Source organism: Scyliorhinus torazame, chromosome 2 (assembly GCF_047496885.1).
Source record: "Scyliorhinus torazame isolate Kashiwa2021f chromosome 2, sScyTor2.1, whole genome shotgun sequence".
NCBI lineage: Eukaryota > Metazoa > Chordata > Chondrichthyes > Carcharhiniformes > Scyliorhinidae > Scyliorhinus > Scyliorhinus torazame.
Window position 1 is genome coordinate 128,824,311 of NC_092708.1, and position 72,089 is coordinate 128,896,399.

At 53.1% G+C, this 72,089-nt stretch overlaps 1 long non-coding RNA gene across 1 annotated transcript; it reads right to left on the minus strand.

Annotated features, from left to right (window-relative positions):
• Positions 1-20,927: 20,927 nt before the first annotated feature.
• LOC140407793 (uncharacterized) lies at positions 20,928-60,599 on the minus strand. The gene is made up of 2 exons (XR_011939805.1): positions 59,084-60,599; positions 20,928-22,007 (listed from the first exon to the last, which is right to left on the minus strand). It is a non-coding gene; the product is annotated as an uncharacterized lncRNA (long non-coding RNA).
• Positions 60,600-72,089: the final 11,490 nt, after the last annotated feature.

Below are 72,089 nucleotides of genomic sequence, written 5' to 3' on the forward strand. Positions count from 1 at the left end.
TACAGCAGGCATGATGCCGCTTGCACACAGTAGCTCTGGCTCTCAATCTGGATTGAAGGCAGCAGCAGCCTTGGTCCAGAAACTCCACCAGTCCCGTATCTGGGACGCACATCCCACCTTAGTGCCTGAGTTTGCTGGGAGACAATGCAATAGGGTCGCTGGCTTTAGGGCTAATCTGGACATTCTGGCCAATCATGAGCCCTCCAAGAAATAGGAAGAATTCAAATCCTGTGTAAGTTTTAAGGTTGGGGAGTTACAGATTACCCAAAATAAATAATGAGAATTCAAAGTGATTTTAAGGTAGTTTATTAAGCTGGTTAAGAAGTAACAGTTTATATATGGTGTATATGCTAGACAGATAGGAAAAGAATGTGTCCCATGACAGTTGAAGACAGTTTACTGATGCTGGATGATAAATGATGGATGGTGCCGAGTGTGTTGCACACCGTAGTTTGTGGCAACACTATTCTGATCAGTAAGTGAAACATTAGGAAGCACTTACCTTAGCCTTCCTCCATCTAAAGAAGGCATTTGCTTGATGAGGACTGCCCCCTGTCCCCAGTGCCCGTTAATATATGCTGAGCACAATTCTCCAGGGCCGCTAGCACCAGGCGGGAATCGCGATGGCCTGTTGAATTGGGTGTGAGGGATTCCCACCTGGCGTCAAACCATTGCGAATGTCCCGGCCTGCTCCACCGGCCCCGATCAGGATCCCAACCAGAGTGGGCAAGAACATGCTAACTACTCACCTGCATTCATTTCAATGAAATTATCGGGCAGAAAGATCTATTCAACAGTCTCCTGGGATTTTCCCGCCATCCCACAGTCGGAAGTCACGTAGACACAGTGCAGGTCCTGAAACACGGGGACCAGGCACCATGGCCCGCTCCTCAGCCTGATGGGAGGCCGGGTCGTGAGCCTGAATGGCGGACCCCTGTTGCTGTATTGTGGGTTCCAGCCTGCATTGGCCTTGATGCAGCCGTCAACCTCTGTCTGCCTTGACTGCAATAATTAGGATGATGGCCAATTCTACTGGCTCAATCCCAAAATTCATCTTTAACTGGGAGGAAGTGCAGAAGGAGGGAGGAAGAGAGATAGTCAGGCCATCCATCCCGGGACACTCAACTGCTCCCCTCCCTCGCAACACCCCTTGTCCTCATGATCCTGGAGGCTGACAACCCATCTGCTGCCCATAACACATCATTGCCTCAATAACCATGGGCACTGCCCCAAACCTCTTCATAGTTGCCCATCACCCCCGTCCAGCTGCTCCTTCCCTTCACTTCAGCAGCAATGGGGTTCTTCATGTGCTGTGGAACATGGGCACCCATATGAAGCTTGATGGCTCCTGCATCCACCAGTACAGTTGTATGGTCAGTGCTATGACGCACTCGTCTGCCCCTCACAATGCCTGGTCCTGACCCTCAGCCCTTGCCAATGAGCAATTATTTCCCTGACCCTGACTTGGAAAGTGAGGCATCTGAGAGTGGTGAAATAGAAATGATGATGGCCGATAGGTTGGACAAATATGACTCTCAGGAAAGTCAGAGGCACAACCACTATCAGAGGCAAAGAAGGGAGATACAACAAGGCACCAGGGCTACTCAGGCTTGGACATTCCACAATCTTATTGCTGTCACGTTCATCACACTCAACGTACCTGGGCTATCAGTGCATGAAGTGTGACTTTAAGCCCAAGGGAGTGACCAAAATTGCGCTCCTCTCCTGCCCTTAACACGTATGCCCCCCCCCCCTCTCTCTCTGAGTGCCATACAACTTGTGGTGGCAACCTTCATTCTGTACACTCCCTCCCCTCCAGATCAGGTGTTCCGATCCCCCAGGCCATTGACAGCAATGCCAGGGAGATTGTGCTCAGCTCTCTGGTGCTCATCCAAAGATGAGAGTGGAACAGAAAGGCAGGAGTTTTGGGGGGGGGGGTTATTCGGGAGGTACAGCAGAAATACATCCCAAGCAGGAGGAATCATGCTAAGGCCAGGAAATCAAAGAAAGCAGAAAAGCAAAAGAAAAAGCATACAAAGTGGCGAGCATTAGTGGGAAGCCAGAGGATTGCGAAGCCTTTAAAAGTGAGCAGAGGACAACTAAAAAAGCAATAAGGGGGGGGAGAAGATGAAATATGAGCGCAAGTTAGCTAGTCATATAAAAGAAGATAGAAGAGGTTTTTTCTTATTATAAAAGGTAATTGAGAGGCAAAAATAGACATTGGACCACAGGAAAATGTGGCTGGAAAAGTAATAATGGGAAACAAAGAAATGACAGAGTAACTGAATAGTTACATTGCATCAGCCTTCACGGTGGAAGACACCAGTGGGATGCCAGAGCTCCAGGAGAATCAGGGGGCAGAGGTGAGTGCAGTGACCATCACTAAGGAGAAGGTCCTGGGGAAACTGAAATGTCTGAAGGTGGATAAATCACCTGGACCGGATGGACTACACCCCAGGGTTCTAAAAGAGATAGCTGAGAAGATTGTGGAGGCATTGGTGGTGATCTTTCAGGAATTACTGGAGGCAGGGAGGGTCCCAGAGGACTGGAAAGTGGCTAATGTAACACCCCTGTTCAAGAAGAGAGGGAGGCAGAAGATGGGAAATTATAAGCTGGTTAGCCTAACTTTCATCATTGATAAGATTTTAGAGTGCATTATTAAAGATGAGATTGCGGAGTACTTGGATGTGCATGATAAAATAGGACTGAGTCAGCACGGTTTCGCCAAGGGCAAGTCATGTCTGACAAATCTGTTAGAGTTCTTTGCGGAGGTAACAAGGAAGTTAGACAAAGAAGAACCAGTGGACGTGATTTATTTAGATTTCCAGAAGGCCTTTGACAAGGTGCTGCATAGGAGACTGTTAAATAAGTTAAGAGCCCATGGTGTTAAGGGTAAGATCCTGTTATGGATAGAGGATTGGCTGACTGGCAGAAGGCAGAGAGTGGGGATAAAGGGGTCTTTTTCAGGATGGCAACTGGTAGCTAGTGTTGTACCTCAGGGGTCAGTGCTGGGACCACAACTCTTCACAATATACATTAACGATTTGGAAGTTAGAACTGAAGGCACTGTTGCTAAGTTTGCAGATGATACAAAGCTCTGTAGAGGGACAGGTATTAAGGAAGCAGGAGGGCTGCAGAAGGACTTGGACAAGCTAGGAGATTGGGCAAAGAAGTGGCAGATGGAATACAATGTGGAAAAGTGTGAGGTTATGCACTTTGGAAGGAGGAATGGAGGCATAGACTATTTTCGAAGTGAGGAAATGCTCAGGAAATCAGAAGCACAAAGGGACTTGGGAGTCCTTGTTCAAGATTCTCTTAAGGTTAATGCGGAAGTTCAGTCTGCAGTTAGGAAGGCAAATGCAATGTTAGCATTCATGTTGAGAGGGCTAGAATACAAGACCAGGGATGTACTTCTGAGGCTGTATAAGGCTCTGGTCAGACCCCATTTGGAGCATTGTGAGCAGTTTTGGACCCTGTATCTAAGGAAGGATGTGCTGGCCTTGGAAACAGTCCAGAGGAGGCTCATAAGAATGATCCCTGGAATGACGAGCTTGTCATGTGAGGAATGGTTAAGGACTCTGGGTCTGTACTCATTGGAGTTTAGATGGATGAGGGGGGGATCTTATTGGAACTTATAGGATACTGCGAGGTCTGGATGGAGTGGATGTTGTTATTGAAAATATGGAAAGATGTGTCATTTGAAACATGGAAGTCTGGCAATATCTGGTCTGAGAGAAACATAAGAGGATACAGGGAAAGATCCCACAAAGGGTTAACAGCAGCTGGAAAGAGCAGGATTGTAAAATATAGATATCCTGAGTCAAGCAGACTTAGCAAACACACAGGATTTTGAATGAAGCCAAAAACAATGCCTCACACCTTCATTGAAAGTAACTACCTTAGTAAGCGTCTGGAAAAGCAGGGATGATAGTTTCAGTTGAGCTAGGTGATAAATGTAAACCTTTGAAGTTGAACCAAGTGGATTTTTAGCATACAGCTAAAAGCAATGTTTCACACCTTCGTTGAAATTAACTATCTTAGTAAGCAGCTGGAAAGGAAAGGATGAGGTTCAGTTGAATTTGGTGACAATTCGAGGTGTGAAATTTTGCTAATACCAGGTAAATTAAAGAAAACTGGAGACTATGAGTCTACGAGAAACATAATTCAAAGCCAAAATTATGAGCTGAGGACACAATTGGAAAATAAAACTATAGAAATGACAGGAACCAAACGAAAATTCACACCTCTTGAACCAAAGATTTTTGAATATCACAAAGGAACTTTGAACATCACAAAGGAAACAATGTAATCAGAGACCTGAAAGGTGAGGTTATGTCAAAATGAATACTTAGTTGGATTAGAATGTTTAGATCAAAGATACTTTTTACAATCAAAGTGATAAAAGTTATTTTACAATAAAGTCATAAAAACGTAATAACTGTTAGAAAGAGAATATAAACCTAGAGACCAGAGCAGGAACTACACAGAATCAGAACTCAGAGAGAGGCGGAGACGCAGAGAAGGAACAAGCAGCTCAGAGTCAGATTACAGTCAGCTCGGCCATGGGAAAGGGACAGGGCAAAGCAGCCGAGCTAAAACAGCAAATACATCTAAGGAAGACTAGAATTTAAAGAGTAGGCAGAGTCAACTCAGAGACAGCCAGCAGAGCCAGCTCTCACAGCTCGGTACATGGGAAAGATAGGACACAGCAACCGAGCTAACCAGCGAATACATCTAAAGACGGCCAGATTTTAAAAAGAAGGTCCCTTCAACCAACCAGAAGGATCCAGAAGCAAGATCTTTTTACTTTTCTGTAAAGACAGTGATTGCATCTTTTTTAAAAAAAATATTAAAATAACTTATAAGTTTTTCCCTGAAACAGTGGTTATTCCAAAGTCTTCTTTACTTACTTAGCAATGCGGAACCCAGGATTGATGCTACTAAGTGGTAAGTAGATGAAATCTTCGGTGAAGGAATGGGTTATACCGGGGGATAACTTGAAAATATAGTTTGACCTGAATAGCACTCACTGAAGCCTGCATCGGAGTCGGGGAGTGAGAATCCCTGTTCACCATTTAGAATGTCGGCCCTTTTTGGTATAGGGGGACTTCTAAGAATAGTGGTGAGTTTTCAAAAACAACGTGGAGAGAATGTTTCCACTTGGAGGAAAAACTAGAACCAGAGGACACAATCTCTGACTAAAGGGACAATCCTTTAAAACAGAGATGAGGAGTAATTTCTTCAGCCAGAGGGTAGTGAATCTGTGGAACTCTTTGCCGCAGAAGGCTGTGGAGGCCAAATCACTGAGTGTCTTTAAGAAAGAGATAGATAGGTTCTTGATTAATAAGGGGATCAGGGGAAATGGGGAGAAGGCAGGAGAATGGAGATCAGAAAAATATCAGCCGTGATTGCATGGCGGAGCAGACTCGATGGGCCAAGTGGCCTAATTCTGCTCCTATGTCTTCTGGTCATCTGGTCATATTTCAACAATGACTGTGAGAGGGTTCTTATTATGTCTGATTGGTGCCAGCTGCTTCTATGGTGGAAAAGTGCCTCAAGTGCAGGCAGGCTGTGCAGGCTTAAGTGGTTGAAAAATACCCAGTCTAAAAGAATTGCAGTCAAACAGATCACCTGCTCTTCTCAGAAGGCATTCCAGACTTGGAAAAAGCCTTCCATGAGAAAAATGCAGTCAGACAGAACACCTGCTCAAAAAAGGAGCCTCTTCAGAGTTAATGGACTGTGAAGTGCTCTAAAAACAATCAAAGCTTATCCCTCCTTTGAAAGAACTCCAGCTGAAAATCAAGAGGCTTGTAAAAATCAATGGGGTGTGAAATGGATTATAAACAAGCAAATGCAAAGGGAAGTAAACAGGCATACTGCAACGGTGAAACGACAGATCCCATTGAAACATCAAGGGGAGTGAAATTCTTCTCCAAGAGACAAGCTGCAGAATGGCACTGTCGTGGGAGAGAATTTTAGGATGTACAGGTTTCAGCTGTGCTTTACCCTTTTATGAGGTGTTAAACATGAAAGAAAGCATGTTTCAAGGCTTCACAGACCCAAGACGACCCTCATCCCAGTGGAGACACCAGACCTGTTGGAGCCCCTCCAACCCCAGCTCCCATCAAGGACCCCCACATGGCATCTGGTCAGTGGTTGCCGTGCCCTTGTGCTCTCTGGAGGTAAGTGGAGAGGGGGGACTTGCCTCTTTACTCCTCATCGGAGTCCACGACGCCTGTCCTCTGCTTTTAAGGAACTGTAGTGATTTTCACCCAGTTGACATTCCGCTTGGCAGGGCGGGGGGGAGGGGTTGGAGTTGGGGGGTAGGGAATATCAGGAAGCTGTGGTGTTCTTTGTGTTGCTTATTTCATGACGGTTGATGTAGTGTTCACAAAGACCACAAAATAGCTTGAACTTAAACAAAGCTATAAATTTATTGACACTACTAATTGGGATTCGACACATACTCCTAAAGAATACACAGTTGATTAATAGCATTTAAACTGCACTCATCTGCAGCTAATCTTAACATTAATATAAACTATAATCTGCTCTCACTTACACTGTCTGTGCTTCTGACTTCCTCTAGCTAATTCCTGCACGCACTCTCCCACAAGACTTAGCATCACTACCTTATATAGCTGTAACTGTAGCTCCATACAGTGGCTACTCTAGACACTTAATTAACCCTTGCAGTTCTTACAGTTATGATGATACCACATCCCCCTTTCTTTGTAAAAGAAAATTATTATAACTTTGGTTGTGATATTTTCTTTAACCATTACATTCTATGTGTGAATCTGACTATTAGCTAGTATTCACCATAAACTTGATATATTCTGTACATTAATCCATAGATAACTGTTCCATCACTTAGACTATAAAATGATTAATTACACGTGGCTAAACAGCTGGTGTAGGAGGGAGGGTTTCCATTATCTGGACCACTGGGAGCTCTTCCGGGGCAGGTGTGACCTGTATAAGAAGGACGGGTTGCATCTAAACCGGAGAGGCATAAATATCCTGGCCGCGAGGTTTGCTAGTGTCACACGGGAGGGTTTAAACTAGTATGGCAGGGGGGTGGGCACGGGAGCAATAGGTCAGAAGGTGAGAGCATTGAGGGAGAACTAGGGAATAGGGACAGTGTGGCTCTGAGGCAGAGCAGACGGGGAGAAGTTGCTGAACACAGCGGGTCCGGTGGCCTGAAGTGCATATGTTTTAATGCAAGGAGCATTACGGGTAAGGCAGATGAACTTAGAGCTTGGATTAGTACTTGGAACTATGATGTTGTTGCCATTACAGAGACCTGGTTGAGGGAAGGGCAGGATTGGCAGCTAAACGTTCCAGGATTTAGATGTTTCAGGCGGGTTTGTAAGGAGGATCCAGGAGGGCTTCTTAAAACAATATGTAGACAGTCCAACTAGGGAAGGGGCGGTACTGGACCTGGTATTGGGGAATGAGCCCGGCCAGGTGGTAGATGTTTCAGTAGGGGAGCATTTCAGTAACAGTGACCACAATTCAGTAAGTTTTAAAGTACTGGTGGACAAGGATAAGAGTGGTCCGAGGATGAATGTGCTAAATTGGGGGAAGGCTAATTATAACAATATTAGGCTGGAACTGAAGAACATAGATTGGGGGCGGATGTTTGAGGGAAAATCAACATCTGACATGTGGGAGGCTTTCAAGTGGCAGTTGAAAGGAATACAGGACCGGCATGTTCCTGTGAGGAAGAAAGATAAATACGGCAATTTTCGGGAACCTTGGATGACGAGTGATATTGTAGGCCTCGTCAAAAAGAAAAAGGAGGCATTTGTCAGGGCTAAAAGGCTGGGAACAGACGAAGCCTGCGTGGAATATAAGGAAAGTAGGAAGGAACTTAAGCAAGGAGTCAGGAGGGCTAGAAGGGGTCACGAAAAGTCATTGGCAAATAGGGTTAAGGAAAATCCCAAGGCTTTTTACACGTACATAAAAAGCAAGAGGGTAGCCAGGGAAAGGGTTGGCCCACTGAAGGATAGGCAAGGGAATCTATGTGTGGAGCCAGAGGAAATGGGCGAGGTACTAAATGAATACTTTGCATCAGTATTCACCAAAGAGAAGGAATTGGTAGATGTTGAGTCTGAAGAAGGGGGTGTAGATAGCCTGGGTCACATTGTGATCCAAAAAGACGAGGTGTTGGGTGTCTTAAAAAATATTAAGGTAGATAAGTCCCCAGGGCCTGATGGGATCTACCCCATAATACTGAAGGAGGCTGGAGAGGAAATTGCTGAGGCCTTGACAGAAATCTTTGGATCCTCGCTGTCTTCAGGGGATGTCCCGGAGGACTGGAGAATAGCCAATGTTGTTCCTCTGTTTAAGAAGGGTAGCAAGGATAATCCCGGGAACTACAGGCCGGTGAGCCTTACTTCAGTGGTAGGGAAATTACTGGAGAGAATTCTTCGAGACAGGATCTACTCCCATTTGGAAGCAAATGGACGTATTAGTGAGAGGCAGCACGGTTTTGTGAAGGGGAGGTCGTGTCTCACTTACTTGATAGAGTTTTTCGAGGAGGACACTAAGAAGATTGATGCAGGTAGGGCAGTAGATGTTGTCTATATGGACTTCAGTAAGGCCTTTGACAAGGTCCCTCATGGTAGACTAGTACAAAAGGTGAAGTCACACGGGATCAGGGGTGAGCTGGCAAGGTGGATACAGAACTGGCTAGGCCATAGAAGGCAGAGAGTAGCAATGGAGGGATGCCTTTCTAATTGGAGGGCTGTGACCAGTGGTGTTCCACAGGGATCAGTGCTGGGACCTTTGCTCTTTGTTGTATATATAAATGATTTGGAGGAAAATGTAACTGGTCTGATTAGTAAGTTTGCAGACGACACAAAGGTTGGTGGAATTGCGGATAGCGATGAGGACTGTTGGAGGATACAGCAGGATTTAGATTGTCTGGAGACTTGGGCGGAGAGATGGCAGATGGAGTTTAATCCGGACAAATGTGAGGTAATGCATTTTGGAAGGTCTAATGCAGGTAGGGAATATACAGTGAATGGTAGAACCCTCAAGAGTATTGAAAGTCAAAGAGATCTAGGAGTACAGGTCCACAGGTCATTGAAAGGGGCAACACAGGTGGAGAAGGTAGTCAAGAAGGCATACGGCATGCTTGCCTTCATTGGCCGGGCATTGAGTATAAGAATTGGCAAGTCATGTTGCAGCTGTATAGAACCTTAGTTAGGCCACACTTGGAGTATAGTGTTCAATTCTGGTCGCCACACTACCAGAAGGATGTGGAGGCTTTAGAGAGGGTGCAGAATAGATTTACCAGAATGTTGCCTGGTATGGAGGGCATTAGCTATGAGGAGCGATTGAATAAACTCGGTTTGTTTTCACTGGAACGAAGGAGGTTGAGGGGAGACCTGATAGAGGTATACAAAATTATGAGGGGCATAGACAGAGTGGATAGTCAGAGGCGTTTCCCCAGGGTAGAGGGGTCAATTACTAGGGGGATAGGTTTAAGGTGAGAGGGGCAAGGTTTAGAGTAGATGTACGAGGCAAGTTTTATACGCAGAGGGTAGTGGGTGCCTGGAACTCGCTACCGGAGGAGGTAGTGGAAGCAGGGACATTTAAGGGGCATCTTGACAAATATATGAATAGGATGGGAATAGATGGATACGGACCCAGGAAGTGTAGAAGATTGTAGTTTAGTCGGGCAGCATGGTCGGCACGGGCTTGGAGGGCCAAAGGGCCTGTTCCTGTGCTGTACATTTCTTTGTTCTTTGTTCTTTGTTATACAGTCATCACAGATTAAGTCTTTCAGGTGGTCTTCTTCTTGTGGATCTTCTTAACGGCGTCTTCAAGATATTCAATTGCTCTGCCATGTCTCTTTGCTGTGTCTGTGTCAGGTAAGGATTGGGAAAGGCAATGTCCTTGAAGATGTTATCTGATTTAATAACATTCAGAAGTTGAGGTTGAGCATTATGTTTGATGCGTAACAGTGCTCTTCAGTTCCTTCTGAACAGCGATCCCTGACTAAGTATGACCTTGGTGCTACTTGTTTCAGAACTTTTGCAACGTGGTTCCATCCTCCTTCAGGATTCTGAATCTGTATGAAGTCAAGTTCTTGAAGTTCAGATAGAGGTTTGGTTTGTTTATCATAGTCCTCTTTTTGCTTCTTTTTCTTTGATGTGATGATACGCTTGTGTTTCTCTCGATAATCCATGTCTGCAATGGTTATCTCAGGTAATGTGGTGCAAAGTTGTGCAACCATTAGCATCTGAGCAGGTCTCATTCACCTGCTTCTTACTGTGTGTATTGAACTTTTGTAACACCATGTTGTATTTAGTTTTATCCTCATCAGCACCGAATTCAAACAAATTATAAAGTTCTAATGAGTGCGGTTCAGCCAAATTCAATAGGAGTGCTATTTCCTTTGGTCTGAGGCTCTTTCAAGCGCGGAGGCAGAAAGGAAAACTTCATACTGCTGTTTAAAGAAAGCCCGGTTCTGGCATAGTTTACCGTTTATCCTAAAGGCTTCTTGAGACCCTCCATCTTCCAATTAGTCTTCGTTGATTTTCTGGGTTTTGTAGCTTCGGGATTATTTTTTCAATCTCCTAATGCTAATCTTTCCTAATCTAACTGTTGCTTACTAATAGAAATAGAATCCTGGTGCCATGTGGTGTTCTTTATGTTGCTTATTTCAGGATGGTTGGCGTAGCGTTCACAAAGACCATAAAATAGCTTGAACTTAAACAAAGCTATACATTTATTAACACTGCTAATTTGGATTTGACACATACTCCTCAAGAATATTGTATTATTATTGATTATTAGCATTTAAACTACACTCATCTGCAGCTAATCTTAATACTGATATAAACTATGATCTGGTCTCACTTACACTATTTGTACTTCTGACTCTCGCTCTCTAGCTAACACCTGCACACACCATCCCACACCATCACTGCCTTATATAGTTGTAATTGGAGCTCCCTCTAGTGGCTACTCTAGTCACTTCATTAACTCTTGCAGTTCTTACAGTTATGATAATACCACAGAGGCCACTGCATTTGACTTTAGGCTCACTAGTGAAATTAAAATGAATGCGCCCGGCCGCTCAGAGAATAGCCCAAAACGGTTGAAACGGTGATTCTCAGCTGGAGCAGGGATTCTCCGGGCGGGGCCGAAGTCCCGCCGGTGTGACCGGATGTCATGCCGGCGCCGTTCTAATATTGTATAAAGCAGCATCAGCCAGTCGTGCTGGCTGATGTTGCGGGAGGAGGTGGGTGATGGCGTGGAGCGGGCCCGGGGGGGTGAGGGGGGGTTTGACGGCATTGGGGGTGGGGAGCCCGGGAGCGGGAGCGGCACGGCCGTGTCTGCGAATGGTGTGGGGGAGCCTGCCAGGGGTGGGGGGGCAAGGCGGCGGGGGGCACACATCCGGGGGTGGGGGTGGGGAAGGAGCAGTGGGCGCAACAAAGGCTGTGGGCGGTCACGGCCCGCCATCGCAGGGCGGATCCAACGGCCAGACCCCATGATGGCGGACACGCGGCTGTCCACCCAACCTGTTCGCTTTGCGGCGCAGGCGGCCCGGCCGTCCTGACGTGTGCCAGACACCCGCACCGCACCCCCACCAAACTGGCGGCACCCACCAGCAGGTATGTCCAGGGCAGCACACACGGGAGCCCCCCGGTGCGGGCACTTCCACCAGACGGTGGCCCGGGCAGAGCGGACGGCCGACAGGTCTCAGGGCACCTGGGGGGCAGGGGTGGGGCGTGTGCTGGCAACTGGGCCGGCCATGTAGCCCATGGCACCTGGTTGTGGCGGGGTGTATACCAATAGAAACAATGTCTATCCCACCCCTGACAGATAGTACAATGTTTAGCCATCTTCCAGCGTTGTTGGCCGTCATGGCGGGGGCTGCTGCCCTGCATGAGGCCCAGTGGGAACTGGAGCACGGGCATGCGGGCACCACGCCATGCGGGAGCCACAGCAGGAGGATGATGAGGAGGGGGAGAAGGGTGTGCCACGGCCATGGAGGCGTCCGTGCAACAACGTGGTACCGGCCCCGCATGTCCTTCGAGGACCTCCTGGACAGGGCGTGCAGAGGGAGACTCCGGCTGAGCCGGGAAACCGTCGCCCACATCTGCCACTGATGGCACATCTGGCACCACATGGGACCGGGGATGGACATGCTGCCCCGGTGGCTGTCAAGGTGACGGTCGCCCTCAACCTCTTTGCGACGGGGTCATTCCAGTCACCGAGTGGGGACCTGTCCGGCATCTCCCAACTATCGGTGCACAGGTGCATCCGGGCCGTCACCGATGCGCAGGACGACATCGCGGACCGGTACATACAGTTCCCTGTGGACCGCGCCCACCAGGATGCCCATGCAGCGGGTTTTGGCGCTGTTGCCCGAATACCCATGGTGCAGTGGGCGATTGATGGAGTGCACATCGCCATGCGGCCCACGTCGGAGTAAAGGGCCATGTGCCTGAACAGGAAGGGAACATATTCAACGAACATGCAGGTGGTCTGTGACCACAGGATGATGATCCTGCAAGTCTGCGCCAGGTATCCTGGCAGTGTGCATGACTCCTTTATACTCTCCCAATCGTTCATCCCCGCCATGTTTGAGGGACACCCCCTGGTTGCTGAGCAACAGGGGTTATCCTTGCGGTCGTGGCTAATGACGCCTATCCGGAGGGCACAGACAGGTGTGGAGCGCCGCTACAATGATGCTCATGCAGTGACCAGAGTGTGGTCGAGAGGTACTTTGGGCTGCTGAAGATGCGATTCAGGTGCCTGGACCGCTCTGGGGGGGTCCTCCAGTACCCGTCGGAGATGGTCGGCCGCATCGTCGTGGTCTGCTGCGTCCTGCACAACATAGCCCAGCAGAGGGGCGATATGCTGGAGGAGGAGGAGGACGACGGTCAGGATGAGGAGACCTCTACTCCAGATGAGGGGGATGGCGAGGGGGAAGCAGATGCATGGGACATGGGGGATGGATGGCAACAGGAGGCTGCCCAGCACCGCGGCTGGGCCAGCAGGCACGGGTGTTGCTGGTAGCTGCACGTTTCGGCGACCACGGTGGGTGTCAGCAGTGATGGGCATGGGCACAGACAGCAGAGTTCGGCACCTCCCCCACCACCGACCACCGTCACCTCCCCCACCACCGACCACCGTCACATCCCCCACCACCGACCACCCTCACCTCCCCCACCACCACATCACTCGCATGCATACGACCCCTCCATGACACAGTCACCTGCGGCTCAACGGGATGGGGGCACACGGTTGATGGTGTAAGCGGGTCTGGTACAAGCACGGAGGATGATGACAGCCCGCCGTGCGATGGGCTCCGAGCCATACATCGTTCGACAACGTCTGACTCATGGCCACATCAAGACCCTCCACCTGGGTGGACCCAGACACTGCATCCCATGGCCCTGCCGTATGGCTGGGGGTGGGTCTGCATGGCAGAACCGTGGGGGGGGAGGGGAGCGGGGGCGTGGGGCCGCACGTCACATGTACCGGAGCTCAACTTCTATCACAGTGCCCCTCACACACACTGGCACACAGCCCCCGCATCGGACAAGGTACAGAGGCAGCTCACATAGGTGTGGAATGAGTTTAATAACAGACGTCCTGTACATGTGCCTAGCCCAGCTAATTATTCTGTGCCCGGCACCCGTGCCAACTTACTCATCAGTGTCTACCTTTCTGGCCTTACAGGTCCTATGACTACATCTCGGTGTTCCCCCAGACGGTACAGCAGAACTGGAGGTGGACTCCTGTGATTCCTGCCCTCTAACTAGGTCCCCTTTGGTGGCCGTTTCCTGGGGTGGCCCGGCCTGGATGGGCCAGGCTGCACCTCGGGCAATTGGGATGGCGTGGTGCCACCCTGTTCTGCCCGCTGCCCACTAGATGCACCAGGGACGGTAGGGGGGTGGGGGGGGGGGGGGGAGTCCGAGGTGGCGCGGCGTTCCGGCACTGCCCCTGCAGGTGGAGCCGGAATCGGCCCCAGAACCTCCTCCTCCCTCGGGGTGCCCGGTGGCCCCCACGGCTCTCCATGGGATGGGGGTGTGAGCGGATCCAGCACCCGGGGCACCACCATCACCTGGCGTTGCCAGTCCTGGAGGCCCGCACTAGTATCGAACAGGGTCTGGACGTTCACAGCCATGGAGCTCAGGGAGTTCGCCATCCCTGTCTGGCTCTGTACAACGCCATCCATCACCCAGCCAATGGCGCTGATGCTGTCAGCGATGGCCTGCTGGGACTGGGCCGTGGCCTGCTGGGACTGTGCCATGGCCTGCTGGAACTGGGCCGTGGCCTGTTGGGACTGTGCCATGGCCTGCTGGGACTGGGCCGTGGCCTGCTGGGACTGTGCCATGGCCTGCTGGGACTGGGCCGTGGCCTGCTGGGACTGTGCCATGGCCTGCTGGGACTGGGCCGTGGCCTGCTGGGTCTGTGCCATGGCCTGCTGGGACTGGGCCGTGGCCTGCTGGGACTGTGCCATGGCCTGCTGGGACTGGGCCGTGGCCTGCTGGGACTGTGCCATGGCCTGCTGGGTCTGGGCCGTGGCCTGCTGGCTCATGGCTGCCTGTGAGATTGCAGCCCTGTCCCAGGCCGCAGAGGTCGCGTGCCCATATAGCCCCAGGCCTTGCAGGCTCAGACCCATGCCCGACACCGTCGCCACCATTGTCTCCAACGCGGACGCCACCCGTGCGGTGTTGGCCTGTGTGGCACTCATGACCGGCACCATTTGCTGCTCCTGGACGCGGATGCACTCCTGCACTTGCATCTGCAGGTGCTGGAAACCGGCCGACACATTCTCACGCCCCTGGGTCCCTGACTGCATCGGGTCTATGGGTGGGCGGGGGAACCCCAGGAACCCCGGACCCGTCTGAGCGGCAGGTGTTTGCCGGGGCTGGGCTGCCGTCCGACCGTCCGGCCCCTCGGCTGCTCCTACCTCCACCTGCTGTACTAGAGCGGCTGTGTGGGGGGCTCCAGTTTGTGTCCCAGGAGCCTCACAACTAAAATGGCCAACCGAGGTGAGAGTATCTGCGGTGGTGGAGGGTGCAGGGGACAGCTGTGACGCAACCTCAGTGTCTTCAACAGACCTGCGGTTGGGGGTACCCTGGGATGCCATGTCCCGTATGTTCGTCCCCTCTGTGGTGGTGTTGTGTTGTGTCCTTTCATGTCTGTCTGTCCCCTGTGTGCTAGTGTCCTGTGTCGTCGTGTCATGCCTGTCTGTCCCCTGTGTGCTAGTGTCCTGTGTCGTCGTGTCATGCCTGTCTGTCCCCTGTGTGCTAGTGTCCTGTGTCGTCGTGTCTTGTCTGTCTGTCCCCTGTGTGCTGGTGTCCTGTGTCGTCGTGTCATGTCTGTCTGTCCCCTGTGTGCTAGTGTCCTGTGTCGTCGTGTCATGCCTGTCTGTCCCCTGTGTGCTGGTGTCCTGTGTCGTCGTGTCATGTCTGTCTGTCCCCTGTGTGCTGGTGTCCTGTGTCGTCGTGTCATGTCTGTCTGTCCCCTGTGTGCTGGTGTCCTGGGTCATCGTGTCTTGTCTGTCTGTCCCCTGTGTGCTGGTGTCCTGTGTCGTCGTGTCTGTCTGTCTGTCCCCTGTATGCTGGTGTCCTGTGTCATCGTGTCATGTCTGTCTGTCCCCTGTATGCTGGTGTCCTGTGTCGTCGTGTCATGTCTGTCTGTCCCCTGTGTGCTAGTGTCCTGTGTCGTCGTGTCTTGTCTGTCTGTCCCCTGTATGCTGGTGTCCTGTGTCGTCGTGTCATGTCTGTCTGTCCCCTGTGTGCTGGTGTCCTGTGTCGTCGTGTCATGTCTGTCTGTCCCCTGTGTGCTGGTGTCCTGTGTCGTCGTGTCTTGTCTGTCTGTCCCCTGTATGCTGGTGTCCTGTGTCGTCGTGTCGTGTCTGTCTGTCACCTGTGTGCTGGTGTCCTGGGTCATCGTGTCATGTCTGTCTGTCCCCTGTATGCTGGTGTCCTGTGTCATCGTGTCATGTCTGTCTGTCCCCTGTATGCTGGTGTCCTGTGTCATCGTGTCTTGTCTGTCTGTCCCCTGTGTGCTGGTGTCCTGTGTCGTCGTGTCTTGTCTGTCTGTCCCCTGTGTGCTGGTGTCCTGGGTCATCGTGTCATGTCTGTCTGTCCCCTGTGTGCTGGTGTCCTGTGTCATCGTGTCATGTCTGTCTGTCCCCTGTATGCTGGTGTCCTGTGTCATCGTGTCATGTCTGTCTGTCCCCTGTATGCTGGTGTCCTGTGTCGTCGTGTCTTGTCTGTCTGTCCCCTGTGTGCTGGTGTCCTGGGTCATCATGTCATGTCTGTCTGTCCCCTGTATGCTGGTGTCCTGGGTCATCGTGTCTTGTCTGTCTGTCCCCTGTGTGCTAGTGTCCTGTGTCGTCGTGTCATGTCATGTCTGTCTGTCACTGGACTGGGCCGGAGGGCTGTTGTTGGAGCTGCCCTCCCCGTCGCTGCTAGAGTCCCTGCGGGCTGGCCGTCCAGGTGCTGGCCGGGGGCGGTGTCTGCCAAGTGTACCCGGTTGGTCTGCGTCGCCTGGCCGTCCAGGCGCTGGCCGGGGGCGGTGTCTGCCAAGTGTACCCGGTTGGTCTGCGTCGCCTTACCATCCAGGCGCTGGCCGGGGGCGGTGTCTGCCAAGTGTACCCGGTTGGTCTGCGTCGCCTTACCGTCCAGGCGCTGGCCGGGGGCGGTGTCTGCCAAGTGTACCCGGTTGGTCTGCGTCGCCTGGCCGTCCAGGCGCTGGATACCAGCGGTGTCCGCCATGTGCTCCGGGTCGGTCACCGCGTGGCCCTGTGACACACTATACATCGTCATGGTTAGGCAGGTGGAGGGGGGGTGTGGGTCGCGGTACGGGGTAAGGGGGGAGTGCTGAGGGAACAGTGCTGAGGGAACAGTGCTGAGGGGAAACGGCTGGGGGTAGTGTGCTGAGGGAGAAAAGCTGAGGGGAGAGTGCTGAGGGGAGAGTGCTGAGGGGCGAGTGCTGAGGGGCGAGTGCTGAGGGGCGAGTGCTGGGGGTAGTGTGCTGGGGGGAGAGTGCTGAGGGGAGAGTGCTGAGGGGAGAGTGCTGAGGGGAGAGTGCTGAGGGGAGAGTGCTGAGGGGAGAGTGCTGAGGGGAGAGTGCTGAGGGGCGAGTGCTGAGGGGCGAGTGCTGAGGGGCGAGTGCTGAGGGGAGAGTGCTGAGGGGAGAGTGCTGAGGGGAGAGTGCTGGGGGGAGAGTGCTGAGGGGAGAGTGCTGAGGGGAGAGTGCTGAGGGGAGAGTGCTGGGGGGAGAGTGCTGGGGGGAGAGTGCTGAGGGGAGAGTGCTGAGGGGAGAGTGCTGAGGGGAGAGTGCTGGGGGGAGAGTGCTGAGGGGAGAGTGCTGAGGGGAGAGTGCTGGGGGGAGAGTGCTGAGGGGAGAGTGCTGGGGGGAGAGTGCTGAGGGGAGAGTGCTGGGGGGGAGAGTGCTGGGGGGAGAGTGCTGGGGGGGAGAGTGCTGAGGGGAGAGTGCTGAGGGGAGAGTGCTGGGGGGAGAGTGCTGAGGGGAGTGTGCTGAGGGGCGAGTGCTGAGGGGAGAAGGCTGAGGGCTGAGTGGCGAGTGCTGAGGGGCGAGTGCTGAGGGGAGAGTGCTGAGGGGCGAGTGCTGAGGGGAGAGTGCTGGGGGGGAGAGTGCTGGGGGGAGAGTGCTGGGGGGAGAGTGCTGGGGGGGAGAGTGCTGAGGGGAGAGTGCTGAGGGGAGAGTGCTGGGGGGAGAGTGCTGAGGGGAGTGTGCTGAGGGGCGAGTGCTGAGGGGAGAAGGCTGAGGGGCGAGTGCTGAGGGGCGAGTGCTGAGGGGAGTGTGCTGAGGGGCGAGTGCTGAGGGGAGAGTGCTGGGGGGGAGAGTGCTGAGGGGAGAGTGCTGGGGGGAGAGTGCTGAGGGGAGAGTGCTGAGGGGAGAGTGCTGAGGGGAGAGTGCTGAGGGGAGAGTGCTGAGGGGAGAGTGCTGAGGGGAGAGTGCTGAGGGGAGAGTGCTGAGGGGAGAGTGCTGGGGGGAGAGTGCTGAGGGGAGAGTGCTGAGGGGAGAGTGCTGAGGGGAGAGTGCTGGGGGGAGAGTGCTGAGGGGAGAGTGCTGAGGGGAGAGTGCTGAGGGGAAAGGGCTGGGGGGAGAGTGCTGAGGGGAGAGTGCTGAGGGGCGAGTGCAGAGGGGAGAGTGCTGAGGGGAGAGTGCTGAGGGGCGAGTGCTGAGGGGCGAGTGCTGAGGGGCGAGTGCTGAGGGGCGAGTGCTGAGGGGAGAGTGCTGGGGGGAGAGTGCTGAGGGGAGAGTGCTGAGGGGAGAGTGCTGAGGGGAGAGTGCTGGGGGGAGAGTGCTGAGGGGAGAGTGCTGAGGGGAGAGTGCTGGGGGGAGAGTGCTGAGGGGAGAGTGCTGGGGGGAGAGTGCTGAGGGGAGAGTGCTGGGGGGGAGAGTGCTGGGGGGAGAGTGCTGGGGGGGAGAGTGCTGAGGGGAGAGTGCTGAGGGGAGAGTGCTGGGGGGAGAGTGCTGAGGGGAGTGTGCTGAGGGGCGAGTGCTGAGGGGAGAAGGCTGAGGGCTGAGTGGCGAGTGCTGAGGGGCGAGTGCTGAGGGGAGAGTGCTGAGGGGCGAGTGCTGAGGGGAGAGTGCTGGGGGGGAGAGTGCTGGGGGGAGAGTGCTGGGGGGAGAGTGCTGGGGGGGAGAGTGCTGAGGGGAGAGTGCTGAGGGGAGAGTGCTGGGGGGAGAGTGCTGAGGGGAGTGTGCTGAGGGGCGAGTGCTGAGGGGAGAAGGCTGAGGGGCGAGTGCTGAGGGGCGAGTGCTGAGGGGAGTGTGCTGAGGGGCGAGTGCTGAGGGGAGAGTGCTGGGGGGGAGAGTGCTGAGGGGAGAGTGCTGGGGGGAGAGTGCTGAGGGGAGAGTGCTGAGGGGAGAGTGCTGAGGGGAGAGTGCTGAGGGGAGAGTGCTGAGGGGAGAGTGCTGGGGGGAGAGTGCTGAGGGGAGAGTGCTGAGGGGAGAGTGCTGAGGGGGAGAGTGCTGGGGGGAGAGTGCTGAGGGGAGAGTGCTGAGGGGAGAGTGCTGAGGGGAAAGGGCTGGGGGGAGAGTGCTGAGGGGAGAGTGCTGAGGGGCGAGTGCAGAGGGGAGAGTGCTGAGGGGAGAGTGCTGAGGGGCGAGTGCTGAGGGGCGAGTGCTGAGGGGCGAGTGCTGAGGGGAGAGTGCTGAGGGGAGAGTGCTGAGGGGAGAGTGCTGAGGGGAGAGTGCTGGGGGGAGAGTGCTGAGGGGAGAGTGCTGAGGGGCGAGTGCTGAGGGGAGAGTGCTGAGGGGAGAGTGCTGAGGGGAGAGTGCTGGGGGGAGAGTGCTGAGGGGAGAGTGCTGAGGGGAGAGTGCTGAGGGGGAGAGTGCTGGGGGGAGAGTGCTGGGGGGAGAGTGCTGAGGGGAGAGTGCTGAGGGGAAAGGGCTGGGGGGAGAGTGCTGAGGGGAGAGTGCTGAGGGGCGAGTGCAGAGGGGCGAGTGCAGAGGGGAGAGTGCTGAGGGGAGAGTGCTGAGGGGCGAGTGCTGAGGGGCGAGTGCTGAGGGGCGAGTGCTGAGGGGTAGTGTGCTGAGGGAGAAAGGCTGAGGGGAGAGTGCTGAGGGGAGAGTGCTGAGGGGAGAGTGCTGAGGGGAGAGTGCTGGGGGGAGAGTGCTGAGGGGAGAGTGCTGAGGGGAGAGTGCTGAGGGGAGAGTGCTGAGGGCTGAGGGGAGAGTGCTGAGGGGAGAGTGCTGAGGGCTGAGGGGAGAATGCTGAGGGGCGAGTGCTGAGGGGAGAGTGCTGAGGGGAGAGTGCTGAGGGGAGAGTGCTGAGGGGAGAGTGCTGAGGGGAGAGTGCTGAGGGCTGAGGGGAGAGTGCTGAGGGGAGAGTGCTGAGGGGAGAGTGCTGAGGGCTGAGGGGACAGTGCTGAGGGGCGAGTGCTGAGGGGAGAGTGCTGAGGAGAGAGTGCTGAGGGCTGAGGGGAGAGTGCTGAGGGGAGAGTGCTGAGGGCTGAGGGGAGAATGCTGAGGGGCGAGTGCTGAGGGGAGAGTGCTGAGGGGAGAGTGCTGAGGGGAGAGTGCTGAGGGCTGAGGGGCGAGTGCTGAGGGGCGAGTGCTGAGGGGAGAGTGCTGAGGGGCGAGTGCTGAGGGGAGAGTGCTGAGGGCTGAGGGGCGAGTGCTGAGGGGAGAGTGCTGAGGGGAGAGTGCTGAGGGGAGAGTGCTGAGGGCTGAGGGGAGAGTGCTGAGGGGCGAGTGCTGAGGGGCGAGTGCTGAGGGGAGAGTGCTGAGGGGAAAGGGGCCAGGCAGGGGGGCAGGTGGGGGCCACACATGTGGGGGGTAGGGGGGTTGGTGCAATGGGCACATTGCAGGGAACTCACCCTGGCTGCCCTCAGTAAGTCGTTGAGCTTTTTGCGGCCCCGCTCGCCAGTCCTGTGTGTCACCGCGATGGCACTGACGGCCACGCCCACCTCCCTCCACAGGTGCCAGACCACGTTGGGTGAGACCCTCTGGCCCGGTCCAGGGTACAGACGCCTTCTCCTCTCCTCTAGGGCATCCAGGAGCGTCTCCAGGTCGTGGTAGGTGAACCGTGCCGCTGCTCGGCGTGGCGCCATGTTGCTCCATTGGCAACCTGTGCGCTCGCGTCGCCTTATGTGCGACGTGGCGCCGCGTCGATTGTGTGGCTCCGAGGCGGCGGCCCCGCGCTTCCGGCTGAGCCCCTTGTACGGCACAGAATGGGGTCGCGGAACGGGTGAAACACTCCCGTTTTGGCGCCGGCGCAGACACTCTGCCGTCGGAGCGGAGAATCATGCCCCCTCTTTCGGGACCTCCCAGAATTCTCGCAAATACTGGGATTGGGCTGTGTGCAATGCGACTGGAGAATTGCTACCTAAACGTCAAGGTTGAGAGAGACGTGGGTGTACTTGTACAGGGAACACAGGAAATTAGCAAAGCAATATAGCAAGTTATTAAAAAGGCAAATAGCATGTTGCCCATTATTGTAAGTGGGATGAAATACAAGGGTAAGGAAGTCTTATATCATTACAATTGCATGAGGCTTTGGTGAGATCACTCCTGGAGCACTGTGCACAGTTTTGCTCTCCTTATCTCAGGAAGGATTTACTTGCCTCACCAGGTTCACCAGATTGATTCCTGGGCTGACAAAGAAGGTTCCCCTATGATGAGATGTAGAACTCTGGAGTTTCGAAGAATGAGTGATGATCCGATTGAAACTTCCAAGATTCTGAGGCAATTTGGCAAACGCTGAGAGGTTGTTTCCCTGGCTGGGGCGTCTAGAACAAGTGCTTCAGGATAATGGGCTGATGGTTTAAGATTGAAGGGATCAGGAATTTCTTCATTCAGAATGTTGTGAATGTTTGGAATTCTTCACCCCAGAGGGTAGTGGATATTATTGAGGATATTCAAGGGGGAGATTTTTGGAGAATCAAGGAATATTTTGATGGATGGGGAAGTAGAGTTAACATTTCTGGTCAGATATGATTTGTTGAACGATGGTGCAGGTTTGGGCAGTTCTGTGAACTCCTGTTTCTATTACTTCCTATTTTCCATTTGTGCAGTCCTGCAGGGTCATGTGCCTTCCATCAATGGCAGCAGCATTCTTGGGGAGTAAACAATTCAGCAGGAATTGCAATGATCAACATTCCCCATTTAATGAACTTTTCAACTGTACAAACAGACCGCCAGTTATCTGCTGAATATAGGATCTCACTGCCCCCTGAGTAACCCTGCACAGGTCTGTTACGGCTGTCTGGAAGTAATCCAGATCTGTTGAAGTTGAGGGCCATGGTGATTTTTATTTTCGCAGTTAAGGAACTGAAGTCATCAAAGAACAAGTTGCAGATTTGACTGATAACCTTTCTTCTGAAGCGATGCTGCGACATGGTCAGTCCCTCAGACATTTCCCAGAATGCAAGTAGAGGACAGTTTAATTGTTTGGCTAGTGTGTCTGCGATCTGTGTCCTGTCTCCACTTGTGGTGCTTCACTCTTCTGGCCTTCCGTCCTGGTTCTATTCCTCTTTCCGCCACTGTAATAGAAAGTAAGGTAAAAGCAGCAGTAAGGACACTGTTTTATCTTTGAGTCTGAGAAAAGTTATGGGGGTGCCCACACTCTGGATTCATACAAACAGAATCAGAGGTTTTATTCGGGGTGTTACTCATACAATCTAAGATGGAGAACTGAAGCCCACACAAACACTCACTGCTAACGCCACTACAGATCACATGACGCTTCACCAGCGGGGACGCATTCTCTGATACATAACATTTTATATTGTTGTAAAAATCGAATGGAAAGAGGCTGTCTGCATCAATGGAGAATGATACTGTCTCAATTTTTCCTGGATCAACTAATCTATTCCTGCTTCAGATGTCTGTCCACCTTTGTCATAACCCCCACGAGGACCACGGGGAAACCATTGTTGATCTTCCCATGGGACCCGTGGAGTACGAACTTCCCAGGTAGGGAGCACAGGCCACCCAGCTGGGGGTCGTTAGCCCTAAACATAAAAGCCGGCCCAAGCAGGACCTGGAGTTGTTTGTTGTCCCAATGGGGGCTGTGATTGTGGAGAGTTACTGCCATGGGCAGAGTATTGTACATAGTTTAAAATAAATCCTTGTTTCACTACCGCTGGCTTCCTTAGTTATTAAACTGGTAAACAAGGACATAGGGGACTCCAGACTCGCTTGTGTAAACGCCCAGTCACCCAGAACAATTAGCATCCCGGAACGTGTGGACCTAAGATTAAAGATACCACTGTTCAGTAAGCTGGAAGCCTTTGATGCAGGCCTAGAAGCCTGGAGCCAGTATGCTGAACGCATGAGGCATTTCTTTGAGGGCTGACGGTATTTTGGGGGAAGAATGTCAGAAAGTGATCCCCCTGACTCCCTGCGGGGTTCCGATATTTGGAATTCTGAAGAGTTGCACTAACCCAGCTGCACCAGACTCTGAATCGTTTGAAAAGCAAGTTGCACTTGTAGCTGAACATTGTTATCCCAAACCTTCCGTTATCATGCAATGGTATAGGTTCAACACGGCGGTGTAGTCTCCTGATGTTTTGATGTTAGGTGATTAGCAGAGCGTGGTGACTTTGGCCATCCCTTTCTGAAATGTTGAGGGATAGGCTGGTTTGTTGGATAAACAACACGGCCACTCAGAGACAGCTGTTTAAAACGGGCCCTCGAGCTGTCGCTGCCCCGTGAGCATGCAGAGAAAGGTGTGCAGGAGCTGCAGGCGTCCATGGACTATGGCGTCCATAGTTTGGCTTGCCCTCTGTTTTGAACTCCCATTGCAACACGGGGCAATGCCGGACAGATCAAATCATTATCAGTGAATTGTCATCCTGTAGTGATAGAAATGGACACTGGAGCTGCCACCTCCAGTGTGGATCATCAGACATTTTGATGGCTTTGCGCCGGGATCATGCCGCTGACAGTGCGCAACACCAAGATCAGTTTGGCCACCTATACCGGTGAGCCATTGGGCATCATGGAGGCCACCATGACTTCAGTAGCACACGGACAACAATCGGTCTGGCTTCCCTTCGCTGTGGTACGTGGACCAGGGACTAATCTGTTGGGCATGACTGGTTGCGGGTCCTCCAGTTTGAGTGGGCACAGGGAATTTGTATGATGTTCTGGGAAAATACCGTGAAGTGTTCCAAGAGGTTCTGGGCAGGATAAAAGGAGCTCCAACTCTGAAGAAAACCACTGCTCTACGGTCATTTCTAGGCCTGGTAAATTATTATGGAAAGTTCATCTCCAACCTGGCCATTCTACATACTGCTGAAGAAGGACCATAAGTAGGTTTGGGGTGCCTCACAGGATGAAGCATTCGCCGGGGTAAATAAGCACTTGTCGTCCACACAGCTCTTCGATCACTCTGATCCAGCTCGGCCACTAATCCTAATGTGTGATGCCTCCCGCTATGGCATTGGGTGGTGCTGACTCATAGATGGGACGATGGCACAGAACGCCCCATCACTTTCGACTCAAGGACCCTGGTGGATGCTGAACGCCGGGATGCCCAAACCAAGAAGGAGGGTTTGGCAGTGATATTTGGAGTCAAGGAATTCCACCAATATGTCAATGGGAGGCACCTTTCGAGTGTGACCGATTACTAGTGTTGCCTTGGCCTTTTTAGGGATACATAAAGGGATCCCACCCATTGCATCAGCCAGGATTCAGCATTGGGCACTTCTACTCACCGCCTATAAGTGTCCATTCCAACTTCACCCCCACCAACACTAAGTCATCTACTGTTACCCATGAGTCCACGTCTCTGCCAGTGGTGGATGAAGAGGTGGCGACCCTTAATTTTATGGATAACTTGCCAGTGACGGCTACTCGGGTTCGAGCATGGTTGCAGCAGGATCCGAGACTGGCTAAACCACACCACATGCTTTTGAATGGGGGATTTAAGACGACCCCTCCAATGACCTTACATCCAGAAACTCCCCAGAGCTCAGTGTGGAGGATGCCACCATACTGTGGGGAACTGGTGTAGTTATCCCACTGCAGGGTCAAGAGTTCCTCCTGAAGGATCTTCACAGTGGTCACCCGGGCACCGCTAAGATGAAGGTGCTGGCCGCAGCTATGCCTGATGCCCCGACATCGATGGCATGTAGACAGAGTGGTACGCTGTTATCCAACGTGTGGGAAGCACCAGAGTCTCCTGCTGGTGGCCTCCCTTCACCCTGGGAATGGCTGGGATAGAATCATAGAATTTACAGAGCAGAAGGAGGCCATTCGGCCCATCGAGTCTGCACCGGCTCTTGGAAAAGCACCCTACTTAAGCCCACACCTCCACCCTATCCCCATAACCCATTAACGTTTTTCTTTGAACACTAAGGGTAATTTATCATGGCCAATCCACCTAACCTGCACATCTTTGGACAGTGGGAGGAAACCGGAGCACCCGGAGGAAACCCACGCAGACACGGGGAGAGCGTGCAGGCTCCACACAGACAGTGACCCAAGCCGGGAATCAAACCTGGGACCCTGGAGCTGTGAAGCAACTGTGCTAACCACGGTGCTACCGTTCTGCCCATGGGTGCAACTGCCCGCAGACTTCACAGGGCCTTTCATGGGGTGCATGGTCCTCATCATCATGGATGCTCACCCAAAGTAACTTGACATGTACAAATTGGCCACGACGACATCAGGGGCCACCGTCGGAAAATTGAGGTGCTCATCAGTACCTGTGGGATCCCTGAGGTCCTGGTGGTGGACAACAGAATGCCCTTTGCGAGTGAGGAGTCTGCAACATTCACAAAACGCATTGGCATCCGGCACACCAGAACCACCCCGCACCATCCCTCATCTAATGATCCGGTAGAAAGGGAGGTGCAAACTTTCCAAAGGGCATAAAAAAACAAACCGCGGGCTCCATGAATATGCGGCTGGCCTGGTTCCTTTTTAACTACCGCACAACACCACATGTAATGATGGGGATAGCACCTGCTGAACTGCTGATGGGCCGCAGGCTTAGGACCGGGTTAAGCCTGACTGTTACCTCAGTGTGAAAGTGAGGGTGCAGCAGGAGGCTCTGAAGCGGCACTCTGACTGTAGGGCCGGACCGGTGTGGCACTTTCACTCGGGGGATGTGGTCTATGCCCACAGTTTTGTTGACGGGGCGCTGTGGCTCCCGGGTGTCGTGCTACAGAAAACAGGGCTGGCCTCCTGCAAGGATAAGCTTCAGGGGAGAGTTCAGCAAAAACATGTGGACCACCCCAAGCAGCAGGAGGCCGCGCTGCACAACACCCAAACAGTGGCATTGAAACCTTCCTCGTGCTGAGAACCGCCCCTCAGCTCAGGAAGCCAGCCATCTATATCCCAGCGCACAGGCCAGCATGAGGAAGGTGACTCCAGCTCAGTGGTGGACACAGAGGTATCCGTGCAGATGGACGCCATCGTGTCCATGACCGAGGTTCTGGTGATACCCCTCCGGAGGTGGGCCAGGAAGAGGCAACCGACGAACCTATATACACTGCCCAACCCGGAACCGCGGCACGCTGAAGCACAGCCTCGGGCAAAGCGGTGCAGAAGACCCCCCACCATTGGCGGCAGAAGGGGAACCTTCGGGGGGGTGGGGGGAGGAGGAGAGTGCCATAACCCCCACGAGGACCACGGGGAAACCATTGTCGATCTCCACGTGGGACTCGTGGAGTATGAGCGTCCCAGGTAGGGGGCGGATGTTAAACCTAAACCAAACAGTAGCAGGGCCCAGAGTTGTTGGCTGTCCTAACGGGGACTGGAATTGTGGAGAGTTACTGCAATGGGCAGAGTATTGTACATAGCTTAAAATAAATCCCTGTTTAATACTTGAGTTGAGTCGGGGGGAGGGTGGGCTGGCATTGCCGAACTTTAGCAACCATTACTGGGCGGCTAACATAGCCATGATTAGGAAGCGGCTGGTGGGGGAGTGGTCGGCATGGGTGCGTATGGAGGCGGCTTCTTGTAAGGGCACAAGTTTGGGCCGCTGGTAACTGCGCCTCTGCCATTCCCGCCGGCGCGGTACTTCACTAGCCCTGTGGTGGTGGCAGCCTTGAGAGTCTGGGGGCAATGGAGGAGATATGTGGGAGCAGTGGGAGCATCGGTCTGGTCCCCAATCTGTAATAATCACCGGTTTGCCCTGGGGAGGATGGACGGGGGGTTCCGAATTTGGCGAAGAGCAGGGATTGAGAGGATGGGGGACTTGTTTATAGCGGGGAGCGTTCCGAGTATGAGGGCGCTGGAGTAGAAGTTTGCATTGGCGGGGGAAACGAATTTCGATATCTGCAGGTGCGGGACATTCTGCGTAGACAGGTACCAACCTTCCCACTCCTGCCGCTAAAGGGGATTCCCTAAGGATAGGGTGGTTTCTAGAGGATGTCTAGGAGAGGGGAGCGTTTCTGACATCTATAAGGAGCTTATGGGATCAGAGGAGACGCAGACCGTGGAGCTGAAACGAAAGTGGGAGGAGGAGCTGGGGGGAGAGATAGAGCAGGGCCTTTGGGCGGACGCGACCATGACGTGTGCTAAGCTCAGCCTGATTCAGTTCAAGGTCGTGCACCGGGTTCACATGACAGTGGCCGGATGAGCAGATTCTTTGGGGTGGAGGATAGGTGCGCAAAATGTGTGGGAGGACCAGCGAACCATATCAACATGTTCTGGGCATGTCCAAAGCGGAGGGGATTTTGGCAAGGGTTTGCTGACACCATGTCCACAGTATTAAATACGAGGGTGGCATTGAGTCCAGAGGTGGCGAGTTTCGGGGTGTCGCAGGATCCGGGAATCCAGGAGGAGAAAGAGGCAGACGTTCTGGCCTTTGCTTCCCTGGTAGCCCGGAGACGGATACTATTAACATGGAGGAACTCAAAGCCCCCGAAGTCGGAGACCTGGCTATCTGACATGGCTAGCTTTCTCTGTCTGGAGAAAAAGTTCACCTTGAGAGGATCACTGTCAGGGTTCACCCGGAGGTGGCAACCGTTCGTCGACTTCTTTGCGGAGAATTAATCGTCAGCGGGGGTGGGGGGGGGTTAGGTTAGTGTACATTAGGGGGTTAAGTAATGGTGGGACCTGTGGGGGAGGGAGGCGGTATTTCTATGTTTATATTTTTATGTACATTGTTTATATTGCTGCTGTTACAATGCCAAGAAATACCTCAATAAAATGTTTATTAAAATAAATAAATAAATAGATCCCTGTTGCATTACCGTTTTCTTCCCCAGTCATTAAAGCTTTAAAAACAGTTTGTACTTTGCAGAGACCTTCAGAACAAACGGAATTGGAGGGTATTTCTATTTGAAATTTGGAGCTAGGATTAGTTGATTGGGGCTGGTGGGTCTGGGCAGAGGGTTTAATAAACAAAAGGTAAAAGAGCGAGGGGTTTGGAACAAACTATAGGCCGGAATCTTTTGAGATCCAGAGCAGCCAAACCTGAAGTTGCTGTCAATCGTCACGGTCCTGTAGAAGTCCTGACCAAGTGCTGCCATTCCCGGGAAGTTTAAACAGCAGATTGACTGATTCTCACCACCCAGACGCTTGAGCTAAAGTCTCCAGGGTCAGGAATTCGGGTAGATACGCAGGACTTAGCTGGATATTTACCCTGGAAATGGAACACAGGTTAATTTCTGCTAAAACTCAGCGGTTAACCAATGTAACTGAACTGAAAATCACACCCGACCCCCTCACTCACACCACAACCTGACCCACCCTGATTACCAACACCAGCCAACTAGCCTGATCCAAACACACCCCCATCACCCCTTCCCACACCTGTCTACCCCAGTCCCCACTCCTCCTGACCTAACTTTAAACCCCCCCCTCCCAAACATGATGACCACCACTGCCAGGCTGACCTCTGAACCAACCCAGCTCCCCATCCTGACCCAACTATCCCCTCCCAAACTGACTCAAAAACCACCCCCAACCCAGTCTACACCCGACGAGGCAAATACCCCCTTCTCACAGACGTGATCCGACTACCTCCTAACTTGACCTGATTACCCCAATCTCACAACCTGCTCCCATGCCAACACCCATTCACGCAACACTCACTCACTCACTCACACACTCACTCACCTGCTCACTCACTCACTCACTCACCTGCTCACTCACTCGCTCGCTCGCTCACTCACTCACTCACTGCCTCACTCACTTATTTACTCATTCGCTCACTCACTCACTCACCCACTCACTCACTTTTTCGCTCACTCGCTCACTCACTCACTCACACACTGCCTCACTCACTCACTCGCTCGCTCACTCACTCACTCACACACTGCCTCACTCACTCACTCACTCGCTAACTCACTCGCCCACTCACTCACTCACCCACTCGCCCACTCACCCACCCACTCACCCACCCACTCACCCACCCACTCACCCACCCACTCACTCACTCACCCACTCACTCGCCCACTCACTCACTCACCCACTCACCCACTCACCCACCCACTCACCCACTCACTCACCCACTCACCCACCCACTCACTCACTCACCCACCCACTCACCCACTCACTCACCCACTCACCCACCCACTCACCCACTCATCCACCCACTCACTCACTCACTCACTCACTCACTTTCTCGCTCATTCACTCACTCACCCGCTCACTCGCCCACTCACTCACTCACCCACTCACCCACTCACCCACCCACTCACCCACTCACTCACCCACTCACCCACCCACTCACTCACTCACCCACCCACTCACCCACTCACTCACCCACTCACCCACCCACTCACCCACTCACCCACCCACTCACCCACTCACTCACTCATCCACTCACTCACCCACCCACTCACCCACTCACTCACTCATCCACTCACTCACCCACTCACCCACTCACTCACCCACCCACTCACCCACCCACTCATTCACCTGCTTACTCACTCACTCATCCACTCACCCACCCACTCACCCACTCACCCACTCACCCACTCACCCACTCACCCAGTCACCCACTCACCCACACACTCACCCACTCACTCACCCACTCACTCACCCACTCACTCACTCACCCACTCACTCACTCACCCACTCACCCACCCACTCTCTCACCCACTCACCCACTCACCCAGTCACCCGCTCACCCACTCACCCGCTCACTCACCCGCTCACTCACTCACCCACTCACTTTCTCGCTCACTCACTCACTCACCCGCTCACTCACCCACTCGCTCACTCACTCACCCGCTCACTCACTCACTCACCCGCTCACTCACTCACCCGCTCACTCACTTTCTCGCTCACTCACTCACACGCTCACTCACTCATTCACCCACTCACTCACCCACTCACTCACACGCTCACCCACTCACTCACCCACTCACTCACTAACTCACTCACTCACTAACTCACTCACCCGCTCACTCACCCACCCACTCACTCACCCCTCACTCACTCACCCACTCACTCACTTTCTCGCTCACTCACTCACTCACCCGCTCACTCATATTAAGGTAGATAAGTCCCCAGGGCCTGATGGGATCTACCCCAGAATACTGAAGGAGGCTGGAGAGGAAATTGCTGAGGCCTTGACAGAAATCTTTGGATCCTCACTGTCTTCAGGTGATGTCTCGGAGGACTGGAGAATAGCCAATGTTGTTCCTCTGTTTAAGAAGGGTAGCAAGGATAATCCAGGGAACTACAGGCCGGTGAGCCTTACTTCAGTGGTAGGGAAATTACTGGAGAGAATTCTTCGAGACAGGATCTACTCCCATTTGGAAGCAAATGGACGTATTAGTGAGAGGCAGCATGGTTTTGTGAAGGGGAGGTCGTGTCTCACTAACTTGATAAGAGTTTTTCGAGGAGGTCACAAAGATGATTGATGCAGGTAGGGCAGTGGATGTTGTCTATATGGACTTCAGTAAGGCCTTTGACAAAGTCCCTCATGGTAGACTAGTACAAAAGGTGAAGTCACACGGGATCAGGGGTGAGCTGGCAAGGTGGATACAGAATTGGCTAGGCCATAGAAGGCAGAGAGTAGCAATGGAAGGATGCTTTTCTAATTGGAGGGCTGTGACCAGTGGTGTTCCACAGGGACCAGTGCTGGGACCTTTGCTGTTTGTAGTATATATAAATGATTTGGAGGAAAATGTAACTGGTCTGATTAGTAAGTTTGCAGACGACACAAAGGTTGGTGGAATTGCGGATAGCGATGAGGACTGTCAGAGGATACAGCAGGATTTAGATTGTTTGGAGACTTGGGCGGAGAGATGACAGATGGAGTTTAATCCGGACAAATGTGAGGTAATGCATTTTGGAAGGTCTAATGCAGGTAGGGAATATACAGTGAATGGTAGAACCCTCAAGAGTATTGAAAGTCAAAGAGATCTAGGAGTAAAGGTCCACAGGTCACTGAAAGGGGCAACACAGGTGGAGAAGATAGTCAAGAAGGCATATGGCATGCTTGCCTTCATTGGCCGGGGCATTGAGTATAAGAATTGGCAAGTCATGTTGCAGCTGTATAGAACCTTAGTTAGGCCACACTTGGAGTATAGTGTTCAATTCTGGTCGCCACACTACCAGAAGGATGTGGAGGCTTTAGAGAGGGTGCAGAAGAGATTTACCAGAATATTGCCTGGTATGGAGGGCATTAGCTATGAGGAGCGGTTGAATAAACTCGGTTTGTTCTCACTGGAACGAAGGAGGTTGAGGGGCGACCTGATAGAGGTCTACAAAATTATGAGGGGCATAGACAGAGTGGATAGTCAGAGGCTTTTCCCCAGGGTAGAGGGGTCAATTACTAGGGGGGATAGGTTTAAGGTGAGAGGGGCAAGGTTTAGAGTAGATGTACAAGGCAAGTTTTTTACGCAGAGGGTAGTGGGTGCCTGGAACTCACTGCCGGAGGAGGTGGTGGAAGCAGGGACGATCGTGACATTTAAGGGGCATCTTGACAATGGATGGGAATAGAGGCATACGGACCCAGGAAGTGTAGAAGATTGTAGTTTAGTCAGGCAGCATGGTCGGCACGGGCTTGGAGGGCCGAAGGGCCTGTTCCTGTGCTGTACATTTCTTTGTTCTTTGTTCTTTGTTGTTCTCACCCACTCACTCACTCACTCACACGCTCACTCACGAACATGCCCATTCACTCACCCACCCGCTCACTCACTCATGCGCTCACTCACCCGCTCACTCACTCACCCACTCACTCACTAACTCACTCATTCACTCACTCACTCATGCGCTCACTCACTCACTCACACGCTCACTCACTCAGACACCCATTCACTCACCCACTCACTCACCCGCTCGCTCACTCATGCGCTCACTCACCCGCTCACTCACTCACCCACTCACTCACTAACTCACCCACTCACCCACCCACTCACGCACTCACGCGCTCACTCACCCACTCACTCAGTCATTCACTCACTCACTCACTCATGCGCTCACTCACCCGCTCACTCATTCAGGATCCAGCCAGACGTGTCGAGAAACCACTAATCACCAATTAAGGACAATCTCCATCTCATTAATGAGATTCTCGCCTTATCTAATGCCTCCTGGGATCTAATCAGCTCCCCAGTGGGACTTCACGCCAGCGCCCATTAATACACTCATTTCAAAATGGGAACCTAGCGCAATGGCTGCTGAAGGGATCGGAGGAAGTGGATAGCCATCCTCGGAATTGGGCATGCAGCCTGGGGGCACTGGGGTGTGGTTGGGGAGCTCCCGGCAAGGGATGGGTCTGGTCAGGGGAGCCAGGGCGACACCAGTCGAGGGTCTCCCCTGAGCTGGCGGTGAGGGGGCCAGGGGCCCAGCACCTGCGGTTCGAATGTCGGATATGCGTGCACCCATAACAGGGGCAGCTACACCACATCTGCCCATCCGTTCCAGGCTCCTCAAAGATGGTGAGGATTCTGGTGAGGGCCCTCTACCGATGATTATGGGAGAGCTTTTCCTGAAGAGACACTGAGAGAGCATCGTTAGCCACACGCGTGGTTCAGTGGTGGGAGAGGGGGGGCGTGAATATGGGGTTGGGGGGATTTCAGCGGGGAGGGGGGGAGGGCTGGGGGTCACATGGTGAGTTATGGGGTGGGTGCTTCCTTAGGGGAGGGGGGTACGGGGGGGGGGCATTAGTGTCTCCTCACCCGTGCTGCCCGCTGGAGGTCATTGACCTTCTTCCTGCACTGCTGGCAAGTCCGCCTGGTCACACTGTTCGAACTAATGGCTGCCGCCACCTCATCCCAGGCAGCACTGACTGCCTTGTGACTCACCCTCTGGGAACCCCGGGGGAACAGGTCATTCCTCCTGGCCTCCACCACATCTCGTAGCCTCCCCAGGTCAGCGTCCCCGAATCTTGGGCTGGTCTCCTCGTCGCCATTGTTGTGAGCGGGCTGGGATTGGCTGAGCAAGTGCAGCTTCAGTGCTGCTCAACCTTGTTAGCAGGGGAGCTGGCGAGCGCAGTCCTGGCGAACCAGCTGATGAGCCTTAATTTGTGGTGAGAAGCCTGCGAGGCCTCGTTAAGTGAACCAATTAACGTTGAATTGCGATGGCGGCTTCGCTGGGCCGAGTGCCGGGAAGCTCGCGGCAATTCCGGCTTGCGCCCACACTTTGATATTTTCCCATAAAATTGCACCTTAATTACAGCTGGCTGAATCCACAGGAGAATTTCCAACTTCCAGATCTCGGGCCAGATTCTCCGATTCTGAAGCTAAGTGTGGAGGATCTGTGGCGTTTTACATGGAAATAATTGGCGACGCCCCCTCACCGATGCTGCGACCGGTGAGGGGCTAGCAGCCGCGCCACGTAAAACCGCCGGCCTCCACAAAATAAACAGCCAGAGAATAGCAGGATCCGTGGCCGCGCATGGCGACGAGATGCAGCAGTCGCTCTGTAAACATGGTGCCGACCTTGCGCGGAACCGGCCTGCCATCTAGTGCCCCCCTGGCCACCACCTCACAACCGCCTGGCCACCTCCCACCAGTCCCCCAGCCCTCACGGAAGCCCTCCCCGCCAGCAGCACGGCTCCAGCCCAACTGTGGCAGTGCCGGACACAGTCCGTAACCCCACGCCGGGTTTGCGCACGGCTGGGACCACAAGTGAACCGCGCCATTGGGAACATGGCCCATCGGGGGTGGAGCATTGGGGGAGGACTGCCCAATGACATGCTGCACATGCAGCGATGACACCGTTTCAGAGGGGGCGGAGCATCCGAAACCTGCATCAAACAGGCGCCGCCCCCGATTTTGATGTCGAAAGGGATTCCCCGCCAAGTCGCCGATTACGAAAATTGGCGTCGGGGAATAGAGAATCCCGCCCATCTACTTTGACATTTCTGCAGCTGGACTCTCCAGTGGCAGGATTTTCCATTCTGCCGGTAGCAGACCCAAGCCCGCGGCTTTCCCGGTGGGTGTGAGGTGGCCACAATAGGAAATCCCTTTGTCAGGTGGCCGGAATGGGGAATCCTGTGGACGGTGAGGTCTTGTTGCTGAGGAACACACGGCTGGCGGACTGGAGAATCCCGCAGCAGGTGTCTTAGACATCTTTGACCAGCTTTCTTTACTTATTCATGGGCGGCACAGTGGCACAGTGGTTAGCACTGCCACCTCACAGCTCCACGGTCCCGGTTCATTTCCAGCCTTGGGTGACTGTCTGTGCGGAGACTGCACGTTCTCCCCGTGTCTGCGTGGATTTCCCCCGGGTGCTCCGGTTTCCTCCCACAGTCCAAACATGTGTAGGTTAGTGTTGTGCCTAATTGCCCTCAGTGTCCAAAGGTTAGATGGGGTTATGGGGTTGCAGGGATAGGGTGGGGCAGTGGGCCTAGTTAGGGTGCTCTTGCAGAGGGTCGGTGTACTTGATGGGCTGAATGGCCTGCCTCCACGCTGCAGGGATTCTATGATTCTATGTGAACCATTCTTGCTTCTCTGTGCTGATTTGGGAAAGGAGAGGTGGCAGCCTCTGGAACCACCTGGGCTCCTCAGAAAACTAGGCTGGTGGCCAGCCTCAAAGCTGCACCAGGATATACATCAGCTCTATCTCCAGTCTGCAGTTCACCGCTGTGTTAAATCGGTGACTGATTTTACCAGGACCAAGCAGTACATCACCTTCCCCACTGTGCAGGCAACAGGACAGACCTCGTGTGTGGCGGAGTTCTTTTGCACTCAAGGTGTGATTGATGGCACCCACGTACCCTCGAGGGCACTGGAACACGAGCCAGCAAGATCTGTCAGGGCCGTATGTGAGAAGTTCCGAGAAGGATACTACTCTATCAATGTTCAGCTTGTGGCCAACTGCAGCAACAACATCATGCAGATCTGTACAAGGTGCCCAGGGAATTGTTGTTGTGTTTCTAGGACACTAGTCTCCCATCCCCCAGCTTGCTCACCCTGTAAAAGCTCGACAGGATGGCTGCTAGGATACAAGGGATATCCTCTGCAGACCTGGCTCCTGTGCAACCTCAGCACGTGCGAGCAGCACATGATACAATCAAAGTCAGAGCAGAAGCAGGATCCTTCTAAAATACATGATAGGGTTCCCCGATAGAGTGCCAATTATCTTTGTGGTCTGCAGTATGATACACAACACCACATTGCAGTAAAGCCTGCATCTGGAGGAGGTAGAACAGCAGTAACAATCGTCATCAGATGAGGAAGACTTGGAGGAAGGAAAGGAAGCAGCAGAGGAAGGAGGTCCACGTCCGTGCCTTGTAGCAAGAGATCTAAGGGATCAGCTCACAGCCCAGGCATTCTGCTCAGGTTCTCACACTTGGCCCTGAGAACTGAGACAGAGGCTGTGTGCATAACATCCTTAACACATTCTTTCCAACTCCTTTCACCTTGCATTGAAAAACATTCAAACCTTTCAGACGAGGTTTGAACGAGTTAAGTCTGACCATGCAGATTCAATGGGTGAGTGTGAAACTCTCAATACTGGATCGACTGCTCATTCATTGTATGTCGCTCCCGATTTTCATTTCAATTAACCTCAATGACAACAGTAATTGCAGACATGTATAACTTGCAGTCATCCCAATAGCACCCATTTTATATTATTGACAAAGGGCAAAAATACTCCCTGAAAGCTCCTATTAAATCGCAGTGCTGACCAAAGTGCCAATTGTGATCCAACTATAATTGTGATAACCCTCACGAGGCACATGGCAATACATTGATAGATCTCCACAAGGGACTCCCAGATTACAGGCTTCCCCATTAGTGGGCAGAGGTCCATCCAGCTGGGGCTCATTACCTAGTCTTTTGAATACCGGCCTGAATTGGGACCAGCACGCTCGCTCTCACCCGACTGAGACCTTATTGTTATGTGCTGTGGTAGTTGCCTGAACTGGGACCAGCACACTCGCTATTCCCCGACTGAGACCTTATTGTTATGTGCTGTGGTAGTCGCCTGAACTGGGACCAGCACACTCGCTATTTCCCGACTGAGACCTTATTGTTATGTGCTGTGGTAGTTGCCTGAACTGGGACCAGCACACTCGCTGTTCCCCAACTGAGACCTGATTGTTATGTGTCAATAGTCATCCCTTGACATGAAAGTTGACACAGGAGCCATCGTCTCCATCCTTGGACTGTAGACATTTTGTCGACTCCGAATGGGCAGCCTGGTCTTAGGCTTGCATAACACCAGGGCCAGATTGCGACATATAACCATTAAAAATTGTCGGAACCACCATGACCCCAATCACCCACAGACCACAGACAGTCCAACCTCTGTTGATTGTGGTACAAGGACCAGGATCCAGCCTTTTAGGCTGAGATTAGTTGCAGAAACTTCGCCTAGACTGGCAGCAGATCTTCAAGATGGGCACTGATATCATATACAGTCCTTGGGCAATATCTGGACGTTTTCCAGAAAGGTGCGGTACCAGTTTTGCTGTCGTGGAACTCCATGAATTCTACGCCAGAGTCAATACTTAGTCTCAGAAACGGAGATTCCTGCCCGTGATATCTGAGGTGCTGGGTGTGAAGGTGGTTCAGAGTCTCGAAGTGGCGTTATTTGGGCTGTCTGAAGATCCAGGAGTACATAAGGTGAGAGAGGCCGATGGTTTGGCCTTTGCCTCCCTGATAGCCGGGAGATGGATTTTGCTCCGGTGGTGGGGCTCGGAGACGCCGAAAGTGAGAGTGTGGTTCAGCGACCTGGGGGAGGCTGGAGAAGGTCAAGTTTGCTTGAAGGGGCCAGCAGAGGTGTTACCCGGAGGTGGAAAGCGTTTATTGATTTCTTTAAGGAGGTTTGAGGGGTCAGCAAGAGGGGGAGGGTGGGCTGAGGGAGTTAAAATTGGGGAAGGCAGGATAGAACATAGAACATAGAACATAGAACAATACAGCGCAGTACAGGCCCTTCGGCCCACGATGTTGCACCAAAACAAAAGCCATCCAACCTACACTATGCCATTATCATCCATATGTTTATCCAATAAACTTGTAAATGCCCTCAATGTTGGCGAGTTCACCACTGTAGCAGGTAGGGCATTCCACGGCCTCACTACTCTTTGCGTAAAGAACCTACCTCTGACCTCTGTCCTATATCTATTACCCCTCAGTTTAAAGTTATGTCCCCTCGTGCCAGCCATATCCATCCGCGGGAGAAGGCTCTCACTGTCCACCCTATCCAACCCCCTGATCATTTTGTATGCCTCTATTAAGTCTCCTCTTAACCTTCTTCTCTCCAACGAAAACAACCTCAAGTCCATCAGCCTTTCCTCATAAGATTTTCCCTCCATACCAGGCAACATCCTGGTAAATCTCCTCTGCACCCGCTCCAAAGCCTCCACGTCCTTCCTATAATGCGGTGACCAGAACTGTACGCAATACTCCAAATGCGGCCGTACCAGAGTTCTGTACAGCTGCAACATGACCTCCCGACTCCGGAACTCAATCCCTCTACCAATAAAGGCCAACACTCCATAGGCCTTCTTCACAACCCTATCAACCTGGGTGGCAACTTTCAGGGATCTATGTACATGGACACCTAGATCCCTCTGCTCATCCACACTTTCAAGAACTTTACCATTAGCCAAATATTCCGCATTCCTGTTATTCCTTCCAAAGTGAATCACCTCACACTTCTCTACATTAAACTCCATTTGCCACCTCTCAGCCCAGCTCTGCAGCTTATCTATATCCCTCTGTAATCTGCTACATCCTTCCACACTATCGACAACACCACCGACTTTAGTATCGTCTGCAAATTTACTCACCCACCCTTCTGCGCCTTCCTCTAGGTCATTGATAAAAATGACAAACAGCAACGGCCCCAGAACAGATCCTTGTGGTACTCCACTTGTGACTGTACTCCATTCTGAACATTTCCCATCAACCACCACCCTCTGTCTTCTTTCAGCTAGCCAATTTCTGATCCACATCTCTAAATCACCCTCAATCCCCAGCCTCCGTATTTTTTGCAATAGCCTACCGTGGGGAACCTTATCAAACGCTTTGCTGAAATCCATATACACCACATCAACTGCTCTACCCTCGTCTACCTGTTCAGTCACCTTCTCAAAGAACTCAATAAGGTTTGTGAGGCATGACCTACCCTTCACAAAGCCATGCTGACTATCCCTGATCATATTATTCCTATCTAGATGATTATAAATCTTGTCTCTTATAATCCCCTCCAAGACTTTACCCACTACAGACGTGAGGCTCACCGGCCTATAGTTGCCGGGGTTGTCTCTGCTCCCCTTTTTGAACAAAGGGACCACATTTGCTGTCCTCCAGTCCTCTGGCACTATTCCTGTAGCCAATGATGACATAAAAATCAAAGCCAAAGGTCCAGCAATCTCTTCCCTGGCCTCCCATAGAATCCTAGGATAAATCCCATCAGGTCCCGGGGACTTATCTATTTTGAGCCTGTCCAGAATTGCCAACACCTCTTCCCTACGTACCTCAATGCCATCTATTCTATTAGCCTGGGGCTCAGCATTCTCCTCCACAACATTATCTTTTTCCTGAGTGAATACTGACGAAAAATATTCATTTAGTATCTCGCCTATCTCTTCAGACTCCACACACAATTTCCCATCCCTATCCTTGACTGGTCCTACTCTTTCCCTAGTCATTCTCTTATTCCTGACATACCTATAGAAAGCTTTTGGGTTTTCCTTGATCCTTCCTGCCAAATACTTCTCATGTCCCCTCCTTGCTCGTCTTAGCTCTCTCTTTAGATCCTTCCTCGCTACCTTGTAACTATCCATCGCCCCAACCGAAACTTCACACTTCATCTTCACATAGGCCTCCTTCTTCCTCTTAACAAGAGATTCCACTTCCTTGGTAAACCACGGTTCCCTCGCTCGACGCCTTCCTCCCTGTCTGACCGGTACATACTTATCAAGAACACGCAGTAGCTGATCCTTGAACAAGCCCCACTTATCCAGTGTGCCCAACACTTGCAGCCTACTTCTCCACCTTATCCCCCCCAAGTCACATCTAATGGCATCATAATTGCCCTTCCCCCAGCTATAACTCTTGCCCTGCGGTGTATACTTATCCCTTTCCATCATTAACGTAAACGTCACCGAATTGTGGTCACTGTCCCCAAAGTGCTCTCCTACCTCCAAATCCAACACCTGGCCTGGTTCATTACCCAAAACCAAATCCAACGTGGCCTCGCCTCTTGTTGGCCTGTCAACATATTGTTTCAGGAAACCCTCCTGCACACACTGTACAAAAAACGACCCATCTATTGTACTCGAACTATATCTTTTCCAGTCAATATTTGGAAAGTTAAAATCTCCCATAATAACTACCCTGTTACTTTCGCTCATATCCAGAATCATCTTCGCCATCCTTTCCTCTACATCCCTAGAACTATTAGGAGGCCTATAAAAAACTCCCAACAGGGTGACCTCTCCTTTCCTGTTTCTAACTTCAGCCCATACTACCTCGGCAGAAGAGTCCCCATCTAGCATCCTCTCCGCCACCGTAATACTGCTCTTGACTAGCAGCGCCACACCTCCCCCTCTTTTGCCTCCTTCTCTGAGCTTACTAAAACACCTAAACCCCGGAACCTGCAACATCCATTCCTGTCCCTGCTCTATCCATGTCTCCGAAATGGCCACAACATCGAAGTCCCAGGTACCAACCCACGCTGCCAGTTCCCCTACCTTGTTTCGTATACTCCTGGCATTGAAGTAGACACACTTCAAACCACCTACCTGAACACTGGCCCCCTCCTGCGACGTCAAATCTGTGCTCCTGTGCTCCTGTGATGCGAGGTGGTGTTGGCGTCAGGGGAGCAGGAAGGATGTGGTTGTTACTTGTTTTGTTCTTTTTGTGGTGTTTTTTGTGATTCTTGCTCTCAGGGTGGATGTTGTAGTGTCCACAAAGACCACAGAAGCTAAGTTCATTAACAAAGCTAACATTTATTTATACTATTTCATTAAGCTCGACCACTTACTCTTATCGTAAACAATAACCTAATAATCTACAATCTACATTCAACTACACTAGTCTCTACACTCTATCTATAACTGTGTTGTCCTCTCCATGACTGCTCCCTCTCGTTCTCCTCCAGCTCTCTCCCAGAAGTCTGTGAGTCAATGATTTATATAGTTCTGCATCTAGCTCCATCTAGTGGTTAATTATGATATGACATTAACCCTTTGTATTCTGAACATTCCCATAATGTCACACTTCTGGGGTGAAATTCTCCCCAAACGGCGCGATGTCCGCCGACTGGCGCCCAAAACGGTGCCAATCAGACGGGCATTGCGCCGCCCCAAAGGTGCGGAATGCTCCGCATCTTTGGGGGCCGAGCCCCAACATTGAGGGGCTAGGCCGACGCCGGAGGGATTTCCGCCCCGCCAGCTGGCGGAAACAGCCTTTGTTGCCCCGCCAGCTGGCGCGGAAATGACATGTCGGGGCGGCGCATGCGCGGGAGCGTCAGCGGCCGCTGATAGTGTCCCGCGCATGCGCAGTGGGGAGAGTCTCTTCCGCCTCCGCCATGGTGGAGACCATGGCGGAGGCGGAAGGGAAAGAGTGCCCCCACGGCACAGGCCCGTCCGCGGATCGGTGGGCCCTGATCGCGGGCCAGGCCACCGTGGGGGCACCCCCCGGGGTCAAATCGCCCCGCGCCCCCCCCCAGGACCCCGGAGCCCGCCCACGCCGCCTTGTCCCGCCGGTAAATAGGTACTCTAATTTACGCCGGTGGGACAGGCAATTTATCGGCGGGACTTCGGCCCATGCGGGCCGGAGAATCCAGCGGGGGGGCCCGCCAACCGGCGCGGCCCGATTCCCGCCCCCGCCGAATATCCGGTACCGGAGACTTTGGCAACCGGCGGGGGCGGGAGAATGACGCCCCTGATTCTTTTTGTATGTGTGAAAATGCCTTGAATAAAAATATTTTTTTAAAAAAGAACATACCGAACATAAGCGGATCTAGCAGCTCAGTAAAATGATTATAAAACTCAACATGGAATCCACCCAGACCTTACACATCCGCTTTAGGTGTGGCACCCCACAGGAGTTCAAAATGTCCTCCTGTCAAATCGGCGCCTCCAGTTCCTGCCTCCTTTCCCGCTCCACCTCTGAAAAGGTCCGAAGTTGTGCCATTGTTAATTCCTCCTCCAGGGGCTCAGACTTATCGAGCCCACACTAAAGGTCTCAAACACCTCATTGACCTTCTCTGAGGCAGAAACTAACCCGCCACCCAAGCCTCTGATCTGAACTCTCTTCCAGGAGGCAGCTGGTGAGCTACCAGACAACTGGCCTTCTCCCCATACTCATAAAACATCGCCGTCGAGTGGCGAAGCTGGCTCACCTCCTTCCCCGGCGATGGGGTATCCGAGTATTGGTGGTCCACCTCCAGAATAGGGTCCATCAGTCTCTGCCTCTCCACACTTCCAGATTTATCCCTATATGACTTAAATGAAAATAAGCCTTCAATCCTCCCCAGAACATGGAGGCCGAGACCTCCCCGTTCTTATTTAATTCCACACACTCCCCAATAGCAAAAGATGTCCACTCGCAGAAACCCTTCTCCGCAAGCAACACCGTGTCCAACCTCCACGGGGGCCATTGCGAGCAGCCCTGCTCCAACAACAGACCCACATAATGTGGAGCGTGATCCAATATTACTGTCGCCAAGCACCCCATCCCCTGACCCCAGGGATGCAAGAACTACCCAACACAAAAAAAATCAATCCGGGAATAATCCTGATGAACACAGAATAGAATCCCTACAGTGCAGAAGCAGGCCATTCGGCCCATTGAGACTGCACTGACCCTTCTAAGGGGCACCCTACACAGGTCCGGTCCCCCACCTTATCTCCGTGACCCAGTAACCCCACTTCACCTGTTTTGGACAAGAAAGGGCAACTTGGCATGGTCAATCCACCTAACCTGCACATCGCTGGACTGTGGGAGGAAACCAGAGCACCCGGAGGACACCCACGCAGACACGGGGAGAACATACCAACTCCACACAGTCACCCGAGGCTGGAATTGAACCCGGGTCTCTGGCGCTGTGAGGCAACTGTGCTAACCACTGAGCCACCCACATGGGAAATCAAAGACATCTCGGGTGCCTAAATCTCTGTGGGACTGCCTCCCCTCTCATCTGTTCCATGAACACGAACATTCCTTTGTCACCTCCAATGTAGTGAAAGACTTGGAACTCGACCTATCCAGCCTAGAGTCAAACAAGCCCCTCCCATCGCATAATTAACTGATACGTATCGAGATCAGGAATAAACACCAGGGGTGTCATTCTCCGACCCCCCGCCGGGTCGGAGAAACGCCGGGGGCTGCCGTGAATCCCGCCCCCGCCGGTTGCCGAAGTCTCCGGCACCGGAGATTCGGCGGGGGCGGGAATCGCGCCGCGCCGGTTGGCGGGCCCCCCCGCTCGATTCTCCGGCCTGGATGGGCCGAAGACCCGCCGATAAATTGCCTATCCCGCCGGCGTAAATTAAAGCACCTATTACCGGCGGGACAAGGCGGCGTGGTCGGGCTCCGGGGTCCTGGGGGGGGGGGGGCGCGGGGCGATCTGACCCCGGGGGGTGCCCCCACGGTGGCCTGGCCGGCGATCGGGGCCCACCGATCCGCGGGCGGGCCTGTGCCGTGGGGGCACTCTTTCCCTTCCGCCTCCACCACGGTCTCCACCATGGCGGAGGCGGAAGAGACTCCCTCCACTGCGCATGCGCGGGACACTTTCAGCGGCCGCTGACGCTCCCGTGCATGCGCCGCCCCGGCATGCCATTTCCGCGCCAGCTGGCGGGGCAACAAAGGCCGTTTCCGCCAGCTGGCGGGGTGGAAATTCCTCCGCCGTCGGCCTAGCCCCTCAATGTTGGGGCTCGGCCCCCAAAGATGCGGGGCATTCTGCACCTTTGGGGCGGCGCGATGCCCGTCTGATTGGCGCCGTTTTGGGCGCCAGTCGGCGGACATCGCGCCGTTTCGGGAGATTTTCGCCCCAGCACCCTCTGAATAAATTCCGATATCTCAATTCGAAGCATATATGTTAACCAAAACCATCAGCATACCTGCTAACATCCCACTTACTATTACATTTCTCCCTCCTGAATCCACCATCAGGTTGACCGCAGAAAAAGCTACCCTCGTATTAATCAACATCGCACCCCCCCCCCCCCCTGTCCTGGCACCAAAGCTAGAATTAAACATTTGTCCAACCCATCCTTTCCGCAGTCTTGTTTGATCCCAAACTCACAAATGGATCTCGTGTAGAAAGACCACATCAGCCTTCAAACTTTTCAAATGGGCAAATACTCAGGATCTTTTAACTGGCCCATTGAATCCCCTGTGATTCCATGTAACCAACCGGACAGGGAACCTCTGCCCCACCCCTCCTCCCAGGATCAGCCATATCCTCCCTTTGAGTCAATCCAGCGGGACCCTGACCTGCACCACCTCCAGACCCAACCAAGGTGGCTGCCATCTTGAAGTGTTGGGTACTTTGACACACAGACGAACCAACGCGGTTGCGTATGGTACAACGCAGTTTTATTTCATTGAACTATAAACATAATAAACTCTGGTATTCAGCACATGGTGAACCTCTGAGTGGCTGGCAATGAGGTCTGTGCCCTGAGTGCTCTCCTGCTCGAGTGCTCAGGAAGTGTCGTGTTCCGTGCTTTGTACTGTGTATGCTCTTGTCCGTGATTGGCTGTCGCGTTGTGTGTGTTGATTGGTCCGTTGTTCTGTCCATCATTATGTGTGTGTGTATGTGCTGTGATGTTCACATGAATATCATGACAACCTATATCAAGCCAATTCAAAAACAAAGGAATCTGCACCGTCAGCAAACTACTCCCTCCCCCAACTCCTCCCCCTCCCTCCCACTTAGCCCCACCCCCTGGACAGTAGACGAACAACCCACGAAAACCAAATACCTGACCCCCCCCCCCCCCCAGAAGCAAAGCAAACACCCAAAACCGAACCTCGTTATCTTAAGAAACAAAAGAAACCTGCCTCCCCTATCGGTAACCAGCTGCAGCCATATCCCCCACTCCACTCCCATTAACTAGCAAACGTTCTAGCCAGGTGACCCCCTACCTAGGGTAATCTTTCACACCATGTATACATAACAGCCCCCTCATCCATACTCAACTTTACGATCAAACATTCTAGGAAAAAACAGAAAACCACACCCCAATCCCCGCCTCTTTGACAGTTCCAACAATACAATAAGCAACCCCCACATTCACCCAGAAACAACCCCCACCAACAAAACAAATTACAGCAACATGTCCTCCCCCACTCTACACCATCTCACACACAACAAAAGAATTTACAAATACAGGCGAACTCAAGAACGTCCAAACAAAAAGGACCCTAGTCCTCAACGCCCTTAGCTCCCCCCCCCCAATTGTGTTTATTAAAAAAGTAACTCGCTTTCTCCAACTCATCGAAATAATAATCTGTCTCTGAAAGTAACACGAAGTTGAGCCAGGTACACTATTCCAAAATACACTTTGCTTCTGTAGAGGGTCGCATTGGCCTTATTAAACTCCACATGCCTTCTTGCCAACTCTGCCCCACCATCTTGATATATTCAGATGGGATGGTCCTCCCATCCAGGCACAAGTGTCCTTTGCCCATCTCAGGTCCCGCTCCTTATCCAGGTACCTGTGGAACTGGACAATTATCGCCCATGGTGGCTCCTCCGATCTGGGGTTCTGTCTCAGCGATTGATGGGTCCGATCCAACTCAGGAGTGGTCGGAAAGATCCCCTCCCCCACCCACATCCCAAACATCTTAGAAACGTAGTCCTTGGTGCTTGTCCCTTCCAGGCCCTCCGGCAGTCCAACAAAGCTTAAATTCTGCTGCCTGCAACGGTTCTCCAGATCGTCGACTTTGACCTTTAATGTCATTCCCTCCCCCACCAACAATGTCATTTCTGCCTCCAACAAGCCAATCTGGTCACTGTGATCATTGAGTGCCTCCTCCACCTCCTTAATTGTCATCCCCTGTGCCTCCACCCGCTGATCCAACCTGTCCAATGAGGCACAAATAGGTGCCAATGTCCCTCTGTTGCCTTCATCAGATCTTCAGCAACCGCTTGTCGCTGTTTCTTAAATTCCCCCGACAAGAATTCCACCAACTTCATCCAATGAGGGGGCAGTGACTCCACAGAGACCTCTGCTATTTTCTCCCTTCTGAGGCTCGAGAGACTTCTGAATCGGATGAAGATCCTTTGTCTAGTATTACATCCCTTAGACATCTCTCAACAGAGGGGATCTAATTCTGTCACACTGTGCCAATTTATTCCTAAAAATCACCTGTTTAACAGGTAAAAAGGGCCAAAAAACCAAATTCCCAGGCAGGAGCCACCTCATGTGCGACTGCTCACCTCATAGGCACCACCAGTTCCCACTGAAGTTGTGGCTGATGATGCCAATGCGGAGGCCTGAGGCCGAGGCAGAAACTCAATATAATGAGGCCCATGTTGCCATCCGTGTTGTCATTGAGTGGTGCATCAGGCTGCTCAAGATTCTGTTCCGATGCCTGGACTGCTTTGGTCTTCTGCTCTGCGGTGGTCTGCTGTGTTCTCCACAATCTGGCAGAGCATCAGGGCGACATGCTGGAGGAGAGGGAAGCAGACCAGGAGGGGGTGGACGACGAGCTTGAGGAGGAGACGGACGATGGAGGACAGGTGGAGTAAGGGTCCGACATGCCAGGAGGACCAGGGAGGCCCTAATTGTGGCCAGATTCTCCTAGTACTAGGCTGTGTCCGTCAACTCAACACCCCAGCCGACCTCTGGTGCCTCGCCATCCTGTTCTGCCTGCTGCCCTTGAGATGCGCCGGTGTCGGCTGGGGGTGGTGGGGGGATTCAGAAGAACTGACGACCACTGTAGTCTCCTTGGTGGAAGGCTGTGTGTTGGATTCCAGTGCATCCTCCTCCCTGAAGGTGCCCATAGGGACCTGGGTGAATTCATGGGATGGGGGGGGGGGGGAGACACCACTGGAGTGAGCTCCAGAAGCCTCTGCATCATCTGGCACTGCCAGTCCTGTAGGCTCCCCATTGTCTGCACTGGGTGTCAATGCTCTCTGCGATGCTAATCAATGACTGGGCCACACTCTAAAGTGCCTCAGCAATGTCCATCTGTATCTGGGACATGTTTCCATTGACTGGGAGATCACGTTGAAGCACTCAGCCATGATCGTCACAGCTTGGACCATACCTTGGACACCACCACTCAAGGTGTAGATGTCGTGCTTCAGGTTTTCCATTGCAGTCACCATCCTAGCAGTGTTGGCCTCAGTGCGACACATTGTTGACACCGTCTCCTGCGCCGGAAGGCTTTGGGACTCCTCCAACCGCCTTCGCTGTCACTGGAATGTCACTGACACCCCCCTGAATATATCATTTGCATTAGCTCTGGGAGAACCTTGTCCCGAAGCCAGGCATATGACTGAGACGCAGCAGATTTCCAAATGCTGTCGCCCTTGGGTGTTCCTGCTTCCACCTGATGTGCATCAGCAGCTGTGAGGTGCTCACCAGATTGTGCCCCCGATGCCTGTCCATTAATGTTGGCCACCAAGGTGTGTGTCTCTGTGGTAATGGAAGGTGGGGGTGATAGCTATGACGCCTTGGTGATGGTCTCTTCGGAGCTCTCCTCCGAGGTGGTCTCTCGGGTGTCAGGGGAGGGCGTGGGGGCACGACTCCGGTTAGCCCGGCCTCCTCAGATGGTGATCCTGTGAAACACTGGACACATGGTCAGTGAACAGGAAGGATAATTTTGTGGGACATGGACAACTGACTTAAGACAGGTCATCTGGGTGAAGGGACAATGGATCCTCTACCTCTTTGGCGCAGGTCAACCTCGCTGTTGGTCCCTGCTCTCGCCTCAAACAACCCTGCGATCTCGAGGGCCCGTTACTCATAGGAGGTGAGGACTCGGAACTTTGGGATTCCTCCCCCACCTTTGTCTTTCCCACGTATTATGGGCTATCTTCTCCTGCGGGAACAAAGAGAGTGCATTGTAAGCCACAAGCTTGATGGCACAGGAGGGTCTATAGCAGGTGGCATGTGTGAGCACTGCACCTGGACATGAAGGTGTTGTGCTGGTGGGTGCCAGAGGTTCTAAGGAACAAGCTTGAAGATCGGATGTTGGGAGAATGCAAGGTGTCGGCCAATGGATTTGGGGGGGGGGGGTGGAAGTGAGGGGGGAGTTGGGAATTTGAAGGGTGGCAGGCGGAACTGGTGCCATGTGAGAAATTGAAGCTCATTGGAGGTTGTTTGTGTTCTCCCACTCCCTCGGGGAGCAGGGGACCCTGTCTCTCATCCACTGCGTCGAGAAGCCTGGCCAGGCCAGCATTCTCAAAGCGAGGAGCAGGTCTCTGCGCTGCCATGCTTGTGTTTTGACTGGGACTGAGTGGTCAGGGAGTGTTTAAAAGCAGCTCCCCCTTGTTAACGGCGAGCAACTGAGGTGCAAGTCAGGTGAATCAGATAGCGAGGGAGGCAGGCATGGCGAGACACACCTGGGGGTTTATTTTTGGGACTACGTACGGGTGAATACAGGCCGCGATCTCGCCAATGCAACCGGTGCATAGCACCCCGCCAAACCCGCCCAAAATGACACTTTGAAATTTTCTGGGTGAATCAGTAATCAGGGTTCAATAATGTGTTTATCGGTGTGACGGAGCATTGGAGAGTGGTCAGTATAATGCCGATTACTGCAAAAGGAAACAGAATTAAACTTTCCTTAGGATCAAAGCAGAGCAAGATGATACACTATCAGGTCCAGCCTAAGTGAACAACCAGGGAGGACTGTATCCCAGGGTAAAAGTACAGAGGTCCTGGCAGGAATTTAACAGAATGGCTTTGGTCTTAGCAGTGTTCAAAACTGTTGGCTGTGAAATTATGTGTAATAGTTCTGAAAATCTATTTGACCTGCCAATTTATATCTGCCATACAAAATTCAATTCATCTGCACAGATTGTATTGTCCTTCGGCAATGGAAATCTAAAATCTAATTCAACTCGTACTTTCTTGTGTGTGTTTATATTGAAGCATAGAGCAAAAGTCATTCTGGCTCTGTGACTCACTAAATAAATGATCCTGTTTTAAGGAGATGGCCCCTTGCATTTAATACTTAATCTTCATTTAGGAATTTTAGGACTGTTGCTGTCCTGAAGAGAGCTGAGGGGAAGCTCACATAAAATGGAGAAGAATATAAAGCGTATCTGATGTAGCTTCAGAGTATGATTTGTCTTTGTATCAATGCTGCTGACTACAATCCATTCTTAAATATTTGTGAGCCCCCAAGACCATTATTCATGGAATATTCTTTCTGATTCTTGCCATGCCTGGAAAGATCCAGTATGCAGCATTAATATGCTGTAAGTAAATGGGTTAACTGCACCAGTGCAAATCAAAATATGTTCAGTGTTTCACATCTTGTAATAAAGAGTACTAAAGAAAATGATTTAAACAGCACCCTCTGCAAATGTTTTGTACTGATGCAATATCACCGAGAATGAATGCAGACTTTTTCAAGCAAGATATAAATCAATAGGCTAGCAGTTCAGAAGTATTATTTTTATTACAGTTCCTGCGTGGAACTGTCAGTCCATGAAGAACACCAGTAACAAAGTAATTATTGACGTTGTGATCATATCAGGACATATTTATTAATTTTCAAAGGGCAGCAACAGACCACCACATTTTGTGGATATTCCTCTGCCCAGCAAGGTGCGGAATATTCACTGGGAAATGAAACATTTTCTCGCTAATAATAACTTATTGTCACAAGTAGGCTTCAATGAAGTTACTGTGAAAAGCCCCTCGTCGCCACATTCCGGTGCCTGTTCAGTGAGGCTGGTACGGGAATTGAACCCGCGCTGCTGGCCTTGTTCTGCATTACAAGCCAGCTCTTTAGCCCACTGTGCTAAACCAGCCCCTAAGCAAAATCTGTGGAGATGCCAGGGATTGAACCCGGGACCTCATACATTCACTGAAAGTCCAACTTTCACTACCGTACGTCGCTAGGCATTCACTGTCAGTATCAAGTATTCCTAACTCAGTTACTTACTAGTTAATAGATGCGAGGCAAAGCTCTTCAACTCCAATAATGAGATACCAACTAGGTTTCCAAGGTGTATGCCTATTCTGCTGGTGTGACATTTTTCAAGACAGCCACTGATAATCCTGAGATTGTCAGTTTAATATCATTTAATACCAATTTAGGGGCCGGGATTCTCCCCTACCCGGCAGGGCGGGGGGTCCCGGCGGGAGGAGTGGCAGGAACCACTCCGCCGTCGGGCCCCCACAAAGGTGCGGATTTCTCTGCACCCTTAGGGGCCAGGCCCTCACCGTGAGGGGCTAGGTGCGCGCCGGAGTGTTTTCTGCTCCACCGGATGGCGTGGAAGGCCTTTGGCTCCACGCCAGCCGGGGCTGAAAGGACTGCACCGGCCGGCGGAAGTCCGCGCATGTGGGGGTGTCTCTTACGCGTCGGCCATGGTGAAGACTGTGGCCGAGGCGGAAGGAAAAGAGTGGCCCCACAGCACAGGCCCACCCGCGGATCGGTGGGCCCCGATCGCGGGCCAGGCCACCGTGGGGGCACCCCCTGGGGCCAGATCACCCCGTGCCCCCCCCAGGACCCCGGAGCCCGCCCGCGCCACCTAGTCCCGCCGGTAAGAGAGGTGGTTTGATTCTCGCCGGCAGGACAGGCATTCCAGCAGCGGGCCGGTGAATCGCCGGGGTGGCCCGCCGACTGGCACGGCGCGATTCCCGCCCCCACCGAATATCCAGTGCCGGAGAATTTGGCAACCGGCGTGGGCGGGATTCACGCAAGCCCCCGGCGATTCTCCGACCCGGCGGGGGGTCGGAGAATCCCGCCCAGGGCCAATTTTGTGCTGTGGGCACAGATTCAAGAAACCTGTCTTCTATTTTCCAAGGATCTACTTCCCTCTGTTTCCCGCCCGTTCATATATCTGTCTAGATGCATCTTAAATGATGCTATCGTGCCTGCCTCTACGACCTCCGCTGGCAAAGCGTTCCAGGCACCCACCACCCTCTGCGGAAAAAACTTTCCACGCACATCTCCCTTAAACTTTCCCCCTCTCACCTTGAAATCGTGACCCCTTGTAATGGACACCCCCACTCTTGGAAAAAGCTTGTTGCTATCCACCCTGTCCATACCTCTCATAATTTTGTAGACCTCAATCAGGTCCCCCCTCAACATCCGTCTTTCCAATGAAAACAATCCTAATCTACTCAACCTTTCTTCATAGCTAGCCTCCTCCATACCAGGCAACATCCTGGTGAACCTCCTCTGCATCCTCTCTAAAGCATCCACATCCTTCTGTAATGTGGCGACCAGAACTGCACGCAGTATTCCAAATGTGGCCTAACCAAAGTCCTATACAACTGTAACATGACCTGCCGACTCTTGTACTCAATACCCCGTCTGATGAAGGCAAGCATGCTGTATGCCTTCTTGACCACTCTATCGACCTGCGTTGCCACCTTCAGGGTACAATGGACCTGAACTCTCAGATCGCTCTGTACATCAATTTTCCCCAGGACTCTTCCATTGACCGTATAGTCCACTCTTGAATTTGATCTTCCAAAATGCATCACCTCGCATTTGCCTGGATTGAACTCCATCTGCCATTTCTCTGCCCAACTCTCCAATCTATTCATATTTTGCTGTATTCTCTGATAGTCCTCCTCGCTATCTGCAACTCCACCAATCTTAGTATCATCTGCAAACTTGCTAATCAGACCACCTACACCTTCGTCCAGATCATTTATGTATATCACAAACACCAGTGGTCCGAGCACGGATCCCTGTGGAACACCACTAGTCACCTTTCTCCATTTTGAGACACTCCCTTGCACCACTATTCCCTGTCTCCTGTTGCCCAGCCAGTTCTTTATCCATCCAGCTAGTACACCCTGAACCCAATACGACTTCACTTTTTCCATCAACCTGCCATGGGAAACTTTATCAAACGCCTTACTGAAGTCCCTGTATATGACATCTACAGCCCTTCCCTCATCAATTAACTTTGTCACTTCCTCAAAGAATTCTATTAGGTTTGTAAGGCATGACCTTCCCTGCACAAAACCATCCTGCCTATCACTGATAAGTCTATTTTCTTCCAAATATGAATAGATCCTATCCCTCAGTATCTTCTCCAACAGTTTGCCTACCACTGACGTCAAGCTCACAGGTATATAATTCCCTGGATTATCCCTGCTACCCTACTTAAACAAAGGGACAACATTAGCAATTCTCCAGTCCTCCGGGACCTCACCCATGTTCAAGGATGCTGCAAAGATATCTGTTAAGGCCCCAGCTATTTCGTCCCTCGCTTCCCTCAGCAACCTGGGATAGATCCCATCCGGACCTGGGGACTTGTCCACCTTAATGCCTTTTAGAATACCCAAAACTTCCCCCTTCCTTATGCTGAATTGACCTAGAGTATTTAAACATCCATCCCTAGCCTCAACATCCATCATATCCCTCTCCTTGAATACCGATGCAAAGTACTCATTAAGAATCTCACCCAGTTCCTCTGACTCACGCATAAATTCCCTGTTTTGTCTTTGAGTGGGCCAATCCTTTCTCTAGTTACCCTCTTTCTCCTTATATACGAATAAAAGGCTTTGGGATTTTCCTTAACCCTGTTAGCCAAAGATATTTCATGACCCCTTTTAGCCCTCTTTATTGCGCGTTTGAGATTTGTCCTACTTTCCCGATATTCCTCCAAAGCTTCATCAGTTTTAAGTCGCCTAGATCTTATGTATGCTTCCTTTTTCATCTTAGCTAGTCTCACAATTCCACCCGTCATCCATGGTTCCCTAATCTTGCCATTTCTATCCCTCATTTTCACAGGGACATGTCTGTCCTGCACTCTAATCAATCTTTCCTTAAAAGACTCCCACATTTCAAATGTGGATTTACCCTTAAACAGCTGCTCCCAATCCACATTCCCTAGCTCCTGCCGAATTTTATTATACTTTTGTTAAACTTTCCCCAATTTAGCACTCTTCCTTTAGGACCACTCACGTCTTTGTCCCTGAGTATTCTAAAACTTACGGAATTGTGATCGCTATTCCCAAAGTAATCACCGACTGAAACTTCAACCACCTGGCCGGGATCATTCCCCAATACCAGGTCCAGTATGGCCCCTTCCCGAGTTGGACTATTTACATACTGCTCTAAAAAACTCTCCTGGATGCTCCTTACAAATTCTGCTCCATCTACGCCTCCAACAATACATGAGTCCCATTCAATGTTGGGAAAGTTAAAATCTCCCATCACAACCACCCTATTGCTCCTACATTTTTCTATAATCTGTCTACATATTTGTACCTCTACTTCACGCTCGCTTTTGGAAGGCCTGTAGTAAAGTTCCAACAATGTTAGTGCACCCTTCCTATTTCTTAACTCCACCCATATTGCCTCAGTGCTCGAACCCTCCATCATGCCCTCCTTAATCACAGCTGTGACATCATCTCTGACCAGTAATCCAACTTCTCCTCCTCTTTTACCTCCCTCTCTATCCCTCCTGAAGCATCTATACCCTGGGATATTTAGTTGCCAGTCTTGCCCTTCCCTCAACCAAGTCTCAGTAATACCAATAACATCATATTCCCGGGTACTAATCCAAGCCCTAAATTCATCTGCCTTACCTGCTACCCTTCTCGCATTGAAACAAATGCACCTCAGACCACCTGTCCCTTTGCGTTCATCATCTCTTCCCTGTCTACTCTTCCGCTTAGTCACATTGAGTTTATTATCTAGTACCTTACTGGCTTTAGTTGCTGCCTTTTTACTGACCTCTAACTACCTAATCTGGTTCCCATCCCCCTGCCACATTAGTTTAAAACCTCCCAACAGTGTTAGCAAAAGCACCCCCTGGGAAATTGGTTCCAGTCCTGCCCAGGTGTAGACCATCCGATTTGTAATGGTCCCACCACCCCCAGAACCGGTTCCAATGTCCCAAAAATCTGAACCCCCTCCCTCCTGCATCATCTCTCAAGCCACGTATTCATTCTGACTATTCTTGAATTTCTACTCTGACTGTCCCGTGGCACAGGTAGCAATTCTGAGATTACTACCTTTGAGGTCCTGCTTTTTAACTTATCTCCTAACTCCCTAAATTCCGATTGTAGGACCTCATCCCGTTTTTGACCTATATCGTTGGTGCCTATATGCACCATGACAACTGGCTGTTCACCCTCCCCCTTCAGTATGTCCTGCAGCCGATCTGAGACATCCCTGACCCGTGCACCCGGGAGGCAACATACCACTCGGGAGTCTCGTTTTTGACCACAGAAACGCCTGTCTACTCCCCTTACGATTGAATCCCCTATGACTATAGCCCTGCCAGTCTTTTTCCCGCCCTTCTGTGCAGCAGAGCCAGCCACGGTGCCATGAGCCTGGCTATTACTGCCTTCCCCTGGTGAGTCATCTCCGCCAACAGTATCCAAAACGGTATACCTGTTTTGGAGGGAGATGACTGCAGGGGACACCTGCACTGCCTTCCTGCTCTTTCTCTGCCTTTTGGTCACCCATTCCCTGTCTCCCTCGCCAATCCTAATCTGTGGTGTGACCAACTCACTGAACGTGCTATCCACGACCTCCTCAGCATCGCAGATGCTCCGAAGTGAGTCCATCCGCAGCTCCAGAGCCATCATGCGGTCTAACAGGAGCTGCAGCTGGACACACCTCCCACACATGAAGGAGTCAGGGACATCGGCCGCGTCCCTGAACTCCCACATTGAGCACGAGAAGCATAACACGGGTCTGGGATCTCCTGCCATTTTTACACTTTACCTTAACTGATTACAAATATAATATCAAATAATGAATAAGTGAAAGAAATAAAGATTTTACTTACCAATCACAATACTTACCAACACACAAAGAGTTAAATTTCTCCCAGCTACTGCTAATTGGAGCATTTTCCTTACCAGCCAATCAGGTCACTGCTTTGCTGTGATGTCACTCTTCAAGGTAAGTTTTTAAAGTTTTTTAAAGAGGCAAACGTAACTTTCCGACAGACCCCTGGACACTGCTCCCGCCGAAAATCTGAAGGCGCTTCTGCGGCAGCTGTGTCCCCGCCGCTCTCCTTGCGCTCTTTTATGCTGTGTCTCCGCTGCTCTCCTCGCGCCCTTTCACTGTGTCCCTGCCGCTTTCCTTGCGCTCTTTTATCCTGTGTCCCTTCCGCTCTCCTTGCGCTCTTTCACTGAGTCTCCACCGCTCTCCTCGCGCTCTTTTATCCTGTGTCCCCGCCGCTCTCCTCGCGCTCTTTCACTGAGTCTCCCTGCTCTCCTCGCGCTCTTTTATCCTGTGTCCCCGCCGCTCTCCTCGCGCTCTTTCACTGAGTCTCCGCCGCTCTCATCACGCTCTTTCACTGAGTCTCCACCGCTCTCCTCGCGCTCTTTTACTGAGTCCCCGCCGCTGTCCTCGCGCTCTTTCACCAGCAGTCCCTTTGTCCTCACTCCGACCGGATTCTGTCACTTGACAACAGCTCCTCCACAAACCACCTTCAAGATACGGTGACAGCAATGCACTGATGCAAATTTTCCCCACAACATCCAATCAACAGCTCTGCTCTACTGCCCTCTTCTGGATGATTGCCTTGACTTGAACACCTAGGGTCTTGCTCAGGTACACTTTCTGGATACAGTGACCGCAATGCACTGATGCAAATTTTCCCCACACCAGCCAATTAGCAGCTCTGCTTTACTGCCCTCTGCTGGATGATTAGAAACATTTGCATCACTAGCATAGTCCAGCAGCTGTGTATATTGGGAAACAGAGAACCGCATGTCCATCGCGTCCCAATATCCCAGTGCTGTACTGTTACTGTTCAATCCCTAAGACATGAAAGCTGTATCTATCGAAATGTTGTTCTTTTTTGCTACATTTAAAATGGATTTTCTGCTGAACAAAAAAAAAGCTATAAGTCATGTGACCACGGGATTGACCCTTTGTTCTGGAAGCTGCCGATAGGAGTTACAAAAACAAAATAATTCCTCTCTCAGCTTGTGCAATCTCACACCGCATTGTACAGACCCCCTTGTAATGACAAACCCAGGGGACTGAGATCAAACTTGCTATGCTCCAGAGCTGTTAACAGACTCATATGTGAGCCTAAAGCAAAAATAAATGCAAATTACTGCAGATTCTGGAATCTGAAAGAAAAACAGAAAATGGTGGACAATCTCAGCAGATCTGGCAGCATCTGTGAAGAGAGAACGGAGCTAATGTTTCCCTCAAAATGTTAGCTTTGTTCTCTCTCCACAGATTCTGTCAGACCTGTTGAGATTGTCCATAATTTTCTGTTTTTGTGTATTACTGTCCAGGTCATTTCAAAAGGGGGACTATTGAAGAAACAATGGACATCATTTGCATCTTGACAAGCTTACCTGCCTAACTTACCTGACCAGCAGAGTCAGAGGATCTGCTTTGACAATAGTTTCCTGGAGTTGCAATTCGAAAATGAAATGAAATGAAAATCGCTTATTTTCACAAGTAGGCTTCAAATGAAATTACTGTGAAAAGCCCCTAGTCGCTACATTCTGGCACCTGTTCGGGGAGGCTGGTATGAAAATTGAACTGTGCTGCTGGCCTGCCTGGGTCTGCTTTCAAAGTCAGTGATTTAGCCCTGTGCTAAACCAGCCCCGTATGAGCTCAGTTTATATGGATGGTAATTCTTTCAACAGCTAAGGACTGTGACATTATCAGTCCCAAAATCAAAGTTTTGAAATCACTAGATACCTTTGGCAACAGAGAAATCCTCAGAATGCTGTTTTAACACCAACTAGAATGGACTCCAGCAGCCTGGCTGAACAAACAGTTGGTTACGATCTTTCAACTCCACAAGGCCTGCTTGATTCAAAAATCTCTGATCAATGCTTGCCAAGTGGTCTAAGCATAGAAAGCCCATCCTGTTTCAGTGTTTTTCATTTCAAGGATTTTTATGTTGTTGTCTCCAACCAGAAACCCATCAGTACTGAACCCCACCATGAAGGGAGCACTCTGGACTTTGACTCCTCAGACGCTGGCAATCACGTGAGCTAACATTCTGTGATTCTTGTACTGTTACTATCCATTGTATGTTAATTTTTTTTCTACCCCACCCCCACCCAAACGATGTGTGTGTGTGCAGTGGAGCGGGAGGTTGTGAACACTCCTCCGCTGGATTTTGAATGTGAAATAAACTAACCTTCTGAGTTAATCATAATACAAGTTTGCTGTGAGTTATTAGTAAATTAGTGCATCATAAAAAGGTTTGGGGAAACACACCACAGCATACTTTAAAAACAATTCAAAACATCTTCTGCTTACAGACAATTAGTGAGAGGAAAGAAGTACAGTTTGCCTGTCTCTCTATTGTCCGTAACAGCGAGCAAGAACTTGGTAAATTGCCCATCAAGTCCTTTGTAAGCTCACTGACTCATGCAGTTGCTTTGGATTCACTGTTGCACAAAATCTTCATTTGTTTTCTCTGATTCTCTATATTTGCTGTATCTTCCAATCTGCTTCCGAACAAGCAGTGTTCCTCTGCTCAGATGTCCCCCCATCTGCAATTGGCAAGATCCCTGATCTTAATATTTCCTCATTTCCGTTCCCTACTCATAGCCCTTCTTGCCCTTGTGACACGAACCGTGTCCCTGTCCTCATCTTCTATTCCACCTCAAAGCATATCTTTACATGCCCTCTCTCCCTATTTTCCAGAACCCATGTTTACTACATTTGAGTGCCCTCCTCCAGATGTTTTTCACAAGGCACCATTGTAATGTGTTGGGTGTTCTGGATCACAAACAGGTCACCAACATTGGAAGTGGTGCAACTCTATTTTATTATAAGGTTAACTATATTAACATACTTGAACTGTGGGTAAATGCAATACCAGCTTTAACTGTTGACCCTTACCTAGTCTTAACCAGGTGATGCACTCAGCACATGGTGAATGTCTGTGTTGCAGGCTGTGAGCTCTGTGCTCCGAGCTGGCTGCTACTAGAATGAGCGGGAACTCTCCTGTCCCCTGTCTTGATAGTGCGTGTGCTCTCACTGGTGATTGGCTGCGGTGTTGTGTATGCTGATTGGTCCCACTGCATGTCCATCAGTGTGTGTGTGTCTGCACCATAATATACTGGTGTATATTATGACACATTGCACATGTAACACCTTCCCATTTGCTTCTTCCATAACATCAAGAATCCCGAACACCTTTTGCAAATGGTCTTTTTTATATTGGTGAAACCAAATACAGACCAGTTAACTGCTTTGCTGACCATCTTTCTTTTGCTGGCTAACGTAAACCTATTTTTTACACGACTTACCAATTAAACTCATCTCACTCTCTCTTTTTTGCTTCAATTAAGCTCAGAGCACACTGCAATGTCACAATGGCAACTGAGGAATTTGAATTCAATTCATTGAATAAATCTAGAACCTCAGGAATGATGACCATTAAACGGCTGGATTGCATAAAATCTTTTTTGTTCACTAATGTCCTTTATGGAAGAAAATGTGCCATCCTTACTAGACCTGATCTATTTGCGACTTCAGACCCAGAGCAATGAGATTGACTCAGAACTGCGCTCTGAAATAGTCTAGAAAAACATTTTGTCAAATTCAAGGGGAACTGCTTATCTGAATTTTAACTTCTACCTCTTGTGCTCCTTTCTAATTGTTTTGGTCAGCATTGTACTAATAAATCCCCACCTGAAACCTGTCTTTTCCCTTTTCAGACATTGGATGATTTGGCATCTATTTCCAGAATTTTCTTTGTTTATTTCTGTAAATGATCTGAGATTGCCCAAACTCATTCCACACGTCCTGTGGAATTCAATGTTGGCGAAGAAGGTCTCACCTGCCGGCTGAAAAACGGGTGGGAGTGCTGCGTCGCCTCCATCGGGCCATCAAGCACCTAACTGCAGCATTGGGGCCCAAGGGGCCCATCGGGAACTACCAGCTAATCAGAGGTCAAGTGTTCTCCATTGTTCAACAGTAGCGTCATTAGTGGTGGCTGCTGCTGACAATACAGACACCAAAGGCCTAGGATCCTCCCTCACCCCCTTCTACCTGGCAAGGTCCCCCTGGGTCTGGTCCGTGGGAGTACCAACCTGACACCCAGGCACGCTGGCACTGCCAGGGTGCCGGGCTGGCAGTGCTAAGATGCATGGGTACCGGGGGAGGACTAGGGCGACACCCTGCCCTGTCTCCAACCACCTCGGCATCTCCAATGACAGGAAGACTCCCCGCCCCAGGTGTCGTTATGCCTGGCCCACGTTTGAGTGGACCAGTACTAAATAGCGCCCTGGTGAGGTCTCCCAGGAGCGGCTGTTGTGTTCTGGGAGCTGGGTGAATCTGGCGAGATGTTTCAAGCATCATGAATTTCGCAAGAGGCCTCTCGCGAGATTCAACGGCCTAGTCCCGACACTAAATTGGGCACAATGAGGCCGCTGAATTGTACCCTTCGTGATCTTTTGGGAGAATTGCGCCAATATTTGATGGTTTAATTGTTGGTGTGTTCAACTCTCAAAACTAGCTTTGGGGGCTTGTTAATTTGCTTTGAAGGAATTGGAGGGAGCCAATCTCTGTGGAATTTCAGAGAGACCCAGCTCTATCACACGTTCTTGGACAGAAAATGAGTGTACATTGCATTTTCTCAGCTTCCTAATTTGGTTTATACAAAGGACATTCTAGAATTATGGAATTTAAAAAATGACAGCAATGGTTGTAAATTGGGGCTGGGTTTTACGGGCCGCCGTGTTTCCTGCCAACCCTGACTTAAATGTCAGTCAGGAGATTGCCCACAAGCAAGCTGCCTGCCGCGCAGCCATTTTACTCTCAGTGGGAGTTTAATTGACTCACTGCGAGACTTCCACCCCACCTGGGGAGATGCCCCACCTTTGAGAGCTGCCAGCCAATCTGATAACGTGACAATCCCGACCACCAAAGAAGTACAGTGATTACATTCCAACCTTCTTTTAAGTGTGTTAGAAAAATAAGGAAAGAAAAACTTATTAAGTATCAATTAAATTCCTTGAAAAAATATACCAACAGACCAAATGTACCAATGCTTCCAGCACTATATATTCTGGCTGAAATGTGACAACGTTGTAAAATACGACTATCAATGCAGCTATTTGTGATCTGAGGGGGATTGGCACGTGTCCTAGATTTACGGAACAGAATAAAAACCTTGATTCCTATGAACTTACTGTAGCACGGTGTGAACCCCTGGCACCAGGTTCCTCATGAGATCGTCTTCGCGAGTAATGCAGAGTAAAGGCTGGAGCTCTTCCTAAGAGTGATTTTACAATCGATTCTTTTGAACTGAAATTTTGCTCTCAACCTCCCTTTAAAGCAATTGAAGCAATGGCTGCTGGAAATATGAAAATTGTTAACAGTAACGCAGAGGCTGCATTTTACAAAGTAATGATCCAGCTCTGCGCGGAGGAAAGAAAGTTCTCCATTGCATTCCTGTTCAGTAGAGTCATGTTTCACTAAAGGAAAGGTAAACAGTAAGAGACAGCCGAGTCTCAGATGACTGCATATTGCTGGACACGGATACTTGCTAAATTCGAAGCAATAAAATGGGAACTGTGTAAGAGAACCAGATGCTTTGCCTTGTAGAGCCTGGAGTAAAGAAAAGTTAAAGATGCCCTACGGTGTACACAATAAAAGCAATTATAAAAATAGATGGGCATGAAGCCTGGAGGATGTCACTGATATACTGCTGAGGAAGCAAGTCACTGACCACAGATTGGGATCTGGTTTCTCCATTTTCAGACACCTTGAAAACACTGCAATCGGCTCCAGAATTCATCCGACATTGGAGAAGTAATTTCATCCCGATAGGGATGATTACTGCTGTGAAGGCGGGAAATGAATGGTAATTCAATCTGTAAAAGGCTGAAGCCAGTTCAAGGGGTTCATCAGTCTTCGAGCAGTAGGGAGGACAAGGTCAGGGATGACGCAAGGGAGCAGCAGTTCTGAAAGTGGGCATAAGGGAACCCACAGCACAAAGGGATTCTCAGATTCTCGGACACATTCTTGGAGGTGTTCCTTGCTCGGGTCAAGGCCAGATGAAGGAGTCAGCTATTCAGTGCCGAGGGCAGGAAATCTCATAAGGGAATGCTTCAAGTTGTTTCGAAGAACACAGCAGGGGCAGTTAGTGTAAGCTCCACTATCCCATGATGTCACATAATGCAGGAAGTGATTCAATGTTTTCTGAAGTATTGCAAAGGAAGGTTAAAACTCTTGCTGCTAATTCACATCTTCTCTCACCAACAGAGATTTAACTCTCTTTCTTGCCAATTCTTTTCCTGTCAGTACTGATGTGTTGGGTGTTCTGGATCACAAACAGGTCACCAACACTGGAAGTGGTGCAACTCTATTTTATTATAAGGTTAACTATATTAACATACTTGAACTGTGGGTAAATGCAATACCAGCTTTAACTGTTGACCCTTGCCTAGTCCAGGTGATGCACTCAGCACATGGTGAATGTCTGTGTTGCAGGCTGTGAGCTCTGTACTCCGAGCTGGCTGCTACTAGAATGAGCGGGAACTCTCCTGTCCCCTGTCTTTATAGTGCGCGTGCTCTCACTGGTGATTGGCTGCGGTGTTGTGTATGCTGATTGGTCCCACTGCATGTCCATCAGTGTGTGTGTGTGTGTGTCTGCACCATGATATACTGGTGTATATTATGACATCCCCCCTTTTATATAAAGAATATATGCCTGCGTGACAATAAATATCGTGTAGTGAATGTACCTGACTATGTGTGTGCGTGTTATTTACATGACTCTGTACATGAGGCTAATCTATTTACACAGGAAGGTGCCTGGTGCCGAGAAACAGGGGGCGTCATTCTCCGACCCCCCGCCGGATCGGAGAATGGCCGTTGGCCGCCGTGAATCCTGCCCCCGCCCCCGCCGAAGTCTCCGAAGGGAGAAAAGTCGGCGGGGCGTTAATGGCGCCGCTGCCGCGGAGAATGTCACGGGTCTGCGCAAGGCAGCCGATTTTCGGCCTGCCGATATTCTCCCTTCCGGATGGGCCGAAGTCCCGTCGACGTGATGACCGTTCACGTCGACGTCAATCAAACCTCCTTTTCATCGGCGTGACCCGGTGCTCCAGGCTCACGCCGACCAGCGAGGAGGTGAGTGACGGCCTGGGGGGTTGGCTCTGGGCAGGAAATGGCGTGGCTGCAGACTGATTGCGTGAGGAGAGGTGTGTCTCGGCTTGTGTGTGTGTGCGGCGGGGGGGGGGGTGGTTAGAGTAGGCTGGGCTCCGGGGGAGTGCCGGGAGGGGGTCCGTGCCGGGGTGGAGGTTGGGGGTTGGGGGGGGTCCGTGCTGGGGTGGAGGTTGGGGGTTGGGGGGGTCCGTGCTGGGGTGGAGGTTGGGGGGGGGTCCGTGCTGGGGTGGAGGTTGGGGGGGGGTCCGTGCTGGGGTGGAGGTTGGGAGGGGGGGTCCGTGCTGGGGTGGAGGTTGGGAGGGGGGGTCCGTGCTGGGGTGGAGGTTGGGGGTTGGGGGGGGTCCGTGCTGGGGTGGAGGTTGGGGAGGGGGTCCGTGCCGGGGTGGAGGTTGGGGGGGGGGGGTCCGTGCTGGGGTGGAGGTTGGGGAGGGGGTCCGTGCCGGGGCGGAGGTTGGGGGGGGGTCCGTGCTGGGGTGGAGGTTGGGGGTTGGGGGGGGTCCGTGCCGGGGTGGAGGTTGGGGAGGGGGTCCGTGCCGGGGTGGAGGTTGGGGGGGGTCCGTGCTGGGGTGGAGGTTGGGGGGGGGGGGTCCGTGCTGGGGTGGAGGTTGGGGGTTGGGGAGGGGGTCCGTGCTGGGGTGGGTGATGGGAGGGCAAATGAGTTGGTCCACCTGGCCAGGTGCCAGCCTCCAACAGTTGGACCCATGCGGTCCATGCCACCTGGCTGGGGGGAGGAGGGGATATGGGCAATGATGACATGTCGTCGTTCCCCTCCCCCCCACCAGGCCGTCATGTTTTCAGACCATCCAGCGATGTTGGCCGCCGTGGTGGCAGCCGCTCATGTCTATGTTGCCCTGGATGAGGAGGAGGAGGAGGAGGAGGAGGAGGAGCATGCCAGAGAGGCGGCGCAGGCTGCCGCAGAGGGGCAGGCGGCAGCCGCCCAGGCTGGAGGGACACCTTACCGACAGGACGAGGAGGGGGAGGAGGACGTCGCGGCCCCACGGCAACGGAGGCACCCGAGGGCGCCCCGTGTGTACCGGCCCCGGCAGTCATACCAGGACCTCACGGACCGGGAATGCAGGAGGAGACTCCGGATGAGCCGGGAAACCGTGGCACACATTTGCCACCTGCTGGCACACCTGTCACCACGTGTCACTAACGGGTGACACCCTCTCCCCGTGTCCGTCAAGGTTACGGTGGCCCTGAACTTTTATGCAGCGGGGTCATTCCAGGCACCGAGTGGGGACCTGTCCGGCATATCGCAGACATCGGTGCATCGGTGCATCCGGGCAGTGACAGATGCCCTTTATGCCATGGCGCACCGCTACATCCGCTTTCCCGTGGACCGGGCCAGCCAAGATGCCCGGGCCGTGGGCTTCTCTGCCGTTGCCGGGTTCCCCAATGGTCCAGGGCGCGATCGATGGGATGCACGTCGCCGTGCGGCCACCTGCAGATAACAGGGCCGTGTTCACTAATAGGAAGGGGACCTATTCAATGAATGTACAGGTGGTCTGCGACCACCGCATGATGATCCTGCACGTCTGTGCCCGTCACCCAGGCAGTGTACACGACTCATTCGTGTTGTCGCGGTCATCCATCCCCGGCATGTACGAGGGACGCCATCCCCGGCTGAGGGGCTGGTTGCTGGGCGACAGGGGCTACCCATTGCGATCGTGGCTGATGACGCCTATACGGAGGCCACGCAATGAGGCGGAGAACCGCTACAATGATGCCCATGTAGCGACAAGGGGAGTGATCGAGAGGTGCTTTGGCGTGCTGAAGATGCGTTTCAGGTGCCTGGACCTCTCTGGGGGCGCCCTCCAGTATCGGTCAGATAGGGTCGGCCGCATCATTGTGGTGTGCTGCGTCCTGCACAACATAGCCCAGCAGAGGGGCGATGTGCCGCAGGCAGAGGAGGGCGGAGTGGAGGAGCAGCAGGAAGAGGCGCAGTCCTCCCCAGATGAGGGGGATGGGGGCAATGGTCAGGGCAGACGGGGTAGACACAGGCGGGTGGCTGTCCACCGTTACCGGCTGGCCCAGCGGGCACGGGACAGACTGATAGACGCCCGCTTCACTGACTAGATGGGCGTGGGAATCGGGTAGTATGGCCACAGACCGCACACCATGACAACAGCCGACCACCCACACCCCCCACCCATCCACCCACCCAGCACCCTCACCCCCCTCCCCAACCCCACACACCCCACCCGCATGCACACCACCCCCCCCGCAATTGCCGATCCACCGGCGGCACAACGGGCCGGGCTCACCCAGTTGCGGGTGGACGCGTGACTATCGCAGGCCATGGAGGATGATGACAACCCGCCTCCGATGAGCTCCTGGCTCTACATCGTTGGACTATGTCTGACCCATGGCCACAGTACCACCATCCACCCGGACCATCCCTGCATGCGGCTGTGACACTGCAGCGCACGGTCCCGTCCTCTGCCCGGGGGATGTTGATGGCGGCCCAGGGGGAAGGGGGCAGACTCACCTGGGGCTGAGGTAAGACCACCCGTCACACACACACTTGCGCTCAACGTACATGACACGCCCGCACACTTTGGACAGAGCACAAAGGCAGCTTCGGTAGGTGTAACATTGACTTTAATAACCAAAGGAGTTCATGCACGTGCCCTAGCCCCTAAAACTCATCTGTGCCCTGCACCCGTGCCAACTTACTCAGTGTCTAATTGTTTGGCCTTACGAGCCCTTTGACTACGTCTACGTGGTTCCCCAGACGGTACAGCAGAACTGGAGGTGGACTCCTGTGATTCCTGCCCTCTGACACTGGATCCCTTTGGCGGCCGTTTCCTGGGGCGTCCTGGCCTAGATGGGCCAGGCTGCGGCCCGGGCGACTGGGATGGCGAGCTGCCAGCCTGTCCTGCCCGTTGCCCACCCGATGCACCTGGGACGGAAGGGGGGGAGTCCGAGGTGTCGCGGTGTACCAGGACCTCCCCTACAGAGGGAGCCGGGACGGACCACACCACCTCCTCCTCCCTCGGGGTGCCCGATGGCCCCCAGGCCTCTACATGGGTGGGGGATGCGAACGGACTGGCCATCCGACGCGCCCCCGACATCTGGCGCTGCCAGTCCTGGAGGCCCGTGCTGGTATCGACAGGGGTCTGCAGGTTTGCAGCCATGGAGCCCAGGGGGTTGTCGAACCCTGTCTGTGACAGTGCGACGCCGGCTCGCACATGGCCACTGGCCGATGCCCTCAGCGATGGCCTGCTGAGACTGGGCCATGGCCTGCAGAGACTGGGCCATGGCCTGCAGAGACTGGGCTATGGCCTGCTGAGACTGGGCCATGGCCTGCTGAGACTGGGCTATGACGTTGAGCGCCTCTGCCATCTGGCGCTGGCACTGGCTCATGGCCTCCTGTGAGAGGGCAGCCATTTCCTGGGCCACAGACGCCGCCTGCACGGAAGGCCCCAGGCCTCGCAAACCGTTCCCCATGTCTGACACCGTCGCACCCATTGCCTCCACCGCGGACGCCACCCGTGCGGTGTCAGCCTGGGTGGCACGCATGACCGGGACCACTCCCAGCTCCTGGACGCGGGTGGACTCCTCCACCTGCGACCGCAGCCGCCGCAAGCCACCCGTCACCCTATTCGCTCGTCTCCGTGTCGGTGGTTGCATCGGATCTATGTGTGGGTGTGGTAACTGCAGGAACCCGGGATCCATCTGGGCGGCAGATGTTCGCTTGGCCTGGGCTGCCCTCCGACCGCCCGGTCCCTCTGCTGCTCCTACCTCCACCTGCTGTACCGGGACGGCTGTGTTGTGCGCACCAGTGAGTGTACCAGACGCCTCATCACTAAAGTGCCCAACCGTGGTGAGTGTTTCTGCGATGGTGGAGGGTGTTGGTGACAGCAGTGGCGTTGTGTCGTGCTCTTCGTCCCACTCTGAGTCCATGGCACTTTGGGGTGGGGGTTCGTCTCCACCCATCCACTCTGAGTCACTGTCCGGTATTCCGTCTTCCCGGGTAGGGGTGTCCTGGGTAGTGCTGTCCCGGGTAGTGCTGTCCCGGGTAGTGCTGTCCCGGGTAGTGCTGTCCCGGGTAGTGCTGTCCCGGGTAGTGCTGTCCCGGGTAGTGCTGTCCCGGGTAGGGGTGTCCTGGGTAGTGGTGTCCCGGGTAGGGGTGTCCTGGGTAGTGGTGTCCTGGGTAGTGGTGTCCTGGCTTGGATGTGACGGGGGCCTGTGGCTGCCCCCCTCATCGCTGGGTGGTCGCTCCCGCACGTGACGGGGGTGTCGTCTCCCTGTTGCTCCAGGTCTCTCCGTCTCCCGTGGTGTGCGAGGGGCATCCTGCGGGCGGTGTGCATCTGCGGGGATGGGTGCCTGGACGTTTGGTCCTGCAATACACAATGAAGCATGCATGGTTAGACATCAGGCAGTGATCAGGTGATACGGGGGAGGGGGATATAGGGGAGGGGGGATATGGGGACGGGCTGTTGGTGGCTCACTTGCTCGTGGGGCCCCGACCACTGCATCAGCAACCTCCCGGTCCTCAGGTCCGCCAGCCAGTTCCAGGGCCCTTTCCTCGTGTACGGTCAGTGGCCTCTCATCAGCGGGCCCTCCTCCAGTCCTCACATGCTCCCTATTGTTGTGTGCGCGCTTCTCCTGTGGGGGGGGGGGTGGTGGCAGGGGTAAAAGGCAACAGTGTTAGGCAGGTATATGAATGCACGCCATCGGTTGCGCGTGCATTGCAGAGGTTAAGGTTAGGGCTGGATTCACTTGGGATATGGGGGATATGGGGGAGGGGGGGATATGGGGAGGGGGGGATATGGGGGATATGGGGGAGGGGGGATATGGGGGAGGGGGATATGGGGGAGGGGGGATATGGGGGAGGGGGATATGGAGGAGGGGGGTATGGGGGATATGGGGGAGTGGGGTATGGGGAGGGGTGTATATGGGGGAGGGGGTTATATGGGGAGGGGGGATATGGGGGAGGGGGGGATATGGGGGAGGGGGGGATATGGGGGAGGGGGGATATGGGGGAGGGGGATTTGGGGGAGGGGGATATGGGGGAGGGGGTATGGGGGAGGGGGGATATGGGGGAGGGGGGATATGGGGGAGGGGGGATATGGGGGAGGGGGGATATGGGGGATATGGGGGAGGGGGGAAGTGGGGAGGGGGGATATGGGGGAGGGGGGTATATGGGGGAGGGGGGTATGGGGAGGGGGGATATGGGGAGGGGGGATATGGGGGAGGGGGGATATGGGGAGGGGGGATATGGGGGAGGGGGGTATGGGGGAGGGGGGATATGGGGGAGGGGGGATATGGGGAGGGGGGATATGGGGAGGGGGGATATGGGGGAGGGGGGATATGGGGGAGGGAGGATATGGGGAAGGGTGATATGGGGGAGGGGGGGATATGGGGAAGGGTGATATGGGGGAGGGGGGATATGGGGGAGGGGGGATATGGGGGAGGGGGGATATGGGGGAGGGGGGATATGGGGAGGGGGATATGGGGGATATGGGGGAGGGGGGATATGGGGGAGGGGGGATATGGGGAGGGGGGATATGGGGGAGGGGGGCATATGGGGGAGGGGGGTATAGGGGATATGGGGGAGGGGGGATATGGGGGAGGGGGATATGGGGGAGGGGGGATATGGGGGAGGGGGGATATGGGGGAGGGGGGATATGGGGGAGGGGGGGATATGGGGGAGGGGGGATATGGGGGAGGGGGGATATGGGGAGGGGGGATATGGGGGAGGGGGGATATGGGGGAGGGTGATATGGGGGGGATATGTGGGATATGGGGGAGGGGGGATATGGGGGAGGGGGGATATGGGAGATATGGGGAGGGGGGTATGGGGGAGGGGGGATATGGGGGAGGGGGGATATGGGGGAGGGGGTATATGGGGGAGGGGGGATATGGGGGAGGGGGGTATGGGGAGGGGGAATATGGGGAGGGGGGTATGGGGGAGGGGGGATATGGGGGATATGGGGGAGGGGGGATATGGGGGAGGGGGATATGGGGGAGGGGGGATATGGGGGAGGGGGGGATATGGGGAAGGGGGATATGGGGGAGGGGGGATATGGGGGAGGGGGGATATGGGGAGGGGGGATATGGGGGAGGGGGGGATATGGGGGAGGAGGGATATGGGGAGGGGGGATATGGGGAGGGGGGATATGGGGGATATGGGGGAGGGGGGGTATGGGGGAGGGGGGATATGGGGAGGGGGGATGTGGGGGAGGGGGGATATGGGGGAGGGGGGATATGGGGGATATGGGGGAGGGGGGATATGGGGGAGGGGGGATATGGGGGATGGGGGATATGGGGAGGGGGGATATGGGGGAGGGGGGATATGGGGGAGGGGGAGATATGGGGGATATGGGGGAGGGGGGATATGGGGGATATGGGGGAGGGGGGATATGGGGAGGGAGGGATATGGGGGAGGGGGGATATGGGGGAGGGGGGATATGGGGGATATGGGGGAGGGGGATATGGGGGATATGGGGGATATGGGGGAGGGGGGATATGGGGGAGGGGGATATGGGGGAGGGGGGATATGGGGGGATATGGGGGTTATGGGGGAGGGGGGTTATGGGGGAGGGGGGTATGGGGGAGGGGGGATATGGGGGAGGGGGGGATATGGGGGATATGGGGGAGGGGGGATATGGGGGAGGGGGGATATGGGGGAGGAGGGATATGGGGGAGGGGGAGATATGGGGGATATGGGGGAGGGGGGATATGGGGGAGGGGGATATGGGGGATATGGGGGAGGGGGGATATGGGGAGGGGGGGATATGGGGGATATGGGGGAGGCTCACCCTGCCTGCTCTGACGAGGTCGTTCACCTTCTTGTGGCACTGGGTGCCTGTCCGTGGTGTTAGGGCCACAGCGGTGACGGCCTCTGCCACTTCCCTCCACAGACGCCGGCTGTGGCGTGGGGCAACTCTGCGGCCGTGCCCGGGATACAGGGCGTCCCTCCTCTGCTCCACCGCGTCCAGGAGCGCCTCCACATCGCGTGACTCGAACCTCGGGGCTGAGCGACGGCTAGCCATCCAGTCGGGTGTTGCGGTCGGGTGTTCCGGTCGGGTGGGGGGGAGCTGCGCGGCCTTATGAGCTGTCACGCCGTGCAGCGCGTATGACGCTGCACGGCGTGAACCACTGCGCAAGCGCGGATCCCGTTACGTCGCTGCTAGCCCATTTCGGGCCGCAGACTATCGGCCCATTTTTATGACGTGACGCAAGTGGGATTTGCGCCGTTTTTTGCGCCGATCGGCGGACTTTCCGCCGATAACGGAGAATTTCGCCCAGGGTGTCACACCAACAACAAAATGAACATTATATACAAACTACTGGAACGATGAAACAGGATAACAGAACAGATCAAAGAGTCCAACATTGTAAAACTCATAAGTCAAGTCTCTGATGTGGGCGACGAATTCTGGTTGACCGTCAGGGTGGCACACCACTTGTCGTCTGGATCAATGCTGTGCACCGGCAGCGGCAGGTGGTTTTGATTGGGGGACAGCCTGTTCTTTGTTATAACATCGACTCGAAAAGGCTCCCTCGGGTCCTCGGTGTCACTGGTCTACGGGAAGTCGGAATCGGACTCGGTTTGAGGGTAGGTAACTGCTTGTTGCAGGGTTCTTTGGAGGTTTATTTCATTTCCTGGTTCAATGTGAGGCATTGTGCTGTCATTCCAGGTGAAGGAAGGTTGTTTTACAGCTTTAAAAGATTTTTTCTTTGATTTGGGACGTTTCCCCTTTAAATGGGTGTGGTCCGGGGCCTCTGACGTCATGACGTGCGTGACGTAGCACGTAGGAGGTGTTTACACATGCACAGATCGCGGTTCTTTTACTGATGGCCGTTTCCGTGATTGCGCATGCGCGGCATCGCGCAACTGCGTAAGTGCAGTCCCTTTAGAAAGATGACCGCCGACCAAAACTTTCTCTGCTCCGGGATTTCGGCTTCGAGGTGAGTACTGGTGCTTTTCTTACCTTTCCTTGCTGGTTGGAGTGTGTTTTCCTCACAGTATTTGCCGAATTTGTCCAGGACTTCCTGGAAGTCGCTCCTGTTTTGCCCCTTGGAGAACTGGAATTTTAAAAAGATTTCTTCTGCTCTGGCACCGGCGATGGTGAGGAGAAGCTCTGTTTTTTCAGGATCGGCCAGGTCTTCTCGTTCGGCTGCCAGCAGGAAGATTTCAAACTTTTGCCGGAATGCCAGCCAGTTTTCGCGGAGATCGCCGTGGCACTGGAGCTGCTGCGGAACCCGGATCTTGAACATCTTGCCTGGGTATCGTTGCTGGTTGTCACTGTATGCTGAGGTGCCGGCGATGTCAGAGGCTGCCACCCTATCCTGCCTCTATTAAAATGGCTGGGTATGAGATAGAGTCCGGGAACTGGCACACCAGCGGTACAATTTTTACCATCTGCCGGGCTCCAAATTCTGTCCCAACAGGAGCTAAAAATCCTGCTCCCGGTGTTTATTGAGAGAAAAATACATTGGGTAGGGTCCTTCTGTTCGTGGGGGCTGTACTTAACTGTGTCTCTTCACTTGGTTCACGTTGCTCCAGACCTGTTGCAAACCATCATGTCAGCGAGGGGAGAAATCCAAATGTGAGGGGACTATATTGCGGGGATGCTCGCGAATGACACTGCAGTACATTTAAATGAGGTTCCCGACTTTCCTGGGTGCGAACCTCATTACGTCCCTGGCAGGGAGCGGGGGCGATGGCATCATGAGATCTTGCTGACGAGATTCTCATTTTTGGTCTCTCGTGAGATTTTGTGCCTAACTTGCCTTTTACCATTGGGCAAATGCGAGCGCAAATCAGGTAAAATTAAGCCTTAAAAACAGAAATTGCAGCATAAATGTGTTAATATAATTTGGATACATCAGTGACAGGTGCATTGTGAAAGTGTTATTCCTTCTGGACTGATTTTCTTTGGGGAAACTTATCAAAAGAATATGCATTGTGTTGATGCTAATATCAATGAGCTACATTCAAGAAGTCCTTCATAGCTTGTTCAAGTCTGTTCATCTGAAAAATATGTTATTGGTGGAGTACTTCCTCTAAGTCGGTGTAAAGTGCAAAACCGATACTCTCAGCTGGTTTTGTGAATGTGCTGAATTTTGACATGTTTTCTTAACAAAATAACTGCAGCGAGTTCTGTAGGTGGCCTTTAATGGGCTTGGCACATTTATTTCATTCTAAATGTGGGGCCTTTATGTTTCGCTTGCACGGCATTGCTGGAAATATCTTGTCCAGAAATAACATGACATAAGAACATCAAAATGCATAAAATGAATAAAATAAGACATGCTTTGCTACTGTGGAATGTGCAGTGCTTATTGAAATTCCAGTCTGACATTTCAGTTTGGGTGCCATTCACCCTTATTTTCCCAGTTAAGGATTCAGCTACTTTAATTGGGCTAGCACCGTCGCCACGTGGAACACAACCAATTCCATGGAAAACAGTGCAGGATACGCCGGGTCCGTGATTGGCGCTCATGAGGCTCACATGCTGCAGCCGCAATTAACCGGTCCTTCCTCCCCCACACGCACCGTCCCAGCCAACAAGATGGCTGGAAGGACAGCAGCGCCACGGTTCAGGGACTCTGAGCTGGACACCCTCCTGGATGCCGTGGAGGAGAGAAGGATGACCCCGCCAGGGGCCGCCGTTCGCCGTGCCTGGGTACAGGTGGGAGAGGCGGTCAGTGGCCTGGGCAACGTTGTCCGGGCTGGCATGCAGTGCCGGAAGAAACTGCACGTCTTTCTCAGGGCAGTCAGGGTGAGTTGGCTGCTCCGTGCCCCTGGCACTAACCCCCCCCCCCCCCCCGCACAGCCGTAACCCTACCCCCCCCCTCCCCACCCCCCTGGGGATGGCCAAACCCCCACCCTGCCCCACATGCCAGAACCCATGCCATCCACCATGGCCGGGTGCCCTGGCCACTGAGGCCACCATGTACCCAACCCCTGGACTGAATCTAACAGTGTCGTTATTTATGTTTGCAACCCCGCAGGAGGAGACCACGCACAACCGCCGGGAGGGGAGAAGACCAGAGGGGGACCAGCAGAACTGCGGCCCCTCACCATGCCCGAGCAGTGGACCCTGAATGTGGTCGGTGGCCCAGAGGAAAGGGATGTCGCCGGGTTGGAGTGCGGTCATGAGCGAGCAAGTGAGATCCTGCTGAGTTGCGGTTACCCATGACACATGTGTGGGCAACCCCCCATCTCACCCCCCCCACCCCCCTCACCCCCATCACCCCACTCATCCCCTCGCCACCCCCCCCCTCACCCCCCACATTTGCCTCGCCCACCCACCCCCTCCCCACTACAACCGTCCACTCCCACTCTCCCCGGCCGCTGCCTAATCACCCATGTCATCTTGTGTCTTACAGGAGGTGCCGGAGATGGGGCCGGTCCATCCGGAATCCCCCAGCCAGTGCCAGAGCCGGGCCCTCCAAACAGCCGAGCACTGATGGGGGAAGCAGCCCGAACACCAGCCCTCCAACCGAGACTCAGGACACCCCGGAGCTCGGGTCAGAGGAGGACACTGACTTTCCGTCACAGCTGTCTCCTACACCCCCACCATCCCAGAGACTATCATCTCTGTTGGGCACATTAGTGAGGAGGCTCCTCGGACACTATCTGGTGCGCACCACACTGTTGGTCCGGTGTAGCAGGTGGAGGTAGGAGCAGCCGAGGGGCCGGACGGTCAGGGGGCAGTCCGGGCCCAGGAACCAGCTGTTGCCCACATGGGTCCGGGGCTTCTGGAACATCCAGTCCCAGCCACAGTGGAGACCCAGGGACTACAAGAGGGGGTGTTGGCAAGCCTCCAGCACCTGCTGCAGGTGCAGGAGTCCATCCGCGTGCAAGAGCAAGGTGTGGTGCCGGCCATGTGTGCCACCCAGGCCAACACCGCACGGGTGGCGTCTGCAGTGAAGGCATTGGTGGCAATGCTTTCGGCTATGGATTGGCATGTCCAAGGCCTGGGGCATTCTGGCAGGCACCCATCTAGGCAGGGCCGCCCCAGGAGACAGGCACCAAAGGGGCCCCTTGTCGCAGGGCAGGAGTCA